Consider the following 72,089-nt stretch of genomic DNA (forward strand, 5'->3'; position numbering starts at 1 on the left):
AGACAGAGACAGAGAGAGTTGTTGTTATTTTTTATTATTATTATTATTATTATTATTATTATTATTATTATTATTATTATTATTATTATCATCATTATCAAAAAAGCCCTCTCAGAATTATTTTGACATCCGTTGAGAACAAAATTCTTCCCAACTTAACTGAGGTCTAGGGCCAGGGAGTTTACTCATTATATCAGTTCAGTTTTTTTCTTCACTTCCATAAACTTTAAAAGTTTTCTATGCTATTTTACCCTCCCAATTTCATGAGGGAGTCATTTTTGCTTTCATTTTTCCTGGCACTCACCGCTGGAACATCCCACAGTTTTCCACTTGTTCCTCCAGAGCTTCTGTCTCCCCTGACTTTCTATCATCCACATGAACTCCATGGATGGATGATGTCCTGCCATTTCCGTAAAGCTGTCATTGTCTCCAGACGGTGCAAAGCTGACAACAGACTTTTTTTTCACAGATGACCATCCTTAGTTCACAAATGCAGTTATTCACATGTAACAAAAAATACAGAGAGAGTGAGTATATTCATCCATATTCTGCTTTTGTTAACACTTCCTTTCTTTTTGGTTTTATATTCCTGATACTGCTTGGCTATTACTTTGATTTCTCTCCTGGACACATCTGGGTTTAATCAAGAAAGGGGTTCTTAAAAAGAACAACAAAACTGAATGCCAACTTGCTCAATTCCCCCTCTTTTTTTGCCCAATCCTCCCAGTGGTGAAATAATGTTTTATTTGTTGCATTTATATGGACATCATTATAACAGAATATCTAGACTGGCCTTTCTGACCACAGAAAAGGTTCAGTCCTGCATTTCAAGTTTGGCCAGATGGTGGCAATGTGGTTGTGGGACACTGCTGAAACCATCTCAATACTACATATCTTCCTGTGTCATAGAACGGCCTCTCCTCTTTCCCATCAATCCATAAATTTCCTGTAATTCCTAAGGCCTTTGGTATCCACATAGGACCAGACCACCAATACATTCTTCACTTGGAGGTGTCCTCTCAACGTATATTACTCCCTGAATACTCACAGGAAACTGAGCTTAGATCAGACACATAAAAAGCTCTAGAGAATTCCAGGAAACAGCTTAGCCAAAACTATGAATAGGAGTATCATATTTTATAACCTTTTGTTTCAGGTATTATTACTGGTGGAAAAGAAAAAAAAAGTATTAACCATGGGAAGGCACTAAATGTATTATTTGGGTCCCTTCTTAGAAGTCAGATTAATTCTATATGGAGAAATTGTGCAAGGGGCTACCTTATGTTCAACTACATACGAGAGCAATTTGCTGAACACTGGCATTCACCCAGTGGAGAACGGTCAACTGCAAGAGAATCATGGCTAGGTGTGATGCTTGTACAACTGCATAGAAGAGGTGCTTACTAAGGAGCTTCCCTGGAAAAAGAAGTAAATAAAATACAAATAGCAATCCACAACCATAATGTAAAAATACACAAGTGTATTGTTGATTCAAATACATCAAAGCACTGAATACCATTTCCAGCAACCTGGAGTTCTGTAGATGTGCTAGGATCAGCTTCCCACATTCCCAGCTAGGATGCTGGCTAGGAATTTTGGGAGATGAAGCCTCTCTGAAGGATCAGAGATAGGAGAAGGCTGAATGAATATAATACAAGTATGCTGTTAACACAAATAATTTGTTGCATCCTGCTTCTAAGGCACATTTCATTATCCTTTGTGGTGTTACAAAAGGTAATTCAGAGTAGCTTCTTGGAAGATGCATCTTTGGAAAATAGGATCCATTACCTGTTGCTACCAAGAGTGTCCTCATTCAAAAAAAAAAGTCAAAATGATGATTGTAACTGCACAATTGAAGCCTTGCCCTTTTTAACATGTATTCCGTACATATAAACAGGAATGGGGCTTCAATCGCATGATGGTGTTGTCACCCTGATGTTTTTGATCTCTCCCCACCACCCCTAAATATTACCATCCCCAGTGTCAGATAAATACTAGTCTCAGAAGTTTGGAATCTTCTGTAAGTTGCTAAGATTTCCCAGTTCACTTTTGGGTGCAAGCTGGTTCATATGTGTAGGGGTTTTATTTCCCCTTATTATTTTTTATTCAATTTATTGATGGAGGATTTGTTCTCAAAATTTATTTCAAAGAAAAAGAGATTGCCATGAAATTCTTATCAGTGAATTGTGCTATCTGTGCACTTGTTCTATCCTGAGGTGGCCAAGAACTTTAAGTGTATCCTATTTTCATGGTACAGTCCTATCTTCCATGGAGTGCAGACTCCATAGCTTCTGCTAAATCTCAAAGGAAAACCTCACAACAGAATTCTTTCCATGGGACTTTTGAATAGCACTGTTACGATTACCCCTAAAGGGAATTCTAGCCTTGAAAAATAACTGGAACATTTTTCCTTCCCCTGGATTTATTAATGGAAATCATCCATTTAATCCATCACAAATTTGGTGGAGAATTTTAAAATTACAATGGTACCCATTCCCCCAAATTAAAGGAGTCTCTCTCCCCAGGAAGCACACACAGCTGACTTATTTATTTATTTATTTATTTATTTATTTATTTATTTATTTATGTAAGTAAGTTTTACTGAAAGAAATAGAAAAAATACACCAAAAAATATGAAAATCTGCAAAAAACAAAAATGCCAACACCCAAGTTAACCAAAAACAAAACAAGAAAGCAGAAAGGGGAATTCTATAGGTCACATATTAATCAAAATGTCAAACAAAGGTCTAAATCTACATCAAAAAGGAATTTTAAAAAGTAATGATGATATCATAAATCTATGCCATAAAAAAACATCTTGAGTCATTTTTAAATTAGCAGATAAAATTGCCTTTTCAAAAACCGATAAATGAAATAAGCACACACACAACTGACAGTTGATTAGCAATAGTAGAGAATACATGAATCGTGGATTCCCCAGTGATGGGAAGTCTTACTACTCCACACCCACGCACGCAAACACACTGAAGGTAAGATCACAGCTGTGAAAATGTCTCAGCCCTTCCTGCTCAATGCCTCACTTCCTTGGGGGAGACCAACTTTTCTCCATAAAATGTGTTTGAAATGGAAGATGCCACGTGAGTGGAAAGCATTTTTCCCATCACACTCATTAATAACATTTAGGAATACAAATGGAGGACTGGCATTTAAAAACAACAAAACAAACTCCATTCACACAATTATTTGATCAACCATAGGAAAACAAAGCAAGAACACACACGCACACACGCACACATGCACATGCACATCACACGTAAGAACAAGAAGCATATTTACGATATATAATTCATAACAGCTCTGAGGAACAAAGGGAAAATAGCACGCTAAAGGCATTCCAAGTGAAATGTCCCCACGTTTTCTTTCTTTTAAGTATATATAAATTCCTTTCCCCTCCACTGTGAGTTCATGTTTCCCCTGCTTATGTTTTCTCCCTGTTTTAAAGGTCATCGGGACTTTCATATTTGGCCTTTTACTTTCCTCTGCACACCTTCTCCCAGTCAAGATCTTATATTTTATCCATCAAGCCTCATTTATTCAAGTGCAAAACTGGTGGAATGTTGTTGTTGTTTTAACTCACCTTCCCCAATCTACATGTTCCTTAGCTCCACAATAAACATGCTAAGGGCTCAGCCAACTAGCCATTCTCCTTAACAAGCCATGTAAGAGATGTTTCCCAGACTGATAAAAATTCAGGAGACTGTTATATAAACAACCAACTTCAACCTTCTCTGTTATCGGTGAAGAGACCCACCTATTCATCAGATCATCAGGAAGCTGTTGGAAAGAAAATAAGAAAGTCTCCACCCTAATGTACTTTGGTAGTAATGAAAGTCAAGAAATACAGAGAAAAAAAATGAGAGTAAGTTAAATATAAAGAGGACCAAACTAATGACAACAGGTACAGTAACCATGTTTAGAACTGACAATCCAACTATGGAAATGGTGGAAAGGATAATGGTATGTGGGAATTACTTTGTGAGATGGATAGAAGAGATGCTGCCTAGGGAACAATCAGATAAGAGGGGGCATAGCCCCCAGCTGCGTAACGGGAAGAGAAAGCAACTCAGAAAGGAACCTCCCTAACTTATCAGGCTGTAAAAGAGATGGTGGGAGATTTGTACTTTCAGACTTACAAGATTCTATTAATGTAGCCTTACAATAAAGTAGAATTAGCTCATCTGGTTGTGTTTCCTGTCTGGTCTACCTGGGAAGGCTGACAGATAGCTTCTGCCTTTTAAGATTGACCGTCAACAATAAAGGAACCAGCAGTCAAGAAATATGCCACAGACTGGCACTTGGTAGATTAGCAATGAAGGCCTTAGAAAAGGTATTCAGATGTCATGATGTGTTTATGCCTGACTATACCTGATGATCAGAATCATTCAGGCAATGGTTTTTCCTGTGGCACTCTATGGAAACAAGAGTTAGATTCTGAAGAAACTGAACAGAAAGAATATTGACACTTCTGAACTGTGGTGTTGGAGAAGACTCCTGGGAATCCCATGAATAGCCAAGAAAATAAACAGATCATCAGACAAATCAACCGAGAGTTCCTACTTGAGGCACAAATGGCCAGGCTCAAATTGTCATACTTGGGACACATTATGTACATACCTAGTTCTCTGGAGAAGTCTATAATGTTGGGAAAGGTAAAAGGAAAGAAGCAGACAATCAGTAGCAAGGTGGATGGGCTTAATTCCAGCAGTGATGGAAGTACCATTGGAACACCTGGTTAGGTATTGAAGGACTGAAGGACCAGGTTAGGGGCAGATCGTCCTGGAGGAGTTATATCTGTGTAGTTGGTAAGAGTTGACATTGACTTGATGGCACATAATCAATTAAAAATGTGGTTGGGGATATGTTGGTTCTAAAGTGAAAACGGTTCTGTTGCTGGAACTCTTGTAACCTATCCCATTCATCTCAATTTATTTTGCTAAAAAGAACTTTGTGAGAATCATGGTTGGAAAAGAAGCACTTTCAGTTTCAGACATCTTCCAAAGACTTTGAAAAGCAAGCTCCAGGGAACAGAGCAGGGACTGTGCAAAAGTGATTTGATGTGAAGAGAGTTTTCATTACCTCAAATTTGATCAATCCTGCTCCAATGAGTTCTACGATAGAATCAGTTTTGGGTGTCATAGAAGACTGGATCCCTTTTGGTTCCATGGCTTTTGGTTCAACCTGCAGGGCCCAGATTCCTTTATGTGTCCTCATACTCCAAAGTGCTTAAACGTGAAGGTGCAAATTCTTGCTATTTTGAAGTGAGGAATACAAGAAAACTGTAGTGCAACCCCTTAAATAAGCCTAGCAATTTAAAAGCAAACGAAAACAAATTTAAACACCAGGGATGAGGAACGGAAAATCATGGCCCCAGCCACATGCGGGTTGAACCCTACATAACATATGAAATCTAGTTCTGGGCAGTTTAAGAAGGAATCACTCAAACTGGAATAAGTTAAGAAAAGTGCAGTGATGATGGACGATGAGTGGGCTGGAACCATGTAAAGGGAATGAAAATATGGTGAAAGATGGCTAGAGTGGGGTGCTCTTCAAACATCTTAAGGGATCATTCAAAGGTGAAGGCATGATCCTTTCCCTATCCTCCTGGACTGCAAGCCATGGAACAATGATATTACATTACAGACTGGCAGATTCCAACTGAAAGAGCAGCTTGATACTGCATCCATTGAGGATAAGAGGTGAGCATTACCCCTTAACTCAATGTATTCAGGCAGAGGCTAGTCATCCATCCATCTGGAAGGATGACTAGCTTCTGGATCCATCTGGATGGATCCAGCCTCTGGATCCATCCAGATGGATGACTACCCACATTGAGCAGGATGTTGGACTCACCTAAATGCTCCCTCTATGATTTTTAAAAATTATTCTCATTCTTATATTTGTATGTGTACAACATGCTTAATCTGGTTGCTGAAATTCTTATTGTTGTTGTTTGCAAAACACATTGCATCATAAATTAATCAAACGGTTCAAGTTTATGCAGCACAGTAAACCACAAAAAGCCTAACCAAATTTAATACTAAACTGAGTGAAGCATCTTGTGCAAATGCATCTATTGTTTTTAACTGGCCTGACTAAACCTGTTGTGCGAACATGACCTATGTGAACAAACTGTAAAGGAGAAGGGAGAAAGTTCAGAAAGATTACTCAGTCCTAGGAAAGAAGAAAACATGAGAAAGAAAGTCAAAATAACCCCATGTTGATTTTGCTTAGTGTAAGACAGGCTTTCAGAATTCTGTTATTATACCCATTAACAAAAATGCATTTCTAAATCCCCTGTTGCTCCTGTTTCTTGACCTTACTGTCCTCAAAAGACTGGCACTTCCATCACTGGTCCACATACCATAGCATTTGTCCTGCCCCAAGATCCCCAAAGTCATTAGACCTGGGTTTCTCAACCTCAGCAACTTTAAGATGCATGGACTTCAGTTCCCAGAATTCCCCAGCCAGTATGCATTAACCCCACCGTGATTTTCAGTCCATCAACCACAGATTCTTTTAAGCTAGGATTACAGTTTTACATTGGCTCTAAAACTATCTGGGGGTATTATCACATAGGCAGTAACTACCTCTCCTAACGATCCACATCATTTTTGCACTTCAAAGTGGCAATCCTCATTGCTAGTTCCTCACTGAACCCAGTCCCCCCACTGAACTGACCAGCACACTCTCCAACCAGCCAATGGGGGACTTCAGAAAATGACAGACATCCCCAACCTGGCCTTTTCCTTGCATGCTTCTTTTTACCTGCAGAGGAAAACAAAGACGAAACCATCTGGCTACCAGAAGCAACATGGAAGGTCAAGGGGAGGACCTGGGGGGTCTCTGCCATGGGCAACTATTCCCCCTCCCACGACTCCAGAGCTAATGCTATAAAGTGCTGCCATTTCTCTGGAGCACTAGCTGAGCTGAAAATTAAGACCAGGAAGGATAAATCATTTCTCTTTCTGGTCAAGGGCCATATTTGGCCTTTGAAGAGTGTGTGCTAATCCACTAATATACTAAAGCACAGATAAAGCCAGGACAAAAATAGAAACTGAACTTTATTTCACTGCCATTTGAAATTAATTCAGATTAATACATTAAATGCCTTTCATATGATAACTCTCCAGATACATAATTGTTTCCTTCTTTTGCCATGTGAAGAATGGCAAGTTCGGGGGCGACTTCTGCAGAGCTCTGCCAATGGTATGAAATTGTGTCTCCTTGCCTTAGGGACTACATGTTTGGCAGTTATGCCCTATACAACTGTATTTAAAGGCAAACATTGGCATGAAGGAAGGACAGAGAATCTCTGAGGACAGATAGCGACAGGCACTGATGGAGCTTCTTGAACTTCATCTAACAATCTTTGGAGCCAATGCTCCATGACATAAGAGGCATCCGCTTTGTAGTTTGGCCATGTCATGAGAGCAGTTTATCTTAAAGAGGGTCCACCTACCAACTTAAAATTGCTTCTGCTTTCATAGAATTCCAAGCAAAGGGAAAGTAGGGCTGAATTTGCTAGGAGCAGTCAAGAAGTGAAGGCAATGGGGGTGGGTGGATCTGGGGGAAAAAGAAGTGAGAACTGAAAAGGGGTTTTATCAGCCCCTTCCTCTCAGTTCAACATAAGCAGTTTGTTTTGACGTTAGTTGTTCCTTTCAGGCTAAAATGCATGAACTAAAACTGTCTGAAAGTAACTGTCACCAATTAGACATCCATTTGCTCATTCCTGATAGGCTGAAGGAGGATGTGGATGATGGTGACCATCCCAAATCCAGATGAATCAACAGCTGGCAGTATCTCTCCTTTATCCTGTTAGGACTTATCCACCATGTGCCAGAAAGTTGTTTGTACAATTGGAAGACTGGAAAAGAAGGGAGGCGGCAGTGTTTGTAAAGATGACAGCAACATATGTTGCCATTCTTTCTTTTCTGAAAAAAAAATGCAAAATGGAAAAGCAAACACTTACATCGCTCCATATGAAATGAGGAATGCTGCATTCCCACCAGGAAAATATTTTAAAAGCCTGTAACAAGATGGGCGCACACTAATCCTAGCTAAATAAAGGAGCACACGTTACATAATTAGAAATCAGCACCATACCTTGCTTGGGTTGGGACCAAGTTTTCACTTGACCTTCTCCTATCCCAAACCTGGTGTCCTCCAGATAGGCTGAGATTATATTTCCTAGCATTTCCAGCCCATGCTGTCTGGGAATGGTGGATGGTGTGGTCCCAACACATCTGGAGTACATCAGGATAGGAAAGGCTGCTTTCATGTTATGACAATGAACTTCTCTCTGCCTAAGCTTCCAATGCTCTTCAAACTTACCCCTCCACATTTTCCTGCTTATTTTTTCAATCAAAGGTGCACAACTTCTTCCTTTGGGTCAAGGGCCATACTTAGCCTTTAAACAGTATGTCAAGGGCTTAAAATATCAGCCAACCAGGACAAGGAAGTGGGTGGTGCTAGAACAAAAACTAAGGTTGACTTAACTTATAATTTGGTGGCAATTTCTGAAGGGACTTTGGGGTCCCATGCAATCTTGGGGCCTCAAGAGGAACACTTCTACCTTGGATTAACTTCAACAGAGTCCCATGCAACTTCTTTTTAACATTGGTTAGAAAAAGCAAGCCAACTTCATAAACTATGGTTTGATATATACTTGTGTTGTTAAAATGAATGTCAGCTTATCCTAAAATAGAAAATCCATAACTGAGCAGTAGGTCTGAAATGCAAAAAGTATAAGGTCAAGTGATGTGGAAACTGGATGGAGAAGCCACTGAAATATTTAATTTCAAGCTCACCTCATCAAACTGTGTTCCTGTTCTTTCCTAAATCACTCTTGCATGTATTCCTGAGGAAGAAATAGGTATCCTGTTTCTGAACTATAATCCCTCATCACTGGCCATGCTATTCAGGAATGTGAGAAGTGTAATTTAACAATGAGCTAGTTTGGTGTGGTGGTTAAGGACCAGGCTAGAAACCAGGAAACCATGAGTTCTAGTCCTGCTTTAGGCACAGTTGAGCGACCTCAGGCTAGTCAACACTCTCTCAGCCCTAGGAAGAAGGCAATGACAAACCACTTCTGGAAACGTTGCCAAGAAAACTGCAGGGAATAGTCCAGATAGTCACCAAGAGTCGACACTGACTCAAAGGCACAAAAAGTTAATTAATTAATTAATTAGTTAAGTTACTGTTGTTGTTGTTCAGTCATTAAGTTGTGTCTGACTCTTCATGACCCCATGAACCATATTGCGCCAGGCCTTCCTGTCCTTCACTGGCTCCCTGAGTTTGCTCAGTTTCATGCTCATTGCTTCCGTGATGCTATCTAACCATCTCGTCCTCTGCCTTCCTCTTCTCCTTTTGCCTTCAATCTTTCCCAGCATCAAGGTCTTTTCCAGAGAGTCCTCTCTTTGCATTAGGTGACCAAAGTATCTGAGCTTGAGCTTCATTATCAACCCTTCCAATGAGCAGTCAGGGTTGATTTCCTTTAAGATTGACTGGTTTGACCTCCTAGCAGTCCAGGGGACTCTTAAGAGTCTTCTCCAGCACCACAGTTCAAAGGCATCAATTCTTCGGCGATCAGCCTTCTTTATGGTCCAGCTCTCACAGCCATACATTACTACTGGAAAAACCATAGCTTTGACTATGTGGATCTTTGTCGGCAAGGTGATGTCTCTGCTTTTTAATATGCTATCTAGGTTTGCCATAGCTTTCCTCCCAAGGAGCAAGCATCTTTTAATTTCATGGCTGCAGTCTTCATCTACGGTGATCTTGGAGGCCAAATAAATGAAGTCTGTTACTGCTTCCATTTCTACCCCTTCTATTTGCCAGGAATTGATGGGTCCAGATGCCACGATCTTCGTCTTTTTAATGTTGAGTTTCAAGCCAGCTTTTGCACTCTCCTCTTTCACCCTCATCAAGAGGTTCTTTAGTTCTTCTTCACTTTCTGCCATTAGGGTGGTATCATTTGCATATCTGAGGTTGTTGATGTTTCTCCCTGCAATCTTAATTCCGGCTTGTGATTCTTCCAGCCTGGCATTTCTCATGATGTACTCTGCATATAGGTTAAATAAGCAGGGTGACAGTATACAGCCTTGTCGTACTCTTTTCCCTATTTTGATTTTAATTAGTTAATTAATTAATAACATTTGAAAAGTCACAGGTTCCCCACCTCTGTTCCAAGGGACAGGATTTCAGCCATGATGCCATGCAGTAAGGATGAATATCCCATCAAGGAACCACTGTGATGTTTGCCTCTCTCAAGGAACACATTGTATAGATTCCCATCCATCCTCTTGAATTATTTTTATTTCAGAACTCTGTTCTCCTTTACCCTGATTGCATTTATGACAAGCATTGTGGACCATTGGTGATTCCATGTGCTCCTGCATATAAGGCATTTCACAATTGCGGGACAATCAGTTGTACTTGAGAGGCAATGCAGACTATGATATGCTAGGAAAATCAAGTCAGGGACTTAGCACCGTGAAACTGATTAGAAGGGATTATGAAGCTAAGTAGGTTGTACTTCTGATAAAACTGAACTGTGAAACTCTTTGGATAATGAGCAAAGAAATATTTGCTTTCTCCAGGAAATTAGTGGGCAGGAAAAGACTGAAACTTTTCCTTTTTTAAAAAAAATCCTACATCAAATACATAGGAATGAACAATAGCTTAAACCTGTGCATGTTAGCATACCAAAAATCTAGACTAAAGCAACCACTAAGGAAAAACAGTGGCAAGATCCTCAGTGTCTCTAGGGTTTCCATTTCCTTTTCATATTTAAAATATAACATATGTAGTGCTCTACTGCTGTTATATCTTTACTGAGCAGCAAATTCATCTCAGACAAGTAGTACCACTGCTTCTCACTAAGCAGTGATTTCACTGTAGGCCCTACTGCTATCAGTGCCACACAACAGCTGGACAATTTTAGCAAACCAGTCCTATCCTCCTAACCTCCTCTCATAAAATACTGGCCTATTCTGTAGAGTTATTGGGCTTGTGATCTAACATAGTTGGAGCCCATAATCCTCTCCTGGGCATTGCTTCTCCTCCTTCTCCTCCAAATGGGAGAAGGCTACAGGTTTTGCAATAGCTACAATTCAAAATGCAGCATGAAATCCTTTAATATGGTTTGTTGTTTTGAAATGGGAGCAGACTGCGGAAGAAAAAAGGCATGTAGATTTCCCAAATCATTTTTACTGCTTCCCAGTTATTCCATTAAAGAACAGCCAAGGTTGATCCACAACTCACTTCTACTGGAAATAGCCCAATTCATTTATCCAAGATTATCACTAGCCAGTAGAGCATTTTATGAGATGGAGGCATGATGTGGAAATGAGTAAGGAAATCTAAGATATAAAATCAGATTGGGTGGATTAAGCAGGGAATAAAGGAAAAATAAATGTAACATTTTTGTGGTTAAGTATTGGGAGCTTTGGAAAATGTTGAAAAGTTCAGATTGAAAGCATGTGTAGATGGCTGAGCTGAAAATTATGGCTTAGGTAGCAGAAAGAACAAATGTCTGAATATATGAGGGACTGAGGTCATTAGAACTGTAGACTATTTAGTGAATGAAGAAATGACATATATGCATTTGGAAAATAGAAGCATAATCTATCTATTTGACAAATGGAAAATTTGTCCCCAAAACTGGTATGCACAGATTTCATGGAACTATTCAGGCATGAAAGTTCAAAATATGGGATAGGCTTTCATAGGGTTTTTTAAATAGCAAATTTAGGAATTGGGAAGAAGAGAGCGAGAAAGAGGGAGACCATGTGCAAGAGATGGATGGTTTGAGAGGTCCAGGAGAGACAGTTGGAATATGGAAAAGATTCCTGGAAGGAAAGTTGGTCAACCTGTTCATACTTAGTCTAGCAAACAGAAAATGGAAATGAAGCACGATAGCACTCTTCAAATAAATATCAGAAGGACTATCACTTAGAAGACAATAGCAAGAAAGATTAAGTCTAATGAACTTACAGCAAGGCAGATTCTTCTTGACAGGAAGAGCTGTTGTGCATTATGGGCATCCTACTGTCTATAAGGGGTTTTCACTGTCTCTGTAGATGTCCACAATGGAAGGCAATAACTGGCCTGGCTCCTTGGAACCTTAAAAAAGATATCCAGACTATTTCCTTCTGCCCTGGAATATGTTCCCCTTTCCAGCCTAGTTGAAAGTTCTTGTCAAAGACTAAATCTTTCTACTCCAAGACCTTCCCTGCCTCATAGCTCAAATAAGGCCTCAATATTTCCAGGTGAAATTGGAGAAACCTCTATCTGAAAACTTAGAGACCCATTTATAGCCAAGGCAAGTAATATAGACCTAGCTGGATTAACTCCAGAGAAAACAGTTTCCCACGTTCCAGCTTTCTATTTTCCCCAGGTCACTTTTGATCAGAACAAGATAGAATGGGGCAGTTGAACACAATCCCCAGGCCTTAACATCTCATAATCCCACCTCTTAAATTCACTGTTCACAGCATAACTATAAATTATGTTTCCAGGAGGACCTTAATAATTAAATGAGTTATTCTTTGTTCTACTCATGATAAGGTACACCTTTGGACCCATGAAACAATCTCCCTCATCCTTCTTTTTCTTCCCTTCCTTTCTCAGCACACAGTAGGTTTGTGTCACTGATAATAATGGATATTGTCATGGAATTGCTTTAACCCACAGCATGGTATGGTATGGATGGAGAGTCCCCAGCTAGTTCATGGTCCTGGAGCATCCCAGTTATGCCACTAAATTCATGCTTAAGCACATGTTCAAGCACATGGCAGATGTGCTAACTCTTAATTTTCAAGAGGAAGTCCTCAAAACTGTTTTCCCCTTCCTCTAAAAGGGATTTAGCAAGAAAATGTTTTGAGATGCTGATAAAAGAGATTTTGCAGTAAATATTGGTACTCTGACATCCATAATGGCTTTATTATGCAAAAGGTCTAAACATATCTATTGTCAGGCTGCTGTAGCCTTTCTTTTATAATTTTCCAGGTTCTCGTTTCTCTTTCCTTCCACCTCCCGACTTGGCTAGTAGAACATTTGCCTTCCCTTTCACAAAAATATCAAAAATCATGGTTTAGAGTCATGTACTTTATAAATGTGGCAATAATCACAGCTCTGTGAACGGCCAAGGATCCTGGCAGAATTTGAGCATTCAAAGTATTTATTTATCACCTCTTCCAAGATTCCTTTCCATGACTGAGTGTAACTAATTTATAATTGCACATTATGTGTGTTCCCTTCTCCATACAAACCCACCCCACCTACCTATTATATAATATGTACCTTGTCCTCTCATGTTCTTTCATTAGTAGCCTGGGAAAATCCTGATGAAGGGATCAACAGATCATACAGCATCTAAACCGTAGAGATACTCCTCCTCAAAACAGCTTTCTGAGAGAACAATCTGAAGGTGAGAATGCAAAACAGTCTGTTCCTGAGCAACTTTCACCATAATCTTTTGTTGAGAACAACAAAAGTGGACCAATATGCAAATGAGAGGGGTTTAGCAACGGCAGAGCTGGTTAATAAGGCAAGAAAACAGCCTCCTTTGCCATTAACTTTATACTTTAATTGACCGACTTACTTTCTTTCTTTCTTTCTTTCTTTCTTTCTTTCTTTCTTTCTTTCTTTCTTTCTTTCTTTCATTGGTTGTTGCTTTCTTACACCAAGGCCGTCCCATGACTCTCACAATTTCGATGGAATAACCTGAGATTTACCTGGGCAGGAAGTGTCCCTAAATGGAGACAGCAAGTTTTAGGTTATAAGTTTGATCATGCAGCTGATAATGTGAACTATGACCCATGGAAGCTTATGCAATAATTAATTTGCTTCTCTTTATGGTGTCACAAGACCTTGTTTTTGCTGTAAGAGATTCCCATGGTTACTTTCTAGAAGCTGTTCGAAGTTTTAGGTGAAATGAGTAATGATCTTTGTGGGGGGGGGGGGTTACACAATGGAAGAGGTATGCATCTGAATTCCTAAATTCTCTTGCCATCTCTTAAACAACGTAGAGATAGTGATTCTGGCTGCCACCTAGGTTGAGGTTCCTCAAATTAATGCTTGTTATACAGCTCTTGTGTCTTCCAAAAATAGCAGAGTTTCAGGTACCTAATTTATCAGTTATCACAGCATGAAGATTTTAGAATTGGTGGCTGAGTTTACAAGTTGCACTAAACTGTAAACCTGTGACATGCTTTACAAAACATGCTAAGCCATAAGCCAGGTTTATGAATGCTACAATGACTGGGTTCACACAACACGCTTAGCCAGAACAAAACAAAGCACAACCCTAACCTCAACATCTTACAATACTATATTGATTGATTGATTGATTGATTGATTGATTGATTGATTTTATTTGTTTGTTTGTTTGTTTATTTATTTCTTACATTTGTATGCCACCCATCTCCCCCAGAGGGTGACTCTGGGCAGCTCACAGTTAGAATAAAACCCGAAAACAATTAAAAAAATAAATACTCACATGAATTAGTTAAAAAGTCAGACTATATAAAAGGAAGCTATACATTAAAAGGCTAAAAACATTCAAGATGACGGGAGGGTAGAATCAATTACCCCACAAGCCACTTCCACTGGTGCGAGCCCCCATCTGGCCCCCAGGCCATCTGGCATGGCCAAGATTTCACGCTGTTCCTGAAGGCCATGAGAGTGGGGGCACACCGCACCTCGGGTAGTAAGTTGTTCCACTGAGTGGGGCCACGGCAGAAGAGCCCTCGTCTTAGACCCCACCAGTTGAAATTCCTTGACTGGTGAGGTCTGCAACATGCCCCTTCTGCCAGACCAAGTAGGGCGAGCTGATATAACAGGGGCGAGACAGCTCTCAGATAACCTGGTCCTGTGCCATGAAGGACTTTAAAGGTAATAACCAACACCTTGAACTGGACCTGGAAGCAAACCGGCAACCAATGCAGCTCGTGTAATAGAGGTGTTATATGGGCCCCCAGGGGCATTCAGAACTGTCCATGCCACTGCATTCTGCGCCAGCTGTAGCTTCCAGATACTCTTCAAGGGTAGCCCCATGTAGAGCGCATTGCAGTAATCCAGCTGGGAGGTGACCAGGGCATGAGTGACCATGCAGAGAGCCTCCCAATCCAGGAAGGGGCATAGCTGATGCACAACACGAAGCGACATATTCATATTTGTGTCATTCCAACTGGCATGGAAGGATAAAACTGCAACCACTGATTCCATTTCACAGTATGAGGCTATATACCTTTCAGATAAACCACTCAATCAATCAATCAATCAATCAATCAATCATTCTATCCTGTGTGTTGCAATTTGAAACATGCTGGCCAACTATTATTAAACAACCCTGAAACTGTGATCTGACAAATTGTAATAAGCATAGAAATGTCCGGGTTCTTTTTAAGATGACTTATACCAAGTTGTCTGCAGGTTACCTGTTAATGTATTACCCAGTTATGCCAAATATCTAAAGCAAGAATGAACAATGTGTAGCCTGAGCTAGTGTCACATGGACCTCAAACTAACTTCAGCTCCCTGATATGAGATATGTGTTCATGTTCTAGTCAAAGCCACCTATTTCTTACCTGCCTAATGTAACCTTCTGCTGATTCACTTGAAGTTGTTGGATTTCTCCAATAATCATCAGGGAAGGAGACACCACCTTTTTCAGACTATATGCACAGTTGACTAGAAATGGACACAGATGGCTTTTCAAAATTCTCCTAATTTGAGGGCAGAGGAATGGAAATTTCTTTCTTTCTTTCTTTCTTTCTTTCTTTCTTTCTTTCTTTCTTTCTTTCTTTCTTTCTTTCTTTCATTGGTTGAATTAGAAATTTCTCTAAATTCCTACAAGGGAAGGAAAAAAATCTCCTTTTAGTGGTGACAAGAACATCACTACTGGAAAAGTCCCATGAGAGAACTTCCTTCCTAATGACTCCCTTTGGGATTTAATGTAACACTGTTTTTAAAAATTCAGGAAAAAAAAAATATGTCTGGCATCTGCACTCAATGTTTAAGTGACCTACAAGATGTGTGCACCAGGAAGTGAGAATGGTCAAAACAAAATCAAAATTTATTTGACATTAAGTGCAATTAAGTGCAATAAATAAGATTCTGCTCTGTATCTTTAACAATCCCAATGTATTGCATTTAAAAAGCAATCCCTACATTTTGAAGGATTCTGGGAACTGCACTCAAGGTGTTAGGAAGCCCTACATGGTCCTGAAGATTCAGATCATTGAGTTATATGCTGGTATCACTGAAGGCAATATAAACGAGTTAGCAAATATTTTCAAGAGGTGCTGCAGAGAAAAGGACACAAAATGGGAAGACTTTTTTTTATTATGTTTCATTTTAACATTGCTGAGACAGTAAATTGGGTGCAGTATCAGCTTTAGAAATACTATCCTTTCTTTAGGGGTTTAAAACATCCAGAACCTAGCAACTCACATAGTGCTGCTCATATAAACGGACAGGCTATTTACCCCAAACATTTATTGTTGTACATAACTCCTTTTAACCCTATGCTCCTTAGCCTCATAAACATATCCTGTGTGTCACTTTTATGATAAAATCTCAATAATTTATCAATGGATCTTGTAAAGGGACGTGCAACCCCACAATTTGGACTCAAAGTTGGAACATGATGCACCATCTGAGAGAGCTTATAAAGATTGTTCTTGTTCCTTTGGCCGTGAGAAAGGAGGAAGTTATAAATCTGATTTTCAACTTGTTCATCCCTGGAACTTTTATTGAGTGGTCAGTAGAAGGGGAAATAGAAAAAGAATTTCTTTGGGTAAAAAGCTTTCACAACAGCTCTTGCGTAACTTCAGACAAGTTGATTTGTTCAAGCTTTGTGGTCTGTCACCTTGGTCATGTAGGGTTAAATATTCTTGTATGATTCCCCTCTCTCCCATATTTGTATATTAAAATATATTTGTGGCACAATCTTGTACACATCCATTTAGAAGTAAGCCCCCCGTGAAGTTCAGTTGAACTAATTCCTGGATAAATGCATGCAGGATTGCAGGCTCAAAAACATCTTGGTTAAAAAAAAAATGAAGACAAAGAGTTCATTCATGACCCAACATGAGCATTTTTGATTGTCAGACCTCACTGTAAGGTTTATTTCCTATCTGACAACCCAGTGGCATTTTAATGAACCTAAAAATAACTCTAGGATGCTAAAAATAGAACCCACCAATAGTGGAAAAGCCACTTATTAGCTTTATTAGGCAGTGAAGCTGGTAAGTGACTTGATGTTGTTGAGAAATGGAGGGTCATTGAGTTCTTGAGGCACAGTTTAAACACAGTGGTTTACAACCATATTGGACTTACGGTGGGCAGTTTAAAGGTACCTGAGGGAATCAGGGGAACAAAATACATGGGGAAAAAATTAAGATGTCCTTGTATTTCACTTTGGCTGTAGTTTGAAGAATTGCTTAAACTGTTTTGCATTTTTTACATTGTTAAATAGAGTGCTCAACCTAGCAAAGATGCCTGTGTGCACTTGGCTTTGAAACAGTCCCATAAGTGATACAACCTAGACCAAGGGTAGGCAATCAGTTGTCTTCCAGACATTCTGGACCAATGCTTCCATGATCCCTTGCCTTCAGCACTGCTGGCTGAGGCTGATAGCGATTGAAAGTCAAACATCTAGGTGACCCCAGGTGCTGAATCCAATCCTAGATGCATGTTCAAATTACCGTGGGAAGGGGAGCCTAGCAAAGCCCCACCACTTGAACAGAGGCCATCTATGGGGTATTTTCTTTTAAACAAAATCACACGTAGACACGCTCTGGTGTTGCAATTCATACTAAGCACCTCTGTCCAAGAGCAGCTATCTTAATTTCCTACAGAGAATTAATATATTGTGTACAATATATTAAACCAGGCAATGTTTGGTGGACAAGAGTTTAACATCGAGAGAGATCTACAAAGTGTGCAGGTGCTCTTTAAATTGGGGCTTGGGGAGAATCTATTTGTTTATTTATTATGTATTCAATGGATTCCTGATGGCTTTATACCAATAAAAACATTCAAATATCATAGTTCAGGCATCATGCTGCTCTACCACCCCCAAACAGATGCCTCCTCAAGATTCATTAGAAAAGAACAGTTTTCACTGCCTACTGAAATGTTAGCAGGGCGGGGGCCATGCTCACTCTGAAGTCAAAGCCTATTTCTGGCCAACCCCCCTCCTCTTAACCTCATTGACAGAGGGATTTTCAACATAACCTCTTGGGCCAGGACATAGAGGACAGGCAGATTCTACCTGTCAGAGCTATCTAGGACCCAAGTCACAAATATCCCATAATTTTTAAAACTATGCCTGAGTCTTTTGGGGCTTATATTATAGGTTTCATCTGCTTCCCATCTAAAGATGGATAGAAGAAATGTCTATTTTCAGCCATCCTGGTCAGAGGGGGCTCCAACACCACAAAAAAGAGACTTGGGCCAGATGGGGCCCTGAGGCTGCTCCTTGCCCATCCTTGCACTCAACCATAAACCATGGTTTTACAAACCACAATGATTAAAGTTTATTTTCATACTCTGTAAGGGCTCCAGTCCACACAGAATATGAAAAGTGATTGAACCTGATTCAGGACCCCCTCTACTTCACTGAAGAGAAAATGAATCCCATTCTTTCCCTGTCCCCATCTCCCCTCCACATTCTTGCATTTTGCAAAGAGCAACATTTTCCCTTTAGTTCAGCCCACCCCCCGCTATGCTCAGGGAGATTAAAACTTTATGAATCCCATTAATTTTTATGGCTTACTCTGAAAGCTAAACAGCTTTGAATGGGCTCCATGGGTTGGTTAATGGGCAAGATTTCTGCATGCAACCCAAAAATCCTCATTAATTAAAAGCAGACATCAGGGATAAGGAGAACCATTCACAAGGGAGACCTGCCTTTTCTCAAAAACACCCCCCCAAATGGAAAAAATTCCAGTTCATGCAAGCCCACAAACCCCAGCAATGGTGCAGAACTTCATGCTCTGACTCTGGGTATAACCCCACAATTGTTTCTGCCACCAAACTGTCAGTTAAACATGAAGGAAGGGGGAAATAATTAAAGACTTATGGTATTTCATGATACAAGGAAGAACCATCATAGTTAGGTGGGTGCAGAGTTGTTCCCTTGCAACATACTTCGTATCCCCCAGCATCTAATGTAATAAGGTGTGTGGTTCACCCTGCCTGATGGTAGAGCCAGCCTTTTCTCATTGCTTCCTTACTCACTTACTTACTTACCTACTTATATTTCAAATTTAAGCACCGCCCATCTCGCAGGGAAGTGACTTCTATTTATATAAGAATGTTCATTATATAAGGCTGTTGCTTGCTTCTTCCCCAGTCCAAGCAACTTGCTTAGCAAGGATGCTAAAGAGATCATCTCCTTGCTCCAGAAACTGGACACCAGCCCATCTTGGCTACATCCTTCACTTCTGATCTTCAGGCTCTTTTTTCTATCTCCTTTAGCTTTGGGTGATTTACCTGTCTGAGCTATGCTTCTGATGCCACCGGGGTCAGTCAAGGAAAAGTCCTGCTCTGATAAGCCACGATAGGGCAGGTGATCCTCCCCAATGGGTTACAAAATTTCTAGGTTAGACTCCTTGGCTGATCTGAGCACATGGGGAGGGGGCTGTGTCTTTGCTAATTAGAGAATAACCCTGATTGATTTTAATATGGATGTATTGCACAGTATATAAAGCTGTGCGTTTTGATGTCTACCTTACAAGGGTACTATTTCAGTCCCCTGGATTTTTAAAACAGATTAAAACAAACTCAGAAGCAATGACCGCTTTGCACTGATTTGTGTCTGAAACATTTTTTAAAAAGAGCTTTGCCACACAACTTCAGGTGAACTACATAGTCTTTAATGTAAATGTCTAACAGAATTTTTGATGTCATTCCTTCTTCTTTAGATTTACCTAGTATGGGCTTTTTCCAGTGTAAATTTCCTTGATGAAATCTTTCTCTCTTTTCCTCTCTCTCTCTCTTTCTTCATATACATACCGTACAAACAAATGGGTTTTTCATTCAGCTTTTGGACCAAAGGAAGACAGGTGCTCCCATCTGTGCTGTAGTGGAATCTGTTTGGGGGGATCTCACAGATTCATTGCAATATGTATTCACGGCTGACTCATTTTACATTCCTAGTCAGAGTATTTTCTCTGATTTTTATCAAAGCTTGTGTGTCAATCTTACTTCTTGGTCTGAACAAGGAGGCTGAGGCGGAATGAGTTTTTGCTGATTAGAGTCTTCCTTCGTCTTACTCAAGTGCAGAAAAGCTGGTTCTGGCAGACCTCACCCATACCACTGCTATTACATTAAAGTCCACTATATGTTCATTTAATCAGCAGTGAAGAGGAAGTTATGGGTGGTCTGACTAATTCAGCTTTTAGAAAAGCCTTTTCTTCCCTCCTTTTTCTAGGACAATGAAAATTAGTCTTCCTAAATCTGAAGGCATATCGAGAAGGGTTTTGCACCACCAAGCACTTAGTGAATCTGAGCAGAGACACACATCAGCATCTTTCTCTTAGATCCTCCAGAATAGTGAGAGAGCAAAAAGAAGAATCATTCTATCAAGAAAAATAAAAGGAAGTAACATATCATATTGCTGATTAAACAATACATCTGTTATCAGAAAGTTGGATGAATTTCTCTGTGTTCTGTTTTTGGAGGGGAAAGAAACAAAGCTAGATCCTTTAGAATGAGTTAAATTGTAACACAGAATTTTGAGAATTAATTATTGCTGTAACCACTGGATACGTAGCAAGGGGTCAACTGGCAAAGCATAGGGAAAGGTAAGGGAGGGCGGTATCAGGAAGTGAATGCTTCAACTAGATTTTTCCACTTCCTGATATATCCTCTTGTGTCAACACCTTCTATTTAAGACTTCCCAAAAGTAATTTTTGAAAAGCATGTATCTTCAGGATGTGCTTTAGTTTATTTATTCATTAGATTTCTATCCCACATTTCCTCCAGAGGTTCATGCATGCATACATTTCCTCTTTCCATCTTCTCTCAATCCTGGAAGTAAGTTGGGTTGAAAGACACCCAAGGTCACTTAGGGAGCTTCTATGAGTGTGGCCTTGAAATCTGGTCTTCTCAGTTCTCACATAGCAGTTGAGACAGAACAAGACCAAATTGGTCTATTAAGTGCATGCTATTGTGTCATAGTAATCAATAGAGACTCAGTTCCTTTATAAAGCAAAATTAAATAGATTTTCACAATATTGTCCCTATGTATTTCATTTATTTATTACATGTAAGAGTGCAGTTTTTCCAAGGAGCTCAAAAAGTCCTAGAGTTCTCCCCTCCTCCACTTTCATTCTTAATGACAGTCTTAGGAAGCAGGTTAGGCAAGGAATAACAGTGAGAAGAAAGATATCCAGTAAGCTCCATCATTGAATAGGGATTTGATCCTGGATCTCCTTTATCTTATCAGCACTTTAACCACTACAAATCAACATTGGCTTTTTCTATTACCATCAGTAGATTTCATGAATTTTCCAGGGACCTAAGACCCAGTGAAAGAACATAGAGCAAATTCTTTTTTTAGCATTCAATGGGCCTAGAAAGTGAATTTCTTCTTTACAGAAAATTGCCACAACAAGTCTTTCTGATGTAACTGATGTTGTGGGAAGATCATTTTTGCCACATCTTCAAACACTATCTAAATTAGTAACAAAAAATTCTTAATTACAAAGATTGTTAATACAGATGGAAGAGCTGTTGATAACAAATGGACAATAATGTTCTCATTTATACATTTCCTCTCATTTATCTCTTTCAGTAGGATTCAGCACCTACTGAACTGGCCATCAAGTGGCTTTACACCAGCATTGCTATTTATAGAGAAAGCCAGGCAAATGTTAGAATGATATTAAAATGGAACATGGATACACATTAGACTTTACCATGCTAGTAAAGCGTTGAATGGCAAGAACAGTTTGACACTCGACCAAGAAGTGTGGCAAGCTGTCTGCCACTGGAGATCTTCAAGCTGACCGATCATTTTGTGAGATTCTCTAACTCTGATTTTCCTGCATAAAGCAAAGGGTTAGGCTTCTCCAACATGCACTCTTCCCATGTGCTAAAATTTAGCTCCCATGGTAATGAGAGATGAAGTTCAGAAGAGCTGAAGGTCACCCCAACTTAGAGAAGAGTAGATAAGACATCCTACAACATCTCATTCGGTTATTTGATTCTACTCTGAGATGCAGTTTTCACTTTGGCTGAAGGTTTCTCTCTCTCTCTATCCCTTCCTCCCCAGGAAGCTTTTGAAATGAGATTCTGCCACTAGACTCAGAGTCTTCTATCAAGAATATACTCTGTTCTTTTGGGAGAGGGAAAAATCAGCTTGATGGAAGAATAAATACTATCCAAATGAATACATTTTAAATTAGCCCCAAGAAAGCTAAATCATTCTGAGTTCAACCTAACTTTATATTTGTTCATTCTGAGATAGCTCTTAGGATGCCCTTGGTGTTTATCCCCGCTAAACGGTATGTAAGATTGCAAAATTATTTATTGTTTGGTAATTGGACTAACTCAACATTCCTAAGTCTGGTCTAATTCTCCAGATGAGATTGGATTTAAGCATGCTGGCTGGGAAATTCCAGGAGCTGAAGTCCACACATCTTAAAGTTGCTGAGGTTGAGAAACACTGATCTAGACAAATATTTCTATCATTCTAGTCCAATACTAGCTGTTTCAATCTTTCTTTCTTTCTGTACCTTCTGCAATCTGAACTACCCCGGGGATATGGAACTGCAAACACAGAATCCGTCCATCCCTGACCACTGCCCACAACAATTGGACTTGCATGTGGAGGGCACCTAGTTGGAGAAGGTAAGCCACTTCTGATGTCTCTTTTCTGTGTCCTATTTCCCATGTGGAGATACAAACTCGCCCCCCCTTGCATAAAAAACATGTACTCACCAGTGAGTTATGATCTCTTCCTGAGACATACTGTAATGATTCAGGCAGATGTCTCAGCATTCCCAAGACCTAGATTGACTATAATCCAGAATATACAATCATACTAACCCTTCCTCATCTCAGATGCACATCCTGTCTTACTGTCCTATTTCATTTTTGCAAATGAAAGCATACGTTAGCAGGAACTTTAAACAGGATCTTCTTTTTTTATACAGCTGCAGTCCAACTTGGCTGGACCAAAGCCCGCTAAGCTTCAAAAACCACAGAGGTTTCCTTTTGTCCTGTCCCCCCCCCTACACACACACACATAAACACACATAGACCATCATTTGACAATCTTCTCCTTAACCTAACACTGGGGTACATATGAGTCTGAAGGAATTTTTAAAACTCTTACTTTAAAAAAGAACAGAACATTTTCATACTTTCTTTACCATTGTAATTTTCAATCCTAAAATGTAAGTTATTTCAAGAACTTGTGGTCCACGTGGATCTGAGATGTCTCAAAAGTAGAGTTTGGGATCTAGGTTTTCATAAAGTTGAGATTTAAGTCTAGAGATATGACACGCTTCTAGGACTCATGCTAAAGGTCTGTAGCACTATCTTCCCTGGAGAGAAATGGGTATATTTCAGTTTTATCAAAAGACTGGTACAACCCAGCCATATTTGATTGCTGAACCATAGGTGAAAAATGACGAAAATCAGCTGAGCTAATTTGATCACAATTCATTATCATTTAAAATCCCCATAGTAAGCCAGTCTTCTGCTAAAGAATAGATCTTGTTCTGCCATAGTTGTATTGGTAGATATTTCCTACACATGCAGAGATGAATTTTGGCAGTTTCCTGGAGAAATTGGTTTCGTTCTCACAGGATTTTATTGAATTCCTGGATGAGAATGATGAAATTACTCCCTTAACTCTTGGCTTCATGCTACAGAGGCAATTAACCTGTTTAAATCAAGAGTTCCCCCCAGTTATCTAAGGAAGATTTATTCAAACAAAAGTCATTTTATTTAATCCTATGCATTAAAACATCCTTCCAACATCCCTCCAAGTTTGGATATGATATGAAGTTACAGAATAATTCTTCCTTTGACGATGATTTATGTATGTGTGGATTATTGATCTCCTTATCTCTGATGAGGAAATAATGATTTGTTAAGACAGGGTGGAAAGGCTACAACCTGCAGGGACATATGGCCACCAACAAGTTTATGGCCCTGTGGAATGAGCAGGACTGTTTGGAGGGAGACAGGATTTGGGAAGTTAATCCCCCACTTGTTCCCCAAACGCGAAAAACTAAAAGAGGGGCTGTGCCATCTGATACGCAAATTTTGGGGGTTCAGTCAAATTATTGTCTAAATCTTGCCCAGGTTACAACAAGAGGGGAGGGGAGGGGAGGGGAGGGGAGGGGAGGGGAGGGGAGGAAGGAAGGAAGGAAGGAAGGAAGGAAGGAAGGAAGGAAGGAAGGAAGGAAGGAAGGAAGGAAGGAAGGAAGGAAGGAAGGAAGGAAGGAAGGAAGGAAGGAAGGAAGGAAGGAAGGAAGGAAGGGTTTGTTTTGGTAACAGCTGCCCAAGTCAAAGAGTGAGATGAAAGTTCTGGTTTCCATAGGAACATTATTGTACATATTAAAATGAATACCAGAACTGCAGTTGAGTATATTACATTTGGAATAATAATTGGAGCATGAATTGGAAGTATTTTGAATCAGATTTTCAATATTGTCTTTATGTTTTCGCTCCAAGCCAAGTTCAGTCTGTGTGTGTGTCTGTGTGCATTGCACACAGGTGTGTTTAACAACATCCAGCCACATATAGGTACTTCATAAAATATTCATTTGATTAGCAATGGTAAAGCTTGCTTTTTGTCATACAGATTACCAGAGATTTTTTTTCCCCTATCGTGATTACATTTTTGTTCTGCAGTCTCAGGGTTTATTCTGTTTGTTCCCACAGTGACAGCTTCTCTGTTTTTCCAGGGCCATTGAAAGGAAAAGAAAAAACCCCCGGTATTTCTAATGTTCTCCCCATAATTTGCTTCCCATTTGAGAGCTATTGGATTTTGCCTGAGAGAGAATCATTTCACAAATTCCCCTTCCCCCAATGAAAAAATGGTGGATTTCCAATGCAGCCTGAAGAGTTTTAGGAAGGTGAGCAGTGACGGCAGCCACAGATTATGATAAAAAAAAGTCAAGATGGCAGCCGTGACAGCTCAATCAGAACTCTACCTTATGTATGGACAGGTATTGGAGATATATTGGAGCCAGTCTGGTGTAGTAATTAAGGCACCAGGTTAGAAACCAGAAGACTGTGAGTTCTAGTCCCACCTTAGGCACAAAGCCAGGTGGGTGACCTTGGGCCAGCCACTCTTTCTCAGCCATAAGAAGGACAAAATGGCAAACCACTTCCGAAAAACCTTGCCAAGAAAACTGCAGGCACTTGCCAGGAGTCAAAAACTGACTTGAAGGCACAAAAAATAAAATAAAATAGACAGCTTTGATCACACCATCAAGGTCACCATCTTGACATTTTCACCATACTCTGTAGATACCCCTGGTGAGCAGTTCATACAACCAAGCAGAAGAACAGCCGTCTATACTGCCTAAAGTCAGCTGAACTTCATTGTTTCTTTTAACTCCAGAGTTTCCAGTGATGATCCAAAATAGCCCAGTATCCCCATGATCTTATCCCTTAGCCATAATTCTTCCCTATTGGGAAACATATGCCTATGATCACACTTACCTATAACACTAACAAGCTTTCCAAGGATTTTGAATTTAGCTTGTGTTTTGGTATGAACCAATGTGGAAAAGTATTGGTGAGATGGAATGCCAATTATATATTTTATTTTGGTTTTACCTTACTTTTACACCAAGGGTTTAGGATGACTCTATGCTGTGGTGACATTCTTGACAACCATCTCAGTGACATTACAAAACCATCACCAAACTTCGTGGGAGGTTGGCTGCACAGAAAAGTTTATTGGTTTCAAAGAACCTCAGGGTGGAATGTGAGTTATTTTTAAGCTCATAGACATCAAATGACCCCTTTGCTTTTGACACATCATGTCATGTGATCCAGATGGTGGCACATCTGGTCAGAGACTAAACACAGACAGGAAAGTCCCATCAGCAGAACACATAACAAGTCTCTCTGTAGTTCAATGTCTCTGAAGAATATGGAGCATATTTGGAGAGGCAGTTATGCAACTGTGAAAGTGGGCTGAGAGGGCTCTTCCCTCCTCCAAGAATGCCCTTGAACTCACAGACCTCTGAAACAACTCAGAAGGAGGCAATTTGGCAGAAGCTGTGTTTGCCTTCTCCAAAACAACAAAAATGCATTTTTGCCACTAGTACTGGAAACCTCTCACCAAGGCAAACTGAAGAAATCTCCATTTCACCACAACCAATTGCTGAAATATTTACAAATCATAGGACCAAAGTAAGTATAACGGGGGTGGGGGGACTATCTGGCTATACGTTCCTTCCATTCACATAACAATGGTGACACTGAAGGCCTTAAACAGGTTAATATGTGTCATCTTGTATCATGCAGGAATAGGAAAATGTGACTGAGTACTGGAATGTTCATTTTCCTTTTTTTATCCTTCCCTACTCCTATTTTATGTGTATGTGTTTCTTATAGTTGGAGGGTGTCTGTTATGATGTTCTTGTAGATGTGAAAGACAACATTCACTCATAACTGCATTTAGGTTCTTATTTTTGCTATGTTATTGCCCAAAATATTTTCCACCTTCAGAATAAGCTTTCAGCTGAAAGCCCTCACACAGTCCTCTTCACTAGGAAATGCAAATCAGAATGGCATTAAAATTTTAGTTAAAACATGAATGTAAAAACATTGTCAATAAAAGAAAGATTCATGTGAAGAGTCTCTGAGTTATCTTACCCCACCCTTCTCCTCCCCTCCATGGATAAGTCAAAATCCATCTTTCTCAGGTGACCTCCAAGCTCAACCTTTCTCTTCCTTGTGTACTTTGGATGCAACCCACACTGTATACATGTCAAGAATATGATATGGTCCCATCATCTGCACCTACAGATTTCACTGAGTAAGCAATTTACTAAAAGGGATAGCTCCTGAAGCCATTTGTTCCATCTTAGTGAGCATCTTTAAAGTTTACATAAGAAGAATTTCAAATCAAATCCAGTTCTGTATGACATTTGTCCGAGCAAGTCACCATGTTTGTTTTCAGAAAGACATGTTTGGGTCTCAGGATATAATTCATTCAGTGGCAAAGTTGCCTGGACAAGCAGATGGATCTTTCACAAGGTTCTGTACAATGATGATGTTCAGCCTGAAACTTAAATTCTCATTGATTTCAATTGCAGGTTTGCTGCTATTGTTACTGTTATTTCACACATCAAATAACAATAAAGGAAAGCAAGAAGATGGGATATAATTATTTTTTAAAAAAGACAAGCTTCAACCACATTATTAGCTTTAAGCTCTGGTGTCATAAAAATAGCATTGTTTCTTTTAAAAAAAAAATTCAAACCAATATCAGCAAAAGATTACTCAGCATTTCAGAGAAGCTCTGGAATATAAAAAACCTCTAGAACACAGGGGCTTCCTGTGACTCACTGGAGTCAACCACCCACCAGTTTTGCTCACAGTTGGGATTTTCTCCAGCTTTTCAAAATCAAGCTACTAAAGTCATCAGGAAGGAAGGGAGTGTGTAGAATGAAGGATGACAATTCCATATATATATATATTTTTTTTTTTTTTTAAATCGCCTCTCACCCCTATGGGTAAGATGTGTCTCCCTCAATCCCAGGTCCTCTACCAGAGGCCTGAGAGTTTGAGGGTTCTCCACAGTAACTTAGCTGTTCATAGCCCTGCACTCTTCTGAGTACACTCTTCTGACTGCACTACTAATGACTATAGTGATGGGGAGAATAGAGATAAAAGAGGAATCAGCAATGGGATGGCCAATTTCATGGCAATATCATTTCCCTCTATTCCAAGGATAGGTTGAGTGCACTTCAATTCAACTATGGGGAGAAGCACTGGCAGTACAACTTCTGGCAGGATACTACCAGTTATTTTTGAACCAAGAGTTATCTTTGGAAAACATTTGGCTTATCCTTAGCTTTAACTATTAGTTCTCCCATTCTACGGAACAATGGTCAAGTGAAATCTAGATGTTTAATCATGGTACTATGCAGGAATAGCTGTTTTCTGTTCCCAAGTCCATTGTTATGGAATAACTTCCACCATGCCAGAATTTAATTTATTCCAAATGAACATATTCTGCCTAGTGAAGTTCAAACAAAGGAATTGAATTCTCTATTTTCCATAAAGTGGATCAGCCTAACCCAGAGGAACCACCAAACTTTTCTTCTCTCCCTCCCGTCATGCCAATTCAGTAGCAGAGTTCAAGGATAATAATGACACTTCTTAAGTATATTAAATCAGATTTCCTTAACTTGGTCAGCCATGGAGGACTCTGATACAATTAATCCTTTTCATTTTAACTCTTACCTTTATAAAGGTGGCCTTTTTTCCTGAATGCCTGAAACCACGGTTTGTAATTTCCTCTAATGACCAAATTATTTTATTCATTTCATTTCATTTCATTATTTTATTTTATATTTTATATTTTTATTTTATTTTTTACTTTATTTTATTTTTATTTTGTTTTTACATTTTATTTTATTTTATCAGATGTTGGCTCAACTGCAAGATGGTTTGTGCAGGGATCAATCTGGAACCATTGTTTTTTTGTTAAAAAAAAAATCATCTACTTTGCTGTGGCTTGTTGTAGCCTGCCTGGATGCTCCCTTTTCTCACTGCATCTTGCGGAAATTCAGATCCAAGTCTGCTCATCCCTGGCCTAAAATTGTTTCAGATATCTCTTTCATACTCCCTCCTGTCCACATCAATTCAACGGCAAGCCAGGGTGGGCAGATTCAGACCATACTTCATTATGAAACTGTTACTTGTGTGTACAGGGCATCCATCTGTGCATAGATTTAGAATCCTCTAGGAATGCAGCACACATTTAGTTCTGAGTGAATGGCTACTGAAAGACCTCACACTGTGGAGGACTACCCCAGTGAATCTGTCTCTGTGTCTCTGTGCTCTACCTTTCCCTCCTTCCCTTTCTTTCTAATGGGTTCAATCTGACAGACTCATTTTATTAGTAATCAGGATATCCCAATAAAGATTTGATTTCTCACCCACACATATGAAGCCTTCTGATTCACAGATATCATTTCCCATAAGATGAAATGTTTATAAAATGTATAAGATATACCCATCAATATTTTCAAATAATACTCTGGGTGGTCAAAAGGGTTGCAAGATGCCATCTCATGAGAACCCTTGCAATACACCTGTAAGGAGGATCAGAATTATTATTTCACTGTTGTAGAAAGGGTAGACCAAGGCAAAGTTGTTCATTCAAAGTCACACTGGGTGTTCATGAGATAGCCCAAATTCCTTCTAACCCATTGCCCATCTGTTTAGAAACTACACAATGCTAGCTCTAAACAATAATGTTAATATAATTCAGATAAAACTATAGCAGTCCTAATGAATTAGAATGCATGACAGTAAAAACCAGAACAAATCCAGAAGATAGGAATTGGATATTGGCTCTAGCAGACTTTTTATCGCTAGTATCTCCTCCTTTTAAAGAAATGTGTCATAAATCAGAAATTCAACAGTTATAGAACAGAATAATATATTGGAGGCATGTTTCAAGATGCAGAATCATTTACTTCCTAACAACTGATACCTGTTCTTCAACTCATTTCAGAATCAATGTGCTTTATTATGAATTTTCTTAGAGCATTTCTAGATAACCAACCATGCTGTTATCTAAATCTTGCATATATGGGATTAAACCAAATCAGATTAGTTGAAAATGTTTGTATCTTATTGGCATTTCAGTATTCATAACTTTATATTCCATCCACTTCAGTGGGTGAGGGATCCTAGGATGTTTACTGACTTACCTGCAGGTCCTTCTTCCATTCCTTCTGTGGGGCATGGAGCTAATGTTCTCCATCCCTAGAAAGAAAAAGTTGTTTTTTTTCCCATTCCCGCTTCCAAATCCTGTTTTTGTTTTTAGTAAATTCAACATAAGTTTTGGAAAGTTAGCTGGGGAAGAAAATGAGCTGTAATGGGAAAGAGAACAGAAGTGTGATTGAATGAGAAAGCCTCTGTGAATGAACTGCTGGAATGCATTATCATCATAAAAGATAGGCATGAAAATTGCAATCCTGAGTGATGCTCCAGGGCATTTTCCTTCTAAACTGGTGGTTATTCTGAATCAAGTGTTGGAAAATCTTAATAACTACATAATATCATAAATTGAAAAACATGAATTTAGACCTTCTCATTTATGATCCTTTCACATAAAGTTAAGTAGCTCATGGCCTGCAGGATGCTTCCAGTCCTAAATCTCCTGAAATTCATCCATAAATAGTTGAAGATCAGTGGCACAATTTCCCCCAATCTTCTGAAGACTTTGGATAAGACGAGCACAACTAAAATGGAGGAGGAGAAGGAGGGGAGGAGAACATAGCTCTAGAAAACCTTTTAAATCAGCACTATTTATTGGCATGACAACACAACATTAGGGCCACTAGAACCAGAAAAGAATTTATCCCTCCCCCCAAAAAGTAGAGCCTCTGGTCATAAAATGACTGCCCATTCTCAGTTTTAGTACTTCTTATCAATATATTTCTAACCTAAGTATCCAGACACCAAAACTATGGGGACAAGAAGCATTTTTCAGAAACCAAGAACAAATAAAATGAAGATGTTATTAAAAGCTTCTTTATCTGAGAACTTTTTAAGGGCATGAGTTACTCTTGTCACCTTCAAAAAGACACTACGTTGTACTAAGCTCTCAGAGTTCTTATTGCTATAAGAATTCCTTTTCTTTTTAAAACTGAAATGATATCTTGTCCTCTCAAGCTTAACCACCCCACACCCCCATTTCACAATTGACTTAAACCTTTTTTATTATACTCTCTGTCCATGAAGCAGTGTTTATTGTTCCAGTCAAATAGTGAGTTTTCTGATGGTCTTTTTTATATATCTTTGGAAATCTCATCTAAGATAATCAAATAAACTTTCTCATAAAATGCTTCATGGAGGAAAAAAAAATCAAAGAAGCTTGATTCCATCCAAAGTGTAGAAATGGAGTTAAATGCTTTCCCTCAAGCGTGTTTTATAGCATGATTCTGCAAAAGGAAGGAAGGAAGGAAGGAAGGAAGGAAGGAAGGAAGGAAGGAAGGAAGGAAGGAAGGAAGGAAGGAAGGCAGGCAGGCAGGCAGGCAGGCAGGCAGGCAGGCAAAACTATTCCACATTTTTATATTAATTTATATGTTATATTATTATGCATCATCCAAATAAAAGTTAAAGCATGTTAAAAGGGCCTGTTGCAATGTATTGCATGAGAGAAAAAATATGAACACTTTTTTGGATTCTGGGAAAATAAAAATTGATCTATCCAGATTTCTGCTGATTTCTGAAATGTTAGCCTTTAACTTTAAGCACTTATTGGGATAAGATCTACTTACATAAAGAACCAGCTAACAGTAGATTGAAATTCAACAAATCAGAATAATCTTGGGAATGTTCTGTACATGAAAGATGACATTTTAATCATTCCTTTGCTGCTCTTCATTTCCGGAGTTGGTGTAACTGTGATCACAATAGTCCCACTAATATTGTACACAGTGGCCGCTATGAAAATCTACACCTGTGTCTAAAGACAATGCTTTGATCTAATGCAGTGTTCCTCAACTTTGGCAACTTTAAGATATGTGGATTTCAACTCCCAGAATTCCCCAGTCATCATGGCTGGCTGGGGAATTCTGGGAGTTGAAGTCCACATATCTTAAAGTTGCCAAGGTTGAGGAACACTGCATTAGATCAAAGCATTGTCTTTAGACACAGGTGTAGGTGATCTAATGGACCCTGAGAATTATAAATCTGGACACAACTAAACCTTCAAAATTGTCCATCAAATTCTGAGGGAGAGAAATTGGAGGACAATTCCATCAGAATTCTCCAATTTTCCCCTCTCCATAGATAAACTACATCCAGCAATTTAGCAATGCTAAATGTAATCAATTGTGCATGTGTGTGGTTCATGCATGTGCAAAGGAAGATCCAGAACTTCATTAGAGTCAGCAGACACTGACCTGTGGCTGTAACAAAAGCAGATGTTCCAGCTGTACTGTGGCAGTAAAGGGGGAGGGAACAGAAGATGCACCAAAAGATTCAAGAGAACTAAAACAAACGTCAAAGAAAGAAGGAGCAGAAAAGCAAGGGAAACTGGGCTGGGTTGAGGGAAACAGGATTGGTCCAAGATTTTTTGTGGTTTAAACTGGCAATTTCTTCCCTCCCTTTCAATCTGCAGAAGCCAATGAAATTACCATGGAATCTTACTCCAATGCTAATAGTAGGATGGTATCTTCCCTTGCACCCTCCACATATGCTCAATTACCCCCACCACCCCCATTATCCTTAGACAGAATCCCCTTTGGCTGCAGGTGATCTGGAATGTCTAGAGAACAATATACATTTAGCAAATGAATTTAGGAGTTGTGGGACCAGTCAAATGCCCCTGACCTATTATTAAGGATGGGAGAGAAATTCATCTCTATTTGAATATGAACTCACCTAATTTTCCATTTCTGAAAACAAGGCACCAAACGAAGCTTGCTTAGCATTCAAAACTCATTCTGAATTTTGCAACACATTGCATCAAGTCCAGAGAAAGTATCATAAGAAAAAGGTGTACAAAAATGCAAATAATGAAGAAGAATGCACTGTCTTAGGAAGAACTCTTGGCAAAAACTGTACATCTGAGTAACACTGCATACCAAAAGGCATAAGTTTAGAGAAGTGAGCATCAAAACATATGCAAATTTTAGTACAACCTTGAACCAAAAACTACTGTTAAGTTCACTGACTCACCTTGGCAGATTCTAAACTACAAGAAGGTGAGATATTGATGCTGGCATATTTACCCCTTTGTAACACACTTGTTAAAAGATACACACAAACACCTGAGGCATGGGGCAATTGTGTCTATGTCTAGTTGCAGGACTGCCCCTGGGGGAAGGGGAAGGGATGATAGCATTTAAAATAGGACAAAAGAAGGTCAGAAAAATGGCAACATGTACAGGAAGGATTAATATTCCATGCCCCAACTCTTATGCATGGAATATTAATTTCATACAGCTCCACTTGCTGTTGGAAATGATGTGGTCCAGAAACAGGTTTACCAACTTCTTGAAAAATCAAACACTGGGAACCCCGCTATTTTACGTGCGCTATAAGAGTTCTGAGCTAACAGCCCTATGTTCTGATCTAGAACAGTCAGTTCTGTGGAGTCCTTGGGGTTCTCTGAGCTTGGTTGTTCTCTTGCAGATGCTTTGTTACCTGGCTAGGTAACATCTTCAATGCTAGAAGAGAGCGGGGTTTGCTTTCTGTTTATATACAGTAGCTTGCCCTGAAAGTGTTGGTAGGGGTGTACTCTTTGTCCAACCCCAAGGACTCCACAATTCAACCCTGAGCTACAGTACATATATTCTCTTCTATTGGTACAGTCAGTTTTCAAATATTTCTGAAGCTTCCCTAATTCCCATCCATCATCTCCTGCAAATTAAAACCCTTGGATTGCATGGTGACTGCTCCACTTGTCTTACACCAAATAGATCCTACGCGGTAAACAGCTCCATATTTTGTAAGGCAGAAAAACCAGCAGCCGCCTGTGGAAAATTGCAAATCTAATTTGAATAAATGGGAGCCAACTGCAAGAACTTTAAATAGAAGGGACTTTAAATAGACAGGTCCTGGGTGCATTGAAGGCATTTTAAGCAATAAGGAAAGTGCTTAATAAGTCATCTCCTCATATAGGCATAGTATTACTGTAACAAACTTGCAATAACCTGAACAGCCTTTAGGTGATAGCAAGGAGCTAGAGATTTTTCTGTCTTCTGTTGCCACTTGGAGACTATTAGGACTTTTGCAGCCCAGATATGGTAGCCCTAAATATTGTGACCTTAAGGGGAATAGAGCCTGTGGAAAATGTGTTCCGTGATAGGTTCCATCCAAAACACAGTGTTCTTCAATTTCAGACAGCTTTGGAAAGAAAGAAAAGAAAGAAGCCAGAGAGAAGTCTGTAGGCTAAATGGGATTCCCTTCTGCTGAGGCACATGCTGGGGGTACATGAACTAAGAATACTTTAGAGGCACCCACACACATTTATATATATACCATCCTGTTTGATCACCTCCCCACACACACAAACACAAAAGATAAGCTACATGTGCAGGAAACATGGTAGGAAAATACGAAATCTCATAGCCAATAAAGGTGTCTAAGATTTCAGATAGCTGTGATGTCTCATAAAATTTTGGATCACCTCATTGCAAAAACCCACAAAATCAGGGGCTTGGAAAACTTCTGGTGGAGGCCTGGAAAATATAATATCTTTATCGTGTCTTCTGGTTGCTATACTTACCAATCAATATATATTGTAAGACTGCACTCTTCATATCAAAGGCGATTTTGAAGAGGACAGACTATTTGGATCAGATTGGGGTTAACTGCAGGGGTGATGACTTATTATGAATTTGTTCTGTTGATATATATGTATATACACATACATACATACATCTTTGGAGAGAGAGAGAGAGATTTCCTTGTATACTTGTACTGGTTTTATACTTTTGATATGGTCAGATAACTAAATCAATAAAGTTTCTGTTCTGTTCTATATTTAAAAAATAAAAAATAAAAGGTCATTAGTCCCCATGTAAGGGTGAAGGACAAGCCTGTGGCAGGTCCAGCTCATCTATGTGGCCATACTTAATTAGGCTGCACACATTTTGAAAATGATTCAGAAGAAGTGATCCAGGCTTCATTAAAGCAGATGCCTCTTTTTCAGGTTTCTATGTGAGCCTGAAAATAGATGTGACTGATTTAATGGTCATATTAAAGATGTTGTGACTCAATATCTGGAAGCTGCAAAGGATGGTAGGGATGGGATAAAAAAAAGAAATTTAAGTTGAATCCAAGCAAGATAGAATTACTGTTTCATCACTGAGGCCCTTTGATGTTTCCACTGTTGTCTTTTGAGGAAGAAGTATTGTCCCTGAAGGACTAAGTCTGTGAATTGGGGGGGAGGGGCTCCTTGGCTTGTATCTACTGCTGGGTGCTTAGGTTGAACCCATGGCCAGGAGGACCCTTGCCCAGGTCCACCTGGTACACTAGTTGCAGCCCTGCCTGGAGCATGAGGACCTTATAATTCATGCCCCCATGAGTTTCAGTTGATCCAGAATGCAGTAGCCTGGCTGTTGCCAACATGAGCACATTCCCCTTGTGCTTTGGGCCCTGCACTGGCTCCCTTTCAGCTTCCAAGAGAAGCTTAAAGGGCTGCTTTTAACCCTTAAAGCCCTACCTGGCTTGGCCCCAGAGTACGTGCAGGACCACCTTTACCAACCAGTTTGCACTTGCGAAGCAAAACTCCTGGAAGAAGTTGGATACGCATAGATGTTCTTTTCTGGTTGGTGCACCTACACCTTGAAATATCATCCCTCCAAAAATTCAACCATCCATCCACCCCATTTTTGGCTTTCCCTAAGCTATTAAATAATGGAATTGTTTTGGAGAGCCTTTGGGGGTATAATTTGATTGTTTTTCTTTTGATTGTGTGTTTTATGTGTAATTATGTTTCCTTAATAGCATGGATGTTTTATTTTATGTTTGTGGAAGTATGTAACCTGCCAACAGTCTTTCTCTGTGTGTGTGCATGCCCATTCTAGAAGGTATAACTCTAACCATCCATCCATCCAGTCATCAAATCACCCAGACCTTTTTTTTTTTAGACTAATGTAGAAGCTTGAAAAAAGACATACACCATTTACTACTTTAGTGAATAGGAGAGAAGTGTGGGGCTCATTTTCAAAATATGCACAGCCCTAGTATCTAAAAAATATCTGTCTCATGAATCCATCACGAATGTGCTCCACACTTTGTGCAGAAAACAAATGCCCAGATAGGCCAGTAATGCAAAGCCCAGCCTTTGATAAAAGCTTATATTCAATTCCCTGCTTTTTGCAACCTGACTTAGCAACGGTGCTAATCAAGATGGGCATGAGCGTCTGAGCTACGCCTTCTGCCTTTGTGCTCTTCCAAACATCGATGTTTCTTTTAAAAGGCCCAAACTGCCAGGTTCCTCTTGACAGGCTCTCACCAATATAAATAAACAAAGGTCACAAACATGAAAAATGTGCATTCATTCTACTTTTACCTTAAATATTTATCCTAGGGTAATTTAAAAGCTCTCAGATTTCATCCTCCCAAATAGCGAAAGGATTGATCCCCTGAGAGACAACATGGAGCTGGAGGCAACCATTGTCTGTGAAGTGCTTATTTTGAAAAGCAACTCACTTACATTCCTGCTATAGGAACATGTGGCAACCATTTGGAGTATTTGATAAATGTTTGCTCTGGAGTCAACTCCTACTCCCCAGGTTAAAATTTGCTAGGTTTTTAGGGTAATAATGCAGACATCCAATTCAAAATAAAGAATGGAGTCAGTTTGTAGGCCACACCTCAGTCACCTAAATTCTTTCCCACTGCACTTACATGTACAATATTTTATGACCTCTGGCCCTCCTGCCACCCCTATCCATGTCTGCCATATTCCTCAAAAGACTTCTCCTTTACCCTCTCTCTATCTCATGGGTGCAAAACCTGAAGAGGCCCACACCAACTTGGCTTCCAGTATTCCTACAGTATGCTAATTTCACCTCCAACTTTTCAGTCCAAGAAGGAAGGTCAGAAATAATCCTATTCAGGAACCCTTCATCTGTGAATCCCAGAAATTCATTTCAGAGAATTTCATCAGAATCCCTAAATGTAGAGGTAAGCAACCTAGCAACATCTGGATACAGAATGTCCACCACCACCCCAAAAACATTGTCCACAAACTTCAAATTTGGTTCCTGGTGTGACTACATGGACCTGCACACATTATTGTTTTCTTCAATAATACAGAAATAGTTTCTATTTCTATGCTGGTTTGTCATTGCCTTCTTCCAGATTTTTTATTTTGACTTCCAGGTCTAGTGTACAGCTCTTATCTTTAAAATTCTTCATGGCCAGTATATGAGGAGATACCTTTTTTCATATATAACCATTTCAGGATCTTTGAGACCTTGTTGATTAGTCAATATTCCTGATTTTATGGAGGAGGAGGAGGAGGAGGAGGAGGAGGAGGAGGAGGAGGAGGTGATTTTTTCCCTGCTTCTTATCTTCCTCTTGACTTATTTTTTGTGGCTTTTAACTGCTGAATGTCAAATTTCCCATAAACTCTTGCCTCTGGCCATGATGAGCTGACAGGAGCTGAGGTTGCAAACACCTGGAGAAGACCAAGTTAGCTACCCTGATATATTTTGATTAAAAACTGCTCTCCCTGGTATCAGGAAGAAGTCTTTCCCATCTCTTGCTATCTCATCCTTTTAGACCTGAGATACCAAGGATTGGACTGGGGAATTTCTTCATGCAAGGAACCCTGTGTGTAGACCTTCCTTTTTCCTTTTCTTTGTGTGTGTGTGTGCGCGCGCACGCCTTTGAGTTAGTTTTGACTCCTGACAACTGCCTGGATAAATCTCTGCAGTTTTCTTGGCAATTTTGTATGGAAGTGTTTGCCCTTGCCTTCTTCCCAGGGCTGAATGAGAATGACTGGCCCAAAGTCACCCAGCTGGTTTCATGCCAAAGGCAGGACTAGATCGCACAGTCTCCTGGGTTCTAGCCTGGTCCCTTAAACCACTACACCAAGCTGACCCTCATATATGCTTAGAACTACAGTCTTATATCTTAGCCTTGAATACAGGCTCCAGGTATACTTGTCTTGTCTGTCTGATTATGATTTTCAATGAAGCTGTGATCAGATGTGCACTTGTTCAAGAATAAGCCTATTCTGAACTCACTGACTCCATTCATACAACATAGTTAACCTGGATGCTGAATCAACTCATCTTCTAATTTTCTACAATACACTGCATAACACACTAGGACTAAAATAAAATAAAAAATACACACCCACCCACACACACCAACCAAGGTTATAGCAATGTAGTTGAGCATGTTCTATGGATGAAGCCTCTGGGCATTTAACTGATTTAGTTAAATGTGTGAAGGCAGGCACTAAGAGTTATCTCTCAAGAAATATGCTTCAGATCATACTTGCTTCAGTGTTATTTATTTATTATTTATTTATTTTCAGATTGTAAAGCATTTTCCCTCTGTGTTCCTAGATGTTCTTGTTCTGCTCTTTGGTTGAGTACAATCTACACGTAAGCAGTAGAGTTAAATAGCAGCCGAGGACACAACCTGTATTAGCTTTGACTGCTATTTATATTTTTAAGAGCCTCTGGCCCTGGTTGTATAATTACAGCAAGCAAATTGATTTTCTGCCTCTCTCTAAATGCTTTCAGTGAATTATACTGATTTTTATTATTTCCCCAGTCATTTAAGTTTTAAACAAGTACCCAGTCTAGTTAGCAAGAATTATTAAGTAGTATGAACAATACACTTGCCAGTTCCTGTCAAATCATCAAGAGTTGCCACCATCTGAAACTAAATGTGACAGTGGTTGATATATTACCGTTCTTCCTTCTGGCCATGTATCCATAGAACCTCAGATGGTTTCTAAAAGGTGATTCATTTTTTAATGGCCTCAAGATGACCAAATCTCAAAATATTTTCTTGTTCTCAACTGCGATGTTGCAAGATTTCACAGGTGAAATTGCTAACATCATACAAAGTCTGGTGCATCTTGTGATATTCCAGCAAAGCAAGGAAGTATGATTTCTCTCACAAGATTAATTCTGCCTGTTGCTAAAAAAAGGTGTGAAATATATTACTCTATTGCCCAGAACATTGAGGTGAAAGGAAAATTAGGGTACCAGACTGGACAACACCTACAGTGATGAGAAGAACAACCTTTTTTTCCCCCTTCTATGCTTCTCCAATTTAATTCCCATATCAGAAGCATTATTTGCCCCAGATGATGTAGTATGGGGAAAATTCATGAATTTTTCTCCCAAATAGCAGCTTAGGAGAAAACAATTCAAATTAGCAGCATGGAGTGAGAAGATCCCCAATTATGGGCCTTTCCCCATTGTTCTCCATCCTTCCTTGAGCTGACAGAAAAATACTGGCATGAAATGTCTATTGCTCTTGCTGATCCTTATCCAGTTTCTTTTCCCAGTTAGTGTCAGCCCCTTGACTTCCCTCCAAGCAAGGAAAGAAACATAGCCCTAGAAGATTTTATGCACCTTGTGGCTGTTTTTGGATGGTATCAGAATAAGGGGGAGATACTATTTTAACACCAGTAGAGCAGCATAACTGAAGCCTGCCTTGCTCATGGCTGGAATAAGATGAAGGCAATGTCATGGTGACATGGCTGAAAAAAGATACTGCCAGGGCATGCTCGTATTCTGGTCAGGTCAAGTGGAGAAAGGCTTTCTATTTCAGAAACTTTATTTCTACCATCGTTGTCTCATCATCAATCAAAACAAAATTACAATGGGTCTTAGATCACTGAATCTGGAAGCAACACGGACTGTATGGAAAGAGAGTAAAATTTCAGATTTGCAGGAGGGAGGAGGGCAGATTGAAACCATTTAACATAATGGCTTATCGAAATGGATGTCCTTGCCATGATGATAAATGCTCTCAAAGGGGTGAGAGATACTAGTTTTGTATCCAGAAATGGTTTGGATCTCAGGATTATCACCTGATATAAAAATTGGTGACCTTGAAGTTTTTATGGCCTTTCTTCAGAAGGATTTATTATAGGCTCGTAAAATACAGTTTTAGCCTGCTCTAAATACTGCTTTTTATAGATTGACTAATATAAATGCTCCAATCCTCAAGTCATTTACTTCAGGAATGCCCCATTGGTACTGCAACCTAGAGATAATTTCAAGACAAAGATTTCAGCCTATTCATGCTCCTTAAGTAAAAGAACTTGATTTGTCATGCTATTTTCTCTTCTTCCCTCCCCCATATCAATGAGAAATACAGCAAGAACCAAATTATTCTTCAGGGAGAAGAAACCATTTCAATTTAATGGGGAATGAATTTGCTTTATATGGTAACCCAAGCCAGCAAAGGAAGACTGTCCTTATTAAAAGTTTTCATTAAATCCCTTAGCCCCTTCCTGCTTTATGTTCCACCCCATTGAGTGTTTCATTTCAAAGAGCTTGATCCATCAATTGCTAGATATTAGAGAACTGCACAAGCAGGGCAATTTTCTGTTGCTAGGAAAATCCAAAACCAAAAAGTTTGTGATTTGAGATGAATGAGGACTAAAGGGGCCAGGCAGGGGTGCGGGGGGGAGCAACGGTCCTTTTTCAAACTGAAATTTGGATTGCCAGAAATGGTGAGTCCAGAACGTTTCTGTAGTAATCTGGAAGACTACCAGGGGAAAACTAGCCTATACCAAAAATTGTATGGAGCCATCCTGAGAATGCTTGAGGGGTTCAGTCTTGGTGAAGGTAGTTGATTCAAATATCTCAAGGTGAATCAGGACTTAGGTATATAACAGCCTTTGCAGTTGTCTTACATCCTGGAACCTTGTATTTATTTAGTCAAATGGATATGCTTCCCACAGTTTTTTTCAGGTGGGGCAAGTCACAAAACATGCAATGTACCATCTTAGTACACAACTTGCTACTTAGGCACTCGTGGCAGATGTCAAGACACAAACTCATAAGGTCATCCCACACATCCTTTGCTCTTGATGCCTCAGATACCACTGGAATCTCCAAAACCTCCCAGCAGTTAACCACAACAGTTGTCAGCTCCAAAATCATTCCCGAATGTATTCTGAGATTCATTTCTTAAAAAAGACAAAATCAACTTTAGAACATAGGGTTTAACTCACATTTGCATTGTTTGAAGCTGTCTTGACCTGCTCTTCAGCTGAAAAAAAGGAGAGGACTCTCAGGATGGTTTTCAAAAATCAGAAATAAGGCAATCTTGACTCCTCCATTATAATTTAAAAGATATTGGGAAGGAGGAGTGGGGAGAACAGACACAACAAGCACCTCTCTTAGTGATGTTCATATGATGACAGTTTGAACTGTGCACCATTCTATTACCATAAAGAATTCATTGCTAAGAGCTGTTGGAATTCTCCCTCCTTATCACCAAAACTGAGTGCCACTTCAGAGATAGTCCTGAAAAAAGGGCTTTGGAACATGAAGGACCATTCTAAAACTATGCTTTATTTGCAACAGCTCATACTCTGAAGGATCCTTTTAGAACAAATCTGAAGCACTGCATAGACTTTCCTTATTCTATGCAGATGGGAACTCCTGGCTGACCTGTCTGGGCTCAAGTTAAACAGGATTGAACCTAATTTGTACTGAGTTGGGAGATTCCCAGGGAATCCCAGGGCTGAAGGCTAAACTTGGAAATCACAAACTACATCCCATAAGAAGATAATGAAAACCACTTCTGTACTCTTGCCAAGTAATTACAAGGAGCTGAGTTTGAGTCAAGGGAGACTTTACCCCATCCCACAAGCACTTACCTGCCTGATTATTCAAAAGAAAAAGATATTATATCAAACTATGATTTCAGAGAAAAAAAATCATACACCCACAACTGCATTAACTATGTGATGTTACAGTAATATGGGAGAAGACAGAAATAAGAAGAGGAGAATCTCATGAACAAAGCAACTCCAAAACCATTTTTATTCCAGACTTTGGAGTATTAGCTGGCTTTAAAATTAATAAACAAAAGATAAAGATGTTAACAAAGAACATGAATTTGAAAAGCAAATGGATTGATGGAAAAAACTGGTTTTAAGATTGAGAAAAAAGTGAAATACTTGAGTATCACTATGACTAATATGAATTGTACGTTATACCAGAATAATTATGTTAAGATGTGGAATGAAATCAAGAAGGACAGTTAAGATGAGAGAAATTACAATTGTCATTGTCAGGGAGAATTTCTGTAATAAAAATGAATGCTTTGCCAAGAATGATGTTTTTGTTTCAAACGATACCTATCGTGACACCTGATGTACCATTTAAACAATGGCAGAAAGATATATCTAAGTTTGTAGGGCAAGGGGAAAAAACCAAGAGTTAAATATAAAATACTTCAAGATGCAAAGGAATGAGGAGGATTGGTACTGCCTGATTTGAAATTGTATTTTGCAGCCTACTGATTAATCTGGACGAAAGGGTGGGTTTTGCTGAGAAATAAAAGAATTTAGAATTAGAAGAGCACGATCTGAGGTTCAGATGGCATGGTTTTCTATGGTATGATAAATTTAAGATTAATGTAGATTTTAAGAATCATTATATTAGAAGTGCCATATTGAGAATATGGAATAGATATAAACCCAGACTGTGCCTGGAAATATGTTAATGGATCTCAGCACAAGAAGCATTTTACAGGAAAGAAACAGTAGGTTAAAAAAAAATGGTTAACTTATTGAGAGGTGTTAGAACAGGAACATGGAAAATATAAGATGAAGTCAAAAGAGCAACTGGCTGCAGAGGGATTTAGTTTTCAATGGTTTTCATATACACAGTTAAGAGAAAGATTTGAGGTAGATAATAGGACATTTGGAATTGAGCAGCAGAAGACTGAAGTTGAAGTTGAACTATGTATAAATGATGAGCATGTAATTGCTAAAATGTATAAACTTTTACTGAAACTTGAAATGGAAGAACAAGTGAAAGACTATGATAAAATGGGCTAAGAACTTTGGACATAACGTATTAATGGAACAGTGGGAAAAGATGTGGTTAAAAGGACTGAAATTTACTTTATGCTGTAACTTAAAAGAGAATTTTTATAAAATGATGTACCATTGGAATATGACTCCAGAAAAATTGTCTAAAATGTATAAAGGTGCTTCAAATTTATGTTGTCAACATGAAGGGTCATTTTATCATGCCTGGTGGACTTGTAAAAAAGCCAGAATTTTTTTGGTTCAAATACAGAAAATGATACAAAGAATTTTAAAGATTAACATTCAGCTGAAACCAGAACTTTTTTTGCTGGGATTAATGGACAGTCAATTAAAAATAGAGCCAGGGAAGATTATTTTTATATATGATTTCTGCTGTGAAACTATTATATGTGCAAAAATGGAAAGACTCTGAAATACCCACAATGGAGGAATGGTTGGTGAAGATGACAGAACTAGCAGAGATGGCAAAATTAACTTGTTTGATTAGAGAAAGATCAACAATTACATTTACTAGTGACTGGAAAGCCCTTATGGACTTTTTGCTGAAAAAAGAGAAAAATAAACTTGTGATTTATGGGTTTGAAGATTAAAAAGGGTAGTTTATGGAAAGAAGGAAATTATGATGCAACTTTAGAAAGAAAAGGCAAAATATAAATCTATCTATACCCACTATCAAGAAGGTTGGAAGCCATTTCTTTATAAACTTTTCTTTTCTTTTCTTTTCTTTTCTTTTCTTTTCTTTTCTTTTCTTTCCTTTTCTTTTCTCTTTTCTTTTCTTTTCTTTTCTTTTCCTTTCCTTTCCTTTCCTTTTCTTTTCTTTTTCTATTTTCTTTTTTCACTACTTACTATTTTTCTTTATTATCTTTATTTTCTCTTATGGTTTTTACTTTGTTAAAAATGTCTTCAGTAAATTCCAGATAATGTGGATATTCCAAGATGCACATGTGCTTCCTTAAAGCAAAACTATCAGTTTCAAATCTTGTTAGGGTTTCAAATCCTGTGGCTTTCAGCCTAGTGTGTGACTATGACAGCATAAACTCTGATCAAATTAGAGGGACAGTCTATAGATAAATAGATATTGAAAGTGCCTTCATTACTCAGAAGCGTTACAAAAGGGCTTTGCTATCTACTTTAGGAGGAAATGCAACTTATGGAAAGTTGCAAAGAACAGACATCGTAGGAGGAGAGCCGTGTTAATCCATGCAGGCAAAAAATCAGGAGTCACCCGCAAGCACTTTTTCTGGCTAACAAATTGTATTAAAGGGCCTAAGCTTTTGCGAGCCGCAGCTCACTTCATCAGATGCATAGTGACTAAAATTAATAGAACTATTTGAAAAGCTATTTGAAAAAGCCAGACAAGAATACTCCCCTAGTAACAAGGACGATAAAATGGGCCAAATTCAGACTGATCTGTACATCTATCACCGAAACTAAAGATTTGTAAATTTTCAGTTGGTTGAATTCAGTAAATTTAATTTTGATGAAATGATCTAGGCATACCCCGAAGCATGTGCAAAAGGGGAAACTGATATAAAACCATCTTTCAATAGCTGACACATTTATTACTCACTGCAGGACTGATTTGAGTGAGAGCCTTCATTTCTCCCTTATGAATTCTACGTTTGTCTCTTCCTTCCTGTGGTTAAGTAGGAAGCTCTGTGTCAGATATAACAGTTCAAAAAGATCTTGGTTCTTGTCTAAACTTTGCACTTGGGAGCCTTGTTTATGACATGGGAATCAATGAAATGTGGTTCAGTAAATGAAAGGAAGACATGTCTGCTTTTCCATTCTTTTTCATTTTCTTACACTTCTTGCATATTTCTTTAGTTTTTTACATCTCTGAAAGATCATACACGACACTGCCTAAAACATGGGAATACCGCTACAATATTCCATTGTATGTCAGTTTCTCATCCGAATGTGTTAGCAACTTGACCTTGTCACCAAAAATAGTTTGTATGCTGCATTTTAAAAAATGAGCACCTACATTTTAAGACTCCCTGAACATGCAGAATTGAGCAAAATGGATTTATTGCCATTCCAATCGTTTATAAGGCACCACCTCGTTAACAAGAGCCGGATTCATCATATGCTAAGTACTCAATGGAATAAAGAGTAGACCAAGATGGGGATTCATCTATCTTTTTCCATCATGCCCATTTCTTTTAAAGGCATTGCAAAAAGTTCAAGGTTAGGGCAAGAAAGGGAATGGGGATAACAAAATGCAGTGCACGTTAGACTGGTCATTGTAGCTTCATAGGGAAGTGAACTGCACAAGCAGGAGAAGGCACTCCTCCCATCACATGAATGATATGGTGTGTTATCACTTGTATACACATAGGTCCCACTCCTCTACCTTCATCCATGTGATGCAAGCAAAAACAGGTGGAGCTTCACCACACTGTCATGGTTGCCATCTTGACTTTGACACCACTGAGCCGCCTTGAGGGCCAGATCTTACTGCTAAGTTCAAGGTCTGCTGATTGTTCTCCTTGTCTTCCTTCCTGTGATTATTCTTCACTTCTGATCAAACAAGGAGTGAAAAAAATGCAGCATGTTTCTCTCACGATGAGTTCTCCATCTTGGCCCTTGTGTAGATAGGATCCAGCAGGAAGTGATAAACAGTTCAGCAACCAAGAGTGCAAGGAAAAGAAGGAGGCCAGTAATGGAGAGATGGTCACCAAGAGCACCTGCTCCAAGTTCTGCCCAAAAGTGATTGCTAGGACATAGGCTGGTTGATGTGTTGATTTCAGTTTCATTGAATTTCTCATTTTTTTCCAATCAACCAGCTCACTGCACTTCTTTTTCTGCCTCAGTTAATGAATCTGGAAACACATATTTGTGCCAATTTCTCCTTATACCTAGGTTAACAGACACTTGTCCTCTTATCCACATTTTTTTACAATAATGTTTTTCTTGGGAATGTTGACTTCTCTCATATATGTATGTCTATATATATATTTTTTAAAAAATTTTATTTATTTATTTGTTTATTATTACATTTGTATGCCACCCATCTCCCCCCAACGGATGACTCTGGGTGGCTCACAGTTAAAATCAGAAACCCCATCAACAGTTAAAAATCCCCAATATTTTTTTCTCAATATGTGCATTTTTATGCATTTTTTCTAGAATTTCAAACCACATCACTAAACTCAGAAAACATCAGGTTTGCAGGAAACCCAACTGGATTTGCTTGTATAGAACTTAGCAGCAAATATCATCACTTTCCCTATTACACTACTCCCTTGCGCGGGGTACTTTTAGCCCTTCACCGTTAGTAGAAGAAAGGGCATCATTAATTAGTTCAGCTTGTAAACAAAAAAACATAAAACAAAATCCCAGGTTCAATTCATGGCATGTTTATTTTTATTTTAATTTAAAAGATTTATATAGCTGCCCATATCATAGTAACAACCCTGGGCAGCATACAAAACAGTAAAACCAGCAAAACCCCCAAACAAAAAAATAAAATCAATAAAAACTCTATAAAAACTCGTGGCACCCCATGATGAGTTCAAAAGACCAGTGATGGGAACGATTTTAATCGAATAAACAGTGGCCAGGTTCACTCATTACATTACCATTATGTGGTTTAGTTTTGATTTGACATGTTCCGTGAACTCAAACACGGTGCTTGTAAACCAGGCATGAGACTTTATTTAGTGGCTTATTCAACAAATCAAATTGAATACAAAAGATGGTTTAAAATTATATGTGATTCCAGCCAGCATCTCCTTATGTTGGTCCTCTGCAAAGTTTAGTCAATCTCCTGCATGACTTTTCCCACCTCTTGCCAACAGGCTTTGGAAAACCTGTCTGAGAAAAGTCTCTTTAGCCTGGCACGTTGTGACAAAATCCCATCGCTTTTTGTAAGAATGTCGTTTCTAATCTTAGCCTACAGCAGCATCTTCCTTCCCATTGCCCGGGTGTATCTTCTACAATTTTTCACTTTCTGTGTTAAAATCTACTTAGATCCAAAGCCCGGCGCTTAAAGTAAAGAGAAAATAAAATGCTGGGCTAGAAAAATAAGAACAACCGTCAGATCTTGAAAGCGAGTCATTTTCCTATGACTTATAACTCCCCCCACTTCCCTGTAGCCTTTGGCATTGCAAAGAGTCTTGCCTTAATTATAAACATGATTGAAGAGGCCGCAAAGGGAAATCATACTGTACCGGAGCTGGCTAACCGTCGCTTTGCTGATTACACAGGGGTGTTTATCAAAGCCAACACAAAACTAGGGCTGCACGGCGATTGGGCTGGGAGCCACCGGCAATGCAGTTAGTGCGTGGGAGAGAGCTTGGAAGCGGACGTAATTGTGCCGAATTGAATTCTCCGTGGAGAACCTCTCCCTCCTTTTCTTCAGGCTGGCCATGAAAGGAAGCAGGAGACAAATGCGAACGGCCATCCCAAGAGGCTGAGAAGCAGAATTCACTGGGCAACCTGCTGGCTTTTGATTTCAATGTCAGGAAGAGGAAGGGGGGGGGGAGAGATGCTATCAGAACACCGAAGCTGATTACTGGCAAAGACTTAGAAAACTTCAGGCGTTCATCTCCTAAGTTGCTGGTGGCTACTATTTAGTCACTGGGCCAACATTCAGGAGGAATTTTTGCCGTGACGCTACAGTGGAATCTATGAAGAGTAATTATGGGACATGGTTACCGTCCCATCCAAATCTCTGGGCTCCGGTCACCAATGTGCCTGATGATATCTCCCTTGGTGCATTCTTCCCTAACCTGACTTTTTTAAAAGAAAAGGAATATTTTAATTTAAATAAATTGAATGTGAAACAAGCATATTGCACAGCATGGTCTTTGTTTTCAGAAAATAAAAAATACTGGACTTAACATAAATACCACTGGCAGTCTTAGAAAATACAAACGATGAGTGATTACAACTCTGGAAGTTGTTGGGAAGGATGTCCCCAAAAGGAGAAAGCCTGAAATGCTAGTAACATTTAACCCTCTTTCCTTCCAAAAATAAGAGGTGGAGGGGAGAAGAAATAAGTGTATTAGAAAAACCCAGAAAAACCACAGTTCTCCTATGTTAGGTGTGTTCACCCACTGTGGTCCTTTGAATCAACGAAAGAGATAAAAAAATAAAGCATCGTCTGAGCTCAGGCTCTGGAAAAATTGCTTCCCATTGCTGGATTCTATTATCCTCATTCTTCAAATCCTAGGCTTATATAGTCAAAACAGTAAGAGGAAGAAATTAACAAGCTTCTGGGAATCCCAGTGTTTTCAGAAATTTGTTGAAAAGTGCTTAGGAAAGCATGTTTAGTGGGCACAAGATGCTGGTTACCTGCTTGAAGGAGTGGAACGGTAGATCCTGAAAGATGGCTTGGCTGTTTCGCTAGCTGCAGTTAAGAGGAGCATTTGGGGCTTCAACGTTTTCTTGGAGGCTCTCCTTTTCTTATTATTCATTTATTCTCTCCTGTCTTCTGCAAAGCTACACCTAAGCAGTTAAAAAATACAGTTTAAACAAGCAACCATATCTGCCCGTGTCTTATGCCTGATTCCTCCCTGTCACAGTTGTGGAGTGTCTAGGGACAAAGCTTCCTTCCACTCAGCTGCTAAAGATGTCACTCTTTATTCAAGATCTACCACTATACAAGCATCAGGGGAGGCCTGCTGCAATGATTACAAGGGAGAGCAGGGAAATCAGAAGGAACCTTCCACAGCCTTTAGCTACAAATTCCACCAACGTTGTGGAATTTGCCTCAAAGCAACAGCAGAAGAAGCTCCAGTGTCAAGCTTCTTCGAGTACATTTGTTTTGAGTTGTTTGGATTCGTTAGGTGCTGTCAGGTCAGGTGCAACCCCTGATGTTTGTAGGGATACATGGCCACCATCTTGATGCGTCTCCAGCCATAAATTGTAGGTCTTTTAAGGACATGCCAGTAATCTGCCTTATCTCATCCATCCGCATTATCTGCACTGCCTCACCTTTCTTCTATGTCCCTCAACATTGCCAAGGATAATTGCTTTTTCTAATCCAGTTGTATCATGTACCCAAAATATATGATGTTTCCCTATTTGACACCTGGTTTCTCATATCTCACTTTCAAATAGACTTCCTGAATACATCCCCTCTCTTCTTCTGAATATATATATATATATATATATATATATATATATATATATTCATTCTATAATCCCATTTGTTGCAGAAGAGACTCTCCATCTTCTTTCAATCTCCTTTGCCTCTATTAGATTTCTTTGGCAATTGCTCTTAAGTACTCTTTCCTTAGTTAGATATTTTCCTCTGATTTCTCACTTGGTTTTCCTTGTTGTTTTCCTCTATTGGTTGATAATCATAACTGAGACACCTTTACTGTTCTTTTTTTGTTGATGCTGAATATCTGCATTCAACTGTTGTATGTCTGCCTGGTTGACCAAAGTCAACCTCGCTCTCATGGGGAGACTACCAGTCCTCTGCTGCAAAGGAGCTCAATTTAAACTGGTAAAGAAATGCATGTTATGCCAGCTACGTGGGGCTGGTTGTGTCCCAAAAGAACACATTATAGTCTTCCCACTGCTTCTTCCAACGAAGGGTTTTATGCAGCTCTACTTCCTATGGGTTTTACTCTTTGTGGGAGTGGTATCATTTGTCTATCCCAATGTCATTTTGCAACTTCACATGCTGTTTTTGGATGCTCTCTACCAACACTGCTATTCCCATCCACCACTCCTTGATTTGTGAGCTGGGGTAACATTGACAAGAGTTTCAGCTGTTTTCCTTTTCACCCCAGTGGCAGATCAAAGGCACAGCAGAGGGGAGTGGGGTAAGGTGAGCAAGAAAGCTTCCAATGTTCCTTGCCACAATTTCATGGAGCCAGCAACCTGCCAACTTGCATTAGTTCTGAACATGAGCCTAGTGCACTTCTGAAGGAGGAGTAAATCTATGTGCAAAGATAGTCTAGCTGGCAGGTACATGGAATGAAGCAGGAGGGAGCTCTCCCAGTGCACTGATGGAGACCTTTTTCCCAATTAAACCTGCACCCCTCCTCCATGCCCGCAATCTGAGAGCTTGGCTATTTTGGGACATAATCAAGCCCTATGTGGGAGAGTGTGGGGAGACTGGGAAAGTAATGGAAAGGTGAGTAGACCTAAGCAATTAAGAGACAGAAGAGGTATCTGCTGACAGCTTGTCTTGTAAACAGCAACTCAGCCCAGGTAGCCAGAAACCTGGGAAGAAGCATTTCAAACCTTTCAGAGAGGTTCCATTTGAATGAATTCATTATAAATGTGGTTGGGAAATTTCTCTTGCAGTTTTCAGGATCCTGCATTTACCCCGAGATTAGCATTCAAAATGCTTTAGCAAAGTCTGCTGGCTCTTGCTTTCTTGATCCTGCTCAGCTGGGTTGATGTGTTGTCCCAGAAAAGCAGGTGACATACATTTGACAGGTCGCCAGCGTGGGACATCACTACACCAGCAACCTGTCACTCAGGGACCTTGAAAGCTGGCTAAAGCCTTTGTCTCAGGCACCCACCCCCATTCACCTAAACCTGCCCCACTACCTGTTAAAAAGAACAGTTCGCTGTTTTGATTTCTTACCTACTGATGACCCTGTGAAAGGAGAAACACAGCCATGGTAATCCACAGATCACTGTCCTTCACTTGTTCTGCCTTAAGGACAGCACCTTTTTCAGTCTACTTACTGAAACAGAGTTCAGCTATCAGGGCTGCACAGATTATGCAGATTAGTTTTTTGCTGACTCAAGGCCTGGAGGAATGCCGATGAGGACAGTCATGAGAAAGAACTCAGAGGCAGCCGTAGGAAGACACCAAAGAAATTATTGAAGAGTAGGAAATTCCTCCATATAATTGCCTGCTTCAGGAAGCTGCCCAATGACGATGTGGTTAAATGAGGATTTCAAATCTGGCAGAATAAAAAAATAAAAACTCGTCAAAAGCACATTTTTTCCCCCTCCATTTTCTGATTATGATGTCACATTTCCACAAGATAATGCTTTGCTGCTAACAAAGAGCCAAAAACTCAAATGCTTCAAGTTCCATCTGTGGATTGTAAATTACAGGTATTAGAGACTGTCTAACTGCTTGCCAATTCTGATTTTCAGTCTGCTCTGTGGCCTCCTTAATTAAAAATTGTGGCTAATTTTGAAACTACTTAAATTTATAAAGACTCTAGGAAAGTTCAGAGTTTAATTATTGTAAATTTTGGAACCACTTTCATTTTGTATTATAAACCACACTGGAACTACTTTCATTTTGAAACCATTTTCATACATTGCAGAGTTCCCTTTCTGTGGAAGAAGTTCCTGTGTTATAATGGCTATCCATTAAATGAATGCTGGTTAATACTAAGCCCAATCTGTTCTGAAATTTCTCAACCATTTCCTTGTCCTATTTTATTGCAAGTGTACTTGAGAATTTCTCTGGAAATGTTGGAGGCAGCAGAGGTCACTACTGCTGAGAATATTTTTCATTATGCAACTCTCCATGTCTTAGAAGCCTCCCTGGCTGCTTGTACTTCCCGGTCTGAAAAAAGCCCCATAAAAGAAGTTATTTCCTGATGTCCTCCCTCAAGATTTCATGGAAGTGTGGGAGCCAGAAAGGCTGCACACTGCGTGGGGAAGACCGTGCAGTAAAACAAGGACATTCTCATTCACCTGTTGGCCCCCTCATCATTAAATACGTGCAAATACACAGCTGTCCACTTAGGAACATTTCACCAAAATTCTCTTCTCCTTCAGTAGAAAATGAGACCACATTTCCTTCCATCAGAGTGGATGAGAATTGGTAGTAGAGAAAAATGCAAGAGAATTCTTCTGCCCCACATGCACACACACACACACACACACACACAGACATAGACAAGATGACAGACATCTTTCCACCATACAATATTCATCCCACTCTGTAATTGGCACAGCCACCCACAAATCCACAGCTCCAGGCTTTGATTTAAAATCAGCTTGTGTTTGCAGTGGAGGACTTGGGGCATCACAAGTGACAACCTTAGTTGGGCTTGTTTTGTTTGCTTAATCAATATTTCAGAGGAGAAGGCAGCAGTAGATCTGTCGCACTGACATGGGTTAGAAGAGAGTCGGTCTTCTGCACACACTTGCATCAATTAAAATTAAGGGCTTAATGAATAAAAGATGATGAGACTAATTGAAGCCAAAGAAACCCACCACCCTTTGTAGAATGACCCCAGCAAAAGAATTTTCCACTGTCTTTGTGCAATAAATAACCATCTTGGGTTTGTTGTTTTTTAAGCCTATAAATAACTGCTTTATGCACCACTGAGAAACTGCAACTTTGTTTTATAATTTAGGCACGCTTGAGAGTCGGAAAACGGCGGCACATGGCACATAGACAGAGAAGGAGTGCAAATACGCAAGGCTGGGCGCAATTAGACGAAGCACATGGACTCCAGATGCTGACGGTGGGGAGAAATGTGGTGGGATTGAGGCAAGATTTACTCACGGCCAAATGGTACAACCCTATTGAAACTAATGAGAGCTGCAGTAATCTGGACCAGCTTTTTATATTTCGCTGTGCAATCTACTGCTGAATATAAGATTTTTCTTTTTTTTAAGAGTGAAATACAATCCCCCCCCCCCCACTTTCCAATTCTTGCAAATCCTGGTATTATTTCCCCAAACAACATGCATGATCTGCATGCACAATACAGGATAATTTCATTACAGATTTCTCCCTGAGGAGAATTCTTCTAGTTCCTTTTACAACACGTGAGTTTCAAATGCACCGTTGCTACCAGAGAAATGCTATGCAGAAACTTGCATTATCATTTCTCAAAATTGTTCTTCTCCTGCAGGATGCCTGAGACTCTCTTTCAGATTTATCTTGATGGTGTTCTTCAGCTGATTTCATTGCTGCTGGTGATGGAGGGTTAGGGTTAAGCTACTGTGGATTGTGGTTCATTGTCTGCTAACATAACTTTCTCACACAGCCTTAAAACTAACTCCTCGGATTTAATGAAGTCCGAATGAAGGTAAAAGAAGAAGACCCACACCCACACATATCTCTTTCAGGAGAAGGTCCCTTCCAATATCTTTCCTTAGATTTATGAAAGGGTGAGGAATTGGGAGGTTGTAAACCAACGTTGTCAGCAAAGGGGCCAGACTGATGAAAGCAGCATTGTCGCACTGCTCCATCCCTTGTCATCTGTGTTGTAGCATTGCACACACCTCCCAAAGGACAGAGCTTGCAGTTTGATGCTGTGATGCTGTTTTCATCAGAATGAGTGAGATCCTGTAGACGTTGCAGCTGCAAATTGCTGGAGAGATGACTGTACATTGATAAACAGGATATTCACATTCATCCCTTGGCCATCTCCTCACTAAATAAAGACTAGAATATAACACTCCACTCATGAAAATTTCACCAATATTTTCTTCACCTTTGAAAGAAATTGTGAAGAATTTCCATTCTCTTGAGGGAGAAAATGTAGATAACTTTTTCTGCACCTGGTGAATATATGTTCATCTTTTCATCATACAATATTTATCTCCTTGTAGCTGAGCACCCCCAACCCCTTTAGAATGCATAGCTCCTAGTTTGGATTCTTCCATAAAGCACCAGATTTGCAGAAGAAGTGGCGTGCTCTTCTGGAGGTCTTTGGAAGTTTTGCCACCAAAGGACCTCTGCTGTTGGTTATTGCTGTGGGATTCTTCAATGAAAACCAGGATTTTAACTTAGGATAACAGCCAGGTACAATTGTCTAATGGAAACATGAAAGGCTTATGCACGCAGGCCAGCTAACAACAAAAAATATGCAGAGAAATGGGCTTCACCCAGTACTATCTCTTATCAGGGTGAAGACTCCCCTGAACTCTGGAATTTTCCTTAGATTTGAAGTATTAAATATAATGTAAGTATATAATAACCAGTTAGAAGTTGTGTAGCTCTCTTCTGTTGTATAGCCAAGGTAGCATTTCAGGACTGATGTCCTTGACCCATAGACCAATGGAGATCAATTGATTTCCCAGCTAATGGGAGATTGTGGGAGGGGGAACACAAACATGTCGAACATGAGCATTGGAGACCAAAATGCCCAATATATCATTAGGGAGCAGCTATCAGCTACCATAGTTCCAGATGTTACTTTTATTTCTACACATACACACACACACACCTTTTTTGGCAACAAAAAATAACATTATTTCCAAATGCAGGCTACATTTTTATCCCTGTAGACAAGACTATGATTATTCAAATGAGTTTAGGATGCAAACGTGTATGGACTCACAACCTTAAAAAAAAAAAAAAAGGATCAGATTTGGTAAATCAGTTAGTGTTCGTGTTTGCTCTAATGCATGAAGATTGTAGAAGCAGTTGTGAATCTAGGTTGAATCTAAGATCAGGCATAAAAAAATTTCCCCAGTCATGGCATGTTATGTTTGTGTGGACTTCAACTCTGAGAATTCCCCATCCAGCATGGACATTACTTAAAATTCTGAGAAATAAAGCCTTTTCAGTTGGAAGACTACCATGGTTTGAGAACCCTGGTCTGAAATTATCAAATGGCATTGTTCGCTAGATTACATAAACTCTCCATAAAAGCCCCAGCTTGGGAGGTGGGGGTGGAATTCTGCTGCAGTCATATCCCTAAGAAAGTGTGCTGAGCAAGGGTGGAAAGTTAATGGGCCTTCAGATGTTGCTCAACATGATTGTATTCACATGGCACACTTAATGTGATCATTTAGAGGCCAACCAGCTTCATTCACCCAGTTTGCTAAGCTTGGTTAATGCTGACCTGATTAGTTTTGATGTCTTAGCACAGTATGCTGATCTAGTCAGTTTGATGAGTTTATGGTTTAGGTGTTGAATGATCCATGTAAATGGGTTAATTCAGTAACAAAATTAAGTATTTTGTATGACCATGGCCTATGATTCCCAGCACCCCAATCAACAGAGAAAATGTTGAAGGACCAACTTTCTCCAACCCTAACTCTATCAATTACAGAATGCCATCTTCAGCCATGGTGTCCTTGGAATTGCATATCACCCAAGTTTAAGTTGGCCCCAACCCTGCTGGACTTCCAGAAAGCCATTAAGACCTGGTGGTTTTCCTGGGTGTGGGAACCAGGAGAGTAGTTGATTCCATATTTGTTGGAGTTTCTTCAGCAACTATTTTAAGTTTTTTGCTTTTGTTGTTTCTTATTTATTGCATTAATTTTTGTTAGCCAGTCAGAGTCACATTTAGCAAGATGGGCAGCCGTATAATCAGATTAAATAAATAGATAGATAAAGATGCTGAATTTATGGAGATGTTTGGCAATATCAGGATGGTCACCAGTATTTGGGTCTGTCTCCTATGAAGAACTGTCTATTCAATTACATGACCCTACCCTCAAAGAACCTTATTTCAAACCTTTTCTTTCCTTTGCCTGGCATACTCGATTAAAGTAAAAGTAAAGTAATAAAGTAATAATTAAAATAAAAAGGACAAACAATCCACTTGCCTTCAGCAAAATTCTTCCACATGCATAATAAATAAAACAACAAATATGTAAATAAAAAGTAAACAACACTCTTTACTCATTCCAAGCTGAATAAGCAACTGCTCCAGATAGCTAGAATAATGCACATGCTAAGGAAGGCATTGCTCCTGTTGTGAAAGAGTCTCGTCTCTTTATTACACAGCCCTCAAATCCCCCAAATCCGATGCCTATTTGAAACATCCGATGGATCGCAAGAATTCTTGGGGACGGAGAGAAAAAGAAATAGAAGTATGTCCAAATATGCTATCAGCGCTGACCACATTTCCAAAGAAGCTTTCAGTCCCTTCTCTATTTTTTAAGTGTCAAATGTTTCCATGGTAGTTTTGGAAAACTTGGTAGTTCAAAATTAGAAGGAGCTGGATTTATGCTTTGCATACATGGGCTGGAGTCAATTGAGACCCCACCCAGTTTCCACAACTCAGAAAAGCAGCCAAGGGTAGTCTACCAAATCCTTGGCCTTTACAGTTGCCTTTAAAGTGAAGGGGTCACAATTCTGAGTTTATCAGCCAGTCCAGAGACAGAAATATCTTTTGCAGTCTTGTATATCTCCATGTAGAAGCGAAGGAATCCCAAACCAGTGAATTAAACAAGGGTGGGCTGTTTGATCAATGTACCTGAGCCACTTGCCGAAATCAACAGCATGAAATTATATAGTATAAAGAACAACACCCTGGCAGGGTTCACACAGCATAGTAAATTAGGTAAATGTGCTATGCATAGGCTGTAGTTCAATGTGTTGGGGAAAAGCCAGCTATTGTCTTAGTGTGTTGCACGAATCACATCATTAAAACATAATCTAGGGTCTGTTCTGAGCGTAGTACTAAACTGTGTGCTGTTAATCCATTTTTGGGTTTTGCTTGTTGTGTGAACCTAGCACAACATGCAGATATTAAATGACCTGTTGTTAAATTGTAAACCTGCTGAAAGGTTCAACATGAAGATTCCAGGTTCCATTTAATTAAACCTCCTAATCGAATTGACTTTATGAAACCATTTAAAGATTCTGACTCAGTCACTGAATTGAATTGATTCAACAGTTTGGAAGGGCTTTTACATGTTTATTAATCAAAACTCTGAATTGGTTCAACCCAGTCTGATGATTCCATGTGTCAAATGACTTAGTTTTGCAAACCAAATCCACAATTCAAATGGCATTATTTCAGTTATTTGAATCATCCAGAAGACTCATAGCTGATTGTCACACTCCTATTGACTCCAATTCTAAGACAGGAAAAAGAAAGATTGTATGTATGCCACATGAAATTTGTCTTTTTGCTACCCAATGTGTACTTCTCTTAAAAAAAAAACAAAAAGAATCCCTCTTATCTCCAGTCTAAGTCTGAATTTCACAGAGTGAAAGACTTGGTCTCAGAATGTAGGAGTAATAACTTGAAATAACATTGCTTACCACCTACTTGATGTAACAAAGGCTGTATCTTCATTAGAACACATAATCCATTGCAAATTCTCCTTTATATTTCCCACAATTTTCATTTGACATTACAGATAGCCCTGCATTAGATTATACAAATGAGCAGATGAAGCAGAAGTAAATGTTAGAAACCATGTTGAGGCCAAAAAAGGATGAAGAACTCATAGTCAAGACCAAAGAACATAGGCCAGTGTTGTCCAAACTTGGCCACTTTAAGATGAGTGGACTTCAACTCCCAGAATTCCATGGCTGGCTGGGGAATTCTGGGAGTTGAAGTCCGCTCATCTTAAAGTGGCCAAGTTTGGACAACACTGACATAGGCTAAAGCAGGAAGCCAGCTGAAACAACGAAGAATATGGGAGGAAAGGCAGGGTATTCCTTGGATTAAAAAAAAAAAAAATCCTAGCCCTGCCCACTATTAATAGGGCCACACCTAGTCATAGACCAGTCCCACCCAATTTAGAGAGTGCAAATCTAAGTACATCCTCTGAAATGCCTAGTATAAGCCTTGGCCCGAAAATGATTCCCTGCCTGTGATTTATTGTATCAATGAGAATAATTCAACCAGTAAAAATAACCTGAGCAAGATTAGGGGGACGTGGGCAACCCTGAAATACCTGGTTTTAATCTGGAGCCGAGCAGCAACTTCCCAGGGAACTTAGGCCTGAGGCAATGTGGCACCAGGTGACTTGCCACAGAAATGCTGACAAAGAATAATTGATCTCTTGGCTTAAGAAAGGCAGACAGCTGGTCTACCCTCCTCCACTTTTTAATCCTTCAGTGTCGACTCTTGCTGGTAGGACACCAAAGCCCAAACCGCTGGGGTCATTTTTGGTGGCAGACTTGAGTGCTCTTTCCCATATAAGCCAACTTGGCTGCGGGCAAAAGGCAACGCGGCTTTCTGCATTCCTTTCCTCCCTCTCGGATCAGTGTTTCTGGCTGCCAAAGTACAGAGGCGAATGAGTTTCTTACAATGGGTCACCTGAGATGATCTGACGGTTGAGAGGTTTGAAGTGGTTGACTCTTCTTGGAGGAGACAAAGGATTTACAGCTCATTAACAGATACTGCAGACTGTGGGTTGCACCCATATAGCCTGCAACACAGCATCTGTGTTGGGGGTTCTAGCCAACAGCCAAGAATAAATCTTAACTGGGCTGTGAAGGGGGGATGTGGGAGTTAAGATTCTCCAAATCAGTCTTTGACTCTGGGAAGAAGTGATGGTTAATGGTTAGGGGAGAAGAGGAAAATCAGGAGGGGCCTTAAGAAGTCATGGATCTCCTAGTATTAATGAACTGTAATTTTCATTTTCCTAACAAATCTGGATCACCACCAATCAAAAAAGCATATGTCCTGGAGCTCAAAAAACTCCTAACGTATGTCCTCCTTAATATTATCTGGCTGTGCACCTTACTTTAAGAGCAAGCAGAGAGAACCAAAAAAAATGGATTTATGCTCACAGAGATAGTTACAAGTAGGCAGGGAGCAGGCAACTATGTACTCTCCAGATGTTTAAGTATGCAACTTCTCTTAATCAACCCAAGGCTGTCTTCTTCATTAGCACAGCTGTCCTGGCTCAGACACAAGACTTTTTCATCTCTTTTGCACACCATCCTTTTCAGACTGGAAACACCAAGAATTCATAGCCTCTATTCTTCTTTTTCCCTCAAGTGCCCAGGCAGATTCATGAGAACACAGAGGACTAGTTCCTACAATACATTAAGCTGTAAGGTGGCTCGCTTGCTTTTGTCTTATTGTGTTCTAGGAAGTCAGCCTTTCTGATGAGTTGACTCCACCCAACAGTGGTTTATTCAACAAGCCTTGGTTAAGCGAATCATAGCTTAGAACAAGGTATGATCCCAGTCAGAGTGTGGGCATCTGAACAGCTCCCCTTTATGCAAACACTGTTCATGAACATGCAGATGTTAAAAACATAGTTGTTTCACATAATGCAGAAGAGCTGTTTTCTACCTTGATATAATATGGGAATTAAATAAGGCAGCAGACACAATCGATCCATTGGGCAAACCTGTATTTCTAAACTTTAATTAAATAAACCATAGGAAGGAAAGCAATAATCTCACACAGTGGTGATCACTGTCCATCAGCAAAGAAGTTATGGAAAAAAATATACACATGGGTAGGCCAACCAAATAAAGGCTACCAATAAACTGGGCAACCACTAGAGGCCAGTAAGGGGGTGCTTGCTGCCATCTGATAGTCATCTAGACTTTCCAACTCAAGTCTGGAGGTCCTACTCCTGCCTTAGGAGTTCAGGGCAGTCATTCAGAACTAAAAGTTGGGTAAGGCAGAAACCTGATAGATAATCAAGGAAGTCCTCACTTATATCTATGACACTGCATTGCCTAAGCCTAGGTTAACCCACTAAGGGCCCCCAATCTTTACTAGTGTTACCAGTCCTCAAGATGGTAGTTGCATCAGGTCCTCCAAAGTGGGAACAAACACAATCACTCTCCAAGCTCTCATGAAGGAGACATACCTTCTTGGTTTCTCTTCTTATGGCATCTCTCTCTCTCATCTCTCTCTTTAGAAACATGCTGTGCCTGAAAAGATTTTTGCCTAAACAAAAACAGCAAAGCATTTTGAAGCTCGGTTGCTCGTGATATTTAATACTGTGATCGGACAAAGCCGTAGGAAGCACACAGTCTTGGCCTGGTGGAAGGAAGGATTATATGACCCCCACCCCCACCCCAAACGTTTTTCCATGACTTTCTAGCCAGGGAGCCAAACAAAAAAGTTTCCCTTGCTTGCAACAGTCAAACTGCTTTCAGGTTGATGACAATGCTGAAGGAAGCTCAGATTTCCTCTCCTTGAGTTGGCCAAATTCTCAGGAAGGCTACCAGACAAGAGGCTGTTTGCCAGGTGTTGAGAAAGGGAAGACAATTTCTTTGCCTGGGTGGTGATACAGCCTAAGGAATATCTCATCCAAAATAGATTAGCAAAGTTGGTTACTTAACATCATAGCAGGAAGGCACTTTGTCTGTAACCCCCTGATATTCTTACTTATTTTATTGAAATTGGTTTTTCTTTTAAATTGCAGTCACATCGTTCAGAGATATCTATATCCATCTGAATATATCAGCATACTCAGGCAGGAAAAAAAGAGTGCATTACTCATTTTACCTAAAGGACTAAGCCTATTTTCCAGTTATGACTTCCCCCATTGAGCTATAGTTCACAGTTTATATACCTGAATGTTTGCCTGAGATTTTTATTCTTTCCCTGAGCAATTTCCTGTCCATACCCATAATCCTTATATAGGCCAAATTACTTTTTATTAATGTAGAGAAGGGATACACTTGGTTAGCAGCCTTAGTTGGGACACATGTAGCATTACCTACGAAGAGTAAAGACAAGATAGTATTCATCAATTGGCACACTTTAGTCAATATGCTACAAGCACAGCCAATTTCATAAGTATCTAGTGCAAGCCATGTTGACACCAGAAGCACCATTAATGTGCAAATCATGAGAATGATATGATTTGCTTCTGATGCCTCAGCTTGTTATAAAAATTCCATCATTTGCATCAATTTTATAAGGACGTACAAGGCACCCTTGACCCCCTGCACAGGTCCACGTCCGGTTACCCCAAGAATGATTATGGTATTATGCAATGAAGAGACTGCCTTGCAAGCCAACATGACGTTGCTTGCATCAAGCTAACTAGGAGATGTGCTGATTGGGAACATGACTGTGCCTGTACTTCGGTATGAAAGTGATACCATGTTGTTGGCCGCAAACACAAATTATTTCCGCTGAATTTTGGGTAGACTGTATGATGCACTAAGGTGGATGGATGTGAAAACAATAGTAACAACAACAATTTATTAAATCTGTATGCCAGTCAACTCTCAACAACTCTCAAGGAAAATAGTCACCATTGCTCTGGCCCAATCCTGGAGGAAAACCAAGTTTTAAGCAACTTATAGAAGGCCAGTAGGGTCAGGGACATCTGAATCTCAGGGGAATGTTGTTTTATAGTGTAGGTACAACAGAGATTTACCTTCTGGTCCCACCAGTGACATTATTTTGTAGAGGGGACCTACCTTGCTGGATCACACAGGATAAGGAGAGCCAACTGGAGACAGACAATCCAGCAAATAACCCAGCCTTGTGCCATGAAGGGGTTTACAGGTGATAACCAACATTTTGAATTATACCTGGAAGCCTATAGAGAGCTAGCGCAGCTCACAAAGTAGTGATGTAACATGGACTTATCATGGTAAACCCATATCTACCTGCACTATTGCATTCTGGACCAATTGCAGATTTCAGGTGGTCTTCAAGGGTAGCCCCTGTAGGCCATATTGCAACAGCCTAGATGGGAGATGACCAAGGCATGAGTAGCCATGAAAATGGCCTCCCAATCCTGCAACAGGCACAACTCCCACACAAAATGGATTAATGCAAAGGGCCTCTTCACAGCCACTACCTCCTCTTCCAGGAGCTGAGATCCGAGAGGACGTGAGTTCTGTCTGGGGAAGTGTGACCCCACCCAGAATTCAAAGTAGAGAGTCCCCAGAACCCACAGCCACTCAGTCTTGCTTGAGTTGAACTAAAGCCCCTTCTTGCCCATCCAGACCCCCATAGCTTCCAGACACTGAAAAAGAACCTTAACAGAATCACTTGGTCAAACAGGGTGGAGATGTATCACTGGGTATCATCAGCATATTGATGATACCTGATCCCATACCAACAAAAGACCTCACCCAGCAGTTCATGTAAATGTTAAATTGGAGTGGAGACAGAGTAAAGCTCCAAGGATCCCTGCAAAGCAGGGGTCTTTGGATAAACCTCTCTTCCTCCAACCAACACCATCTGGAACTGGCCCTGTAAAAACAGAGAAGAATCATCAGAACACCATGCCACCCACTCCCAAATCTTGAAGCAAGTCCAGAAGTACAGTATCAAAAGGTGGTGGAGAGATCAAGGAAGGCTAGAATGGATGCACTGCCCCCATCCCAGTCCCACCAAAAATCATCTACAAGTGCAACCTTTTTAAAAAGTTTGAACAGATGGCTTCTTGAGGAGGGGACAGACCACTAACTCTTAAGAGCCAGAAGAACTGCCTCCCTCAAGAATGAATTTACCACCACCTGGATCCCAAGCATATGTTCTCTCCCAAAAGGCCTTAACCAACCAAGAAAATATGGGTCTAATACACAGATTGCTGTACTCACAGATGTGGTGGATAGCAACAGAGACCAAGGCTATCAGGAAGGAGGAGGTGCATTCCAGGAAGGGAAAGGAGACAAAAGACAACACAGTCCACAAGGGGAGCATGGGAAGAGTAAGAGGTTCAGTTTAGCCACTCCCTAGAATCTCCCAGGGTATATCCACTAGTTGCTGTAGTATAGATTTAGTTTGGCAAGATTCTGTCTATAAGGTGTAAGCAAATAAAGGAACTTAATTCAACTGGACTGTTTCACCGTTGTTCTTGGGCTGGGCCTTGCACAGCCCTGAGGACCCTGTCCATTTTCTCAGGACTAACAGGTTCAAAACTCTTTCCAGGTAACCATGTTAGATTGTGCCTCAGTTAATTCCAAAAGAGCTGCATAGCCACAGTCTAACTTAGAGTGAATCTGAGCAATTTTATCCAACAGGTGCCTAGCGTGGCCTTCATAGTGCCCTTGGAGTTGTTTTTCCAGCCCCTCCTTAACCTGGAAGAGACTAAGTCACCCTAAACAATGCCATTGGACACTTATCCATGGAGTGGAAAAATAGCTAACTTATGCTGGTGTTATCACTACAAGGTAATCCTTAAAAGTTGACGAGATCCTCAGAAAGGGAAAGGTGAGAAGTTTAAAGAACAAATATATGATATATGAAGTGGCATCTGGAAAGCAGAAGAAAAGATGGTTTGCAAGAAAAAAATATGGAAAGGTAAATGATGTGGGTACAGGTTAGATTTAACTGTATTCCCTTTTTCTTTTTCTTTTTTTTAAATCACACTCCTTTCATGTACCTTGCCTAATGTGGCTTACCTCAAAAGGGAATATAGCCTGATAGGTATGTATTTATCCCTGTAATCCTAGAAATTAGTATAATCCAATTTAATTGATTAGAAATAACTACATGGATGGGCAAAAGGAAAAACTCCTTTACACACAATATGGTGAAAGGAAGCCAAGAATTTTAGTTATCATTTGTTGAACAAAACACAATAGCTTGATTTACACACAGCAAGCAACCCCAGCAAGTGGAATCAAACACAGGGCTAAACTACAATCAAGCCAATTATGGCTTCACATGAGGCCATTATGCACTTAGAAACCCTCCAGACAGTAGTGATGAGCCATAGGATGAAGGACACCAGGTAGAAACTCTTGGTTAGAAGAGGCGCTGCCAGCCTACAGGACCCATTTCCCACTAGTTTCAATTGGAGGTCCAAAGCACAATAGGCAGGCAATTTATTGCTGAGGTTCAGTCCCCAGAGGTCCTGGACAGACTGAAAAAACTGTGACCTAAACCTCTGGAACTTCTGCTAACCAGTATTGAACAAGGGCAGATGTGATGGAATGGAATTATGAAGGCCAGGCTCAGGGAGAAAAACATTTTCTTAGCTTGCCGGAGGAGCGTGGGAGATACAAGAGGATGAGACTGGCACCTCCCTGAGGAATTCACACTGTTGTGGCTGGCTGACTTTGGGATCTGGGGTTTCATTCTGGGAAGATTCTTGCTAGAGGTTGTAGCTAATAAACATAGCTGAACTGAATTTGCATTGTCTCTTGGAGTTCCTTGGGCTAGGCCTGACAGCAGCTGATGGACCAATGCTCTGATTCAGAATATGGCATCTTCCTATATTCTCAACCGCATGATAACTAGTAGTAGTCATAATGGGGTTGCAAATACTAGATGACTATAAAGTGTTCGATCTTTCTAAACATTTTTATTGCCACGCATTATCTGTCTATCTCAGGAGTCCCCAAACAATTCAGCTCATTGATCCCTTCATAAACTTTCCGATTGTTCATCAACCCCCATGCTACTTTAATTAATAGTGTTACGAATAATAATAATATCAACCTTGGATAGTCCCATCGACCCTTGGGGGTCAATATTGACCACTTTGGGGAACTCTGGCCTAGGTTTTTGCAACCCATATATGGGAAACTTCACTGTAACTCAAGTGGGGCCTGAAGAGGCCAAATGTCCTCCTAGCATTTCTCCTGCTATGTCAGTGACTGTGAAGACCATGATTTGCTTAAATGGCAGCAGCAGATGGAGGGCAGCCAGAAGATGGGATTTTACAATAGGCCCCCATTTTTTCTTATAACTCAAGCACTGGTATATGCCTTTAGCCCCTTACTTGCAGACTAAAAGCAACGTTTGCAGTTCAAATTCCAAACCCTTAATATTAGCAAGGATCTTTTTGCCTTCAGTGGGTTTTCACTCACCACTTCTGCCCATTTTCAAGGCATAACCATCCGGCTTTTTTTCTTTTTGAACTCTCTGATGAGGTTCCTCTGATGAGGATCCAAGTGACTTTTGGAGGCTCAAAGGAATAAACTTTTTGATTTTTGGAAGCCAAATCACCAGTGTGGCTGTGATGTAGCTCAGAGCTATTTAGGGAATCAGATTAATACAAACTCTTTATGAGCCACTGGCTGTATAACTGTGGAGGAGTGAATCAGCAGCCTGGTAGCCTGGAGGCTAACTTTTAATTGAAAATGGAGAGAGAAAATGGATGCAACTTCAGATCCAAAAGTTAAATAGCCTGGAAAAGATCTTACACAATTGGAATGTTTGAAGGACTAGCTGGGAAACTGGACAGTGCCTATTGTCACAACCACAATAAAGTGCTCTGGGACTTTAGAATTCAAACAGACAAGCACCTGCCACACAACACCCCAGACTTAACAATTGTTGATAAGAAAGACAAAAAAGTCTGGATAGTGGACATTGTAATACCTGGAAGCAGAAGAGAAGAGAAAGAACTGGAGAAAATCTCAAAATATAAAGACCTGCAAATAGAAGTAGAACGACTATGGCAAAAGAAAGCAAAGATAGTCCCAATAGTAATAGGTGCCTTGGGTGCAATCCCAAAACATCTGGAGCACCGCTTGAAAACCATCGGCATTGACAAAATCACCATCAGTCCATTGCAAAAGGCAGCTTGACTTGGAACAGCTCACATCCTGCAAGGATACCTTTAATGTCATCAAACAGCAACATCTATCTATCCCAGGTCCTTGGGAAGGATCCAATACATGAACAAAAAATACCAAATCCAGTCTAAACATCTGGCTGACTATGCAACCAACCATAATAATTATAATTTTCATCCATAAGCCACTTTACAAAAAGGCTATTATAGAAAGAAAGAAATAACCCAGGCCTCTGCCTGCAAGGACCTTCATAATATAAGAAACAAACTATTTATAGGCTATGTAATTAGATTTTTGAAGGTTTTGGAGGTTATAATATTTTTGACATAGAACATCATTTTTTTCCTTTGGTTCCCAGGTACAATCAGAGAACAACAATTTGAGACCTTCCCTTACCCTCAACGTGCCTTCTCATTCTCCTCCTCTGTTCACCAGACAAATAAATGTGATGCTTTTAAGCAAAAACGAAGTCTGATCTACTCAATAAATCTACCCAGGGGATCCAGTGTGAAGTCTAGATGGATAATCTATTTGAGAAGGGGATGGAGGAGCAGGACTGGGGAAGAGCCACCTTGGATCACAGCTGTTGCTTGAAAGTCCTGCCTCAAATCATGAGGACATCATTTTTATTTTTATTTTTATTTTTATTTTCTGTTCAAACCAGGTGCCCACTCAGCTTTTCAGTGATGTGCTAGGGCCAGAGAGCAAAAAAGAGAACTGGCAAGTCAAGGATAACTGGTTGGAAGTAAGTGGGCTTGTGATCAGTAGCCCCAAAGCCACTGTACCTTGCCATAATGCATAGCAACTCAGCCCTTTAATCTATTATATCACAAATGATGTGTATTTAAACATTTCTTAGATCTGAGCTCATTCAGGAGCCCAAGGTGGTGTACCTATCAGTCTCTTCTCCCATTTTTCCTTTCAATAACAACCCTGTGTGGTAGATTGGACTGAGAAAGAATAATTAGCCCAAAGTCACCCAGGGAATTTCTGTTGCTGAGGGGTGTAGGTGGGAATTGAACCTAAGTCTCCCCACTCCTAGTCCAGCATCTACAACACTCCCCCATATTGGGTCTGGGTCTGAGCAGGAGAGACTGGTCTTGAGTCTGTCACAGAGCTTCCATTGCTAGAGGGATTAGAAGCTGGTCTCTCCACTCCTAGTCCAGCACCTTCACCATGATACACCACTGGCTCTCAATTGTTATCAACGTTATTATTTTCATGAGGGACCAACCTGGCATTCAATCAGACCAAGATCAACACTTCTGTTAGCCTGGCCTGACTCCCTAAACTACCAGTAAGGACAGAAGATAAAAGTAGCAGCCATTATAGCCAAATGATTCCTTCTTTTTGAAGATCTACCTCTTTCCTTCCACCATATTTCCAGCAAGGGAACAGACACTGGAGGAAGATAGAAGACATATACCCAGCCTGCAAATCTCTTCTTCACCTCAGCTACAGAACTGTGGTATAAACAGGGAAAGGAAGCAAAGCAAATGCAGCCACATAAAAATACAGAAGTGATTAATAAACTAGATCTCATTTCAAACCCAACAAACCTGGCCTCTAACCCTCCTTCGGTCCTGCAAAACCCACCTACTGTGAGAGTTAGTTCTCATGTAATCCAAGAACAACAATCGGATACTGAATTGCCTAGTTCTTGGGAGTTGGGAGGTAGATAAATTTAATAATAAATTATAATAATGATATAATTTTTCACATCAACCCAGCCTACCCGGTCAGGCAGAAAGGGCATGTTGTGGCCCCCATCTGTGATGGAATGGACTTATGAAGGCCAGGCTCAGGGAGATAAGCGTGTTCTTAGCCCCCAACAGGAGCGTGGGAAGTTCAAGAAGATGAGGCTGGCACCTCCCTAAGGAATTCACAGTGTTGTGGCTGGCTGGCTTGGGAACTGGGGTTCGGTCTGGGAAGTTTTCTGTCTTGATGTTGAAGCTAATAAGCACAACAGAACTGTATTTGCATTGTCTCTTGGAATTCTTTGGGCTCAACCTGACACTGTCAGCGAGAGAAGGTTGGCTGGTGGGGCCCTTCTCTGCCGTTGCCCCTGCCCTTTGGAGCATTCTCCCCCCAGAGGTGTGGCAGGCCCCTACCCTCCTGCTTTTCCGGAAAGGATTTAAGACCTGGCTCTGCCAGCTTGCATGGAGTGATAAGAGTTTTCATCAATCCAGGGGGTGGCTGGTGCCCTGATGTCACTCCCTGAACTATTCACCAATCTCATCATCCTTGGAACTTATTTATTATTTAATGAAGACTGTTTTAATATTGTATTTTAATTGATTTTATCTCCTCTGCAAACCACGCAGAGTTGCTTTTTAATGAGATGGGCAATGATAAATAAATAAATAAATAGTTATCAAAACAAGGGACAATTGGAAGCAGGACTTCCTACACAAAAGAGGGGTCAAGTTGCCCATCATATCAAACAGGTAAAAGAAAGAGGAACACAAGGGTTTGGATATTGATCCAGTCAAGCTTTCCTCTTGAAACACTGCACTGAAAAGTTTAATCCCGTTTCTTTGAACAGCTGAATCACGTTGATTGCAGTGGTTCACTTGAGTCAGAAAAAAAAAGATGTTTGGGCAAAGAATGGTCAAAAGATTTGAAATCTCCCATTTCATTTAATGCCATGAATTGACAGGGTGACCCAATTCGACTTAAAGAGTCGATTCCATCAAAAGACCTAATCAAATCTTGGACTGGAATCTCTTAATGAAGTCTGAAATCCCTGTGTGCGGGCTTGAATTTACTGCACCAATAATAACTCGCCATTTTTGTGTGATCTTTTGTTTCCAGTGAATAAACCAATAATGAAGGTTTGGGACACTGATAAGTTTATAGCAGTGTTTCTCAACATGGCTGGCTGGGGAATTCTGGGAGTTGAAGTCCAACACATCTTAAAGTTGCCAAGGTTGAGAAACACTGGTTTATAGGAAGGCAAACAGTGGTTGCACCCATAGCCTTGCTCCTTTTCTTTCTTTAAATTCAAACACCCCTTTTTTAAATGGAGCCACATCACGACATTCTGCTGTTCCAGTTTTAGCTGGCTTGTTAATTTCTGTACTAGCCCAGGAGCACTATCTCATGTAGCAGGAACCCAGGAACATTCTTATTAACATTGTAATAATTCCATCATTAGCGATATAATGATTTAGCATTAATAAGACTCAGTAGCAGCATCTGGCTGATGGTATCTGAGCTGAGAAGCCAACAAGGTCAGGCCCGGTTAGTCCTTGCACGGGACACTATAGGGGATGTTAGGCTGTAGGCTAGACTGGGAAGGCAAAAAACATTCTAGAGAAAGAAAATAGCAAGTTGAGACAACAGCCTGTGTATGTCCTTGAAGCAATCAGGAGTCAAGTTCAACTCCAAAAAGACTTCATCGTTTTAGTATTAATAAATATATGTATGAATAGCACCAAGGGCAGTAATAATCCAACTAAAGTTATCTATTTCTAGGATCTCATGGATATCAGTAAAATGGCCTTATATTTGCTTAATCCTCCCACTGAGAACTCCGAACATTCAGCTTCTTGCTTTGTCTGAATCACATCAGCCAAGTTCTCAGCCTTCCTATATAACATAGGAAAAAGTCATTTATTCAAAACTTGTTTGGAAGTATTCCAAAGCACTTCAAGCCAACTCTAGCTATGAGTGTTCAGAATTTGTTTTCTGAGAAATCTTCTGCAGTGTTCCATCTTCGTTCTGGCCGTGCCCTGCAACGGTGACCTTCTGGCCATGCCCTGCAATGGTGACCTTCTGCCATTATTTCTGTAATCCCTTTCTCAAGAGTGTTTCCATCTTCATATTGAATAGAAAGAGAAGGATTCATGTTTGGCCTTTTGGAAAATTCTACTTTTGGTTTCCCTTTCTACTTTTAAAGATTTACTGGGGAAATAATGAATTGGTTGGCTGGGTGAATTGCTAATTTAGTTAAAAATAATGTAAGAATGATGTCCAAAAATATTTGGGAAACAAGTACTTGGGTGATTTTAGAAAAATGTTTTCATACTACAATGACATGTTGCTGTTTAAGGTAGTGTCTTTTTGCAAAACCGGAATTTTCACAAGTCTCCTCTGTGAGAGAAGTGCAGTTCTGGCTAGATACCAACCTAAGTTTGGAAATAAAAGGAAATGATCAGACAAAAATGAGATTTAATCAGCTATGTCACATTTGTGGTGTTGCCTTGGAGCTGGAGAGCAAAAAGACAACACACTACAGTTTTCCATAGAGTAAAAGGAAAGGAGGGGAGAAATCCTTCCAGTTTTGCAAGATTCTGTTCATGTAACCTTACAATAATGATTGAGTCTAGACTACCTCGAAGGACTAACATTCTGAGGGCATGGATTGGCTCTAGTGAAAGAGGCTGGGGGTGGGGGCAACAGACACAGAGTTTAGCCCTGCCCACCCAAAAAAATTCTGAAATCAGCAGTGAATGAAATGAATGCCATGCATAAAAATGCTTCTTCATTTTTTCTAATTCTCATTTAGCTGGATGAAAGAGTATTCTGCTTTCTGAATTTCTTTCCAAGGAGAAGTTCAGTAAAATTCTCATGGGTGGAATGTGGGGTTTGTGACGGAGTGACAACTTGGCCATGGACTGAATTTGGATGTTCTGTCTTTCAGCATGTAGCTCTCTTTCTAGCAGTCTGAACCCGAGGAGGAGACAGCATAAGAAATCTCCTTCCTAGGCAGTTTTTAGATTGGGAAATGGGGGGAAGCTAGGAATCTTCAGAAGAATAGCAAGATAGGTCACAGACATCAACAGTTCCAGTTCCAGGAGTGGCTTTTACTGTTACTTCCAATGATAAAGAAATCTCAAAGAACCACCAAGATTTATCAGAATCAAGCATTCTGAGAGCAAGGTTCTTCTTCTTGTTGTTGTTCTTGTTCCTGTTTAAAGGGGAAGAAACTTTTGAGAAATTGCAAGGCAGATTTCAGCAAATTCTTTAGATGAAACTGTCATAGCATGAAGAAACAACACCCTGTGGTGACTTCAGATCCATATTTTGGGGCCTTGTTCAGAAGGGCCCTGTTCACCAGAATGAAGGACGCCTAAACACACCCGAGCTAGCTTACCACATTTTGAAGTTAGTATCCACAAAGACCCCCAAATAAGACCATTACATCCAAAGTGTGAAGTTACTGACATCACCCACTATTCCCCCAATTTGAAAAAAGTATACAAGAGGTAATATTTGTGCTATCATCAGCCTCAATACCACACACTTACATGGAAGGATGAAAGAATATCACTGATTCAGAATTCTCTGACTGGTGATCTGACAAAGAAATGTTTGGCAGCTCAGCTGAGAAGTTGGGTTTTTATTTTAACCTTTAAGAATGACACCAATTTCACAGCTGTTAATGGCATGTGGAAATTATCCATCAAGAACTCCAGGGCTCTGATAAATAGGTTGAGGGAGAAATCTCCACATTAATTTGCTGATTTCTTTGTTCTGAAGTGCCTAATTTTATGCTTTAATCTGCTCATCTCCTTTCTTTTTATTTATTAAAATGGTCTTTAAGAAAACATGGCTCGACTATGGATCAGAGATGGAACTGCAAAGGACTCGTCCAAAAGCAGTCACTGCAGAGTCGGTAACGACTGAGTGCAGATTAAAAAAAAAAAAGACTCAATTTCGCAATTTGACAAGAAGCCTCTTAATGTCACCCCATAGACATCTGTAGGAGGGGAACAAGGAGGAGGCAAACAATAAAACATGTGTCATGATTTCAGATAGTAACTCTACCCCTAACATATTTGCATATAACATCTTGATGCCAGCACAAAGGAGTGGAGATGTCATGACCCTAATACCCTTTTGTCATTTTGGTGTCATTGTGGTTACAAATGGACACCTATGATCGCACCCTAGTCTAAAAATCTGGGATAGTTATCCTGTAGCCCCCAAAATGTGTCGTTTGGGCTCCTTTTCATGGCCCTAAGAAGCAAAATAGATTATTTCAGCTTCCATTAAACTTCAAATAAACTAGGGGATTCCTGAACTTATTTAGGGATGAGATGGCCAGTCTGTGTGTGAGAATGTCCTGTCTTCATCAATTCTCCAGCAGAAACTCTTGTTACATTATGTTGAGTGTTGATTATGATACTTTCATCTCTATGTATCTCTAGGATAACCAGACTTAGAAGCAGAATACGGTTATGGTCACAAAAATGGAAATGCTACTGTTCAATCTTGGAAGATATTATTCATCACTGTCAACTGGGGGGGGGGGGTCCTCATTGGTTTACCCCTTTTCCTTCCTAAATTGCACTGGAGAATTTATGATATTGTCATTGCTAGGAAAACTAAATAAGAACACTAAGGCTAATTGCATGACCCTTCTCCCCACCCTAGAATTACTAGAAAGTTGGAATGGAGTTGCCTCCCCTACCTTTCAATTGAGGTTGTTTGTCTATTTGTTTGTAATTTACCAGCTATTAATCTGTCAGATGATTTATACAGACACTTCTTCGTGCCTAATACAGTAATGTCTCCACACTGCTTTGCAGAACCCTGTCTTCCTCAAGGTCTCCTGAGATCATCCTTTCCAATACCAAGAAAAGAAGCCTTGAGCAACTGGGCCTTACAAACAGGTGTCCCCACAATTGGTTCATTTCCCTTAAATGCAGTCTTTACTGTACTCTACCCATACAATAAAGGGGGATCATTGCTTCACATAATTACTTTTTTAAAAGAACTGTAGAGCATACTATATATGGTTTAGTCAGATCCTTTATTACTCCTTTCTCTACTCTTGGGTTGGAACAATTACATGAATCTTGCAATTGTAAAGAATACAACTAAGTCATATATTGGAAATGGCACATCCATATTTTTGATTTAGGAAAGCCTGCTGCTGCAAATGGAATTTTCTACAAACTTTTAGAGTGAAAGAAGAACAAAGGGCTGGTGAAAGGCATATTTGTTTTCTTTCCAACTGAACATAAACTTTGCTTAATATAGCATTGCCCAACCTGCCTATCCCTCCTTAGCCATCCCTCTTAGCAAACATCTTCACACAATGGCTAGGGATGATGGGCATTGTGTCCAAAACATATAGAGGATCATGGGCTGGGGAAGGTTTTCAATAATAAGGGGAATGTGAGAAGTGACTTCATATCAAGAAAGACATGCTTGTTCATCTTGCCTATACCTGTGGGCTTCCTGAATGTCCCATTGTGGTTGTCTCCTATGGACTAAATGAGCCCTTGGCTTGACCTAGCAAGGTTCTTTTGATGTCTTCTTGAT

The 72,089-nt window shown here is 39.9% G+C and overlaps 1 long non-coding RNA gene across 1 annotated transcript; it reads right to left on the reverse strand.

Annotated features, from left to right (window-relative positions):
- Nucleotides 1-13,651: 13,651 nt before the first annotated feature.
- LOC148214398 (uncharacterized) lies at nucleotides 13,652-48,182 on the reverse strand. Its single transcript, XR_015798109.1, has 4 exons — nucleotides 48,062-48,182; nucleotides 40,928-40,965; nucleotides 15,612-15,873; nucleotides 13,652-13,774 (listed from the first exon to the last, which is right to left on the reverse strand). It is a non-coding gene; the product is annotated as an uncharacterized LOC148214398 (long non-coding RNA).
- Between the last annotated feature and the right edge of the window lie 23,907 nt (nucleotides 48,183-72,089).

This window comes from Python bivittatus, unplaced genomic scaffold (genome assembly GCF_059951505.1).
Source record: "Python bivittatus isolate LINGU-HERP-01145 unplaced genomic scaffold, Pbiv_v1 ctg000680_np1212, whole genome shotgun sequence".
Classification (NCBI taxonomy): Eukaryota; Metazoa; Chordata; class Lepidosauria; order Squamata; family Pythonidae; genus Python; species Python bivittatus.